General features: G+C 41.3%; 2 protein-coding genes across 2 annotated transcripts; both read left to right on the top strand.

Moving 5' to 3' along the window:
- Window positions 1–13,379: 13,379 nt before the first annotated feature.
- On the top strand, window positions 13,380–30,482 carry LOC124135685. The gene is made up of 3 exons (XM_046501145.2): window positions 13,380–13,508; window positions 23,149–23,256; window positions 28,312–30,482. Exons 1-3 carry the CDS (start codon window positions 13,448–13,450, stop codon window positions 28,485–28,487), a joined length of 345 nt encoding a protein of 114 aa, XP_046357101.2. The 5' UTR covers window positions 13,380–13,447; the 3' UTR covers window positions 28,488–30,482.
- Window positions 30,483–37,876: 7,394 nt separating this feature from the next.
- On the top strand, window positions 37,877–61,975 carry LOC124135684. Its single transcript, XM_046501144.2, has 3 exons — window positions 37,877–38,072; window positions 57,473–57,604; window positions 59,331–61,975. The coding sequence occupies exons 1-3, from the start codon at window positions 37,961–37,963 to the stop codon at window positions 59,540–59,542; spliced, it is 456 nt and encodes a 151-aa protein (XP_046357100.1). The 5' UTR covers window positions 37,877–37,960; the 3' UTR covers window positions 59,543–61,975.
- The last annotated feature ends 10,114 nt before the right edge of the window (window positions 61,976–72,089 follow it).

Raw genomic sequence — 72,089 nt, 5'->3', positions numbered from 1 at the left:
TGCATGTGACGTCACACGTGGTCAATCTGGCCGAGGGCGATCAGCGGTGGTACCCGTTTGCTGTAGACGCGTCTGTAAATCATAAACAGTCCGTCGACTACAACCCATCGTCCTTGCGACTTCAGCTACGGATGTTCCCGTCTGCAACATGCCGATGGCACGTTCACGTTGCACATTTGAAAGGCGTGGCATGACAAATGGCCGTAAAGACTTTTGTTTTCTTGTGTTTTTCTTTTTTTCTTAATGACTGCTAACAAGTATGGTTGAAAACACGTGCGGTATTATGGCCACGTGACCAGTTGCACGTGAAAAAACATTTTTGCCACTATAGTGCTGTGCACATGGTTTTGATCGATTCACCTGCACAAAAACGGGTGTTATCGGAAGACAATACGTGGCCATTACTGTTTAAATACACAATAAGGGCCCACAATGATAACTTGTCAAAATGTTAAAAATTTTGGATTGTGAGGTTTTTAATTTGGTTCAGTATATATACCCATTATGTACACACATAGTAACTAACGCAAATATATTCCATGCATACAAAGGAAAGAAAAACACAAAACAGCAAGTGATTGTTTGAGGTTTTACGCCCCTTTCAGAAATACTCCAGCAATATTCCAGGGTTGGTGGTGGTGCTGGGGTCGGTGTTGGTTGTGGGGGGTGGGGGCCAACAGACATGGGCTTCACACTTTGTATTCCAGTGGGGAATCGAACCCGGGCTGTCGCCGTGACGAGCGAATGCTTTAACCCGAAGGCTTAATTAAATACTTTCAGAAATAGTGTGTGACACAAATGGAGTTAAGCACACGTGGCTCTTGAAAGACTGAAAAGATTCACCTGAAGTTTTACAATGCCAGACCACGAAACGGGAAAATATATTCAAGTTCAGAAATTCTTGTTTTCGCCACCCTTCACGCATCTATGCCTCATGATAAATTGAAAGAGAAATTACATTCTCTAATCAATAATGATTTTGTTTCCAAGAGGTTCTGAAAAACAGAATTATAACTACTTTTAATGGGTGTGGGCATTTTGTTAGGGATGAAAGTACCCATGTATGTGAGTTGCTGGATTTCCTGATTGACAAAGTCTTTGTCAAATATGTGGATAGAACCTTTCGGACGAGTAGTAGGTATCCCATAGGTACCGTGTCCCTCTCCGGGCTTGCCTGCTTCTCTTTACATACGAATGTGTTTACTTCCTTAGAACCGGAACGTTGCTAAAATTATCAACTTCAGTTCAACTAAGCGAAAATATATTTCTCAATTGCTTAGGTGATTTAGAGTTTAAACATTTCATTTCACGAAAAGTTACATTTAACTTACAATTAAGATTTTCACTCAAGGTTCCAACATCAAAGCCGTGGATAAGTCATTGCAAAAATATGACATTCAGATAAATGTATTTAAATATGACATGTCGCTTGTCAACATGCGGTCAACACATGAAACAGTCAATACAAACAGTGAACACACGCAACAGTCAATACAAACACTGTGACCAACGCAACAGTCAATACAAACACTGTGACCAACGCAATAGTCCATACAAACACTGTGACCAACGCAATAGTCCATACAAACAGCGAACACACGCAACAGTCAATACAAACACTGTGAGCACACGCAATAGTCAATACAAACACTGTGACCAACGCAATAGTCAATACAAACAGTGACCAACGCAATAGTCCATACAAACACTGTGAGCACACGCAATAGTCAATACAAACACTGTGACCAACGCAATAGTCAATACAAACAGTGACCAACGCAAAAGTCCATACAAACACTGTGAGCACACGCAATAGTCCATACAAACACTGACCAACGCAATAGTCCATACAAACACCGTGACCAACGCAATAGTCAATACAAACAGTGACCAACGCAATAGTCCATGAAAACACTGTGAGCAACGCAATAGTCCATACAAACACTGACCAACGCAATAGTCCATACAAACACTGTGAGCACACGCAATAGTCCATACAAACAGTGAACACACGCAACAGTCAATACAAACACTGTGACCAACGCAACAGTCAATACAAACACTGTGACCAACGCAATAGTCCATACAAACAGTGAACACACGCAACAGTCAATACAAACACTGTGAGCACACGCAATAGTCAATACAAACACTGTGACCAACGCAATAGTCAATACAAACACTGTGACCAACGCAATAGTCAATACAAACAGTGTGACCAACGCAATAGTCAATACAAACACTGTGACCAACGCAATAGTCAATACAAACACTGTGACCAACGCAATAGTCAATACAAACACTGTGACCAACGCAATAGTCAATACAAACACTGTGACCAACGCAATAGTCCATACAAACACTGTGACCAACGCAATAGTCAATACAAACACTGTGACCAACGCAATAGTCAATACAAACACTGTGACCAACGCAATAGTCAATACAAACACTGTGACCAACGCAATAGTCCATACAAACAGTGTGACCAACGCAATAGTCAATACAAACACTGTGACCAACGCAATAGTCAATACAAACACTGTGACCAACGCAATAGTCAATACAAACACTGTGAGCACACGCAACTGTCAACATACAGTCACCATTCACAGCAGTGAATACACGCACTCGTCAATACACAGCCTCCCTTACAGAGAGCACGCCATATGCCACAGTCAGTTTTTTAGACAAGTTGTTAAGATCAATAATTTCTCATATCCTGGCAGCGTAGTTTTCATTCCCGAGAGAATATGTTTCTTATGAAATATTTCTATCTGCTTTCGACATTCTCGTGGCGGTACACAATGCACGAGCTACTAGTACCCATCTTTCTTTCCTCCGATTTAAAGCATTTCGAGATTCAGACATATTCCATTTACAACAAAAGATGATCTATTGTTATGAAGTTACCAGTTTTATAGGAAAGTCAAGAGAAACTTCTCAGGGCTGTGTTGCCATACCTCTGTCTGTCTGTCTGTCTGTCTGTCTGTCTGTCTCTCTCTCTCTCTCTCTCTCTCTCTCTCTCTCTCTCTCTCCTGTGACAGTCGTGGCATTTCTTTTGTGTGCTTTCATCACGTGTGGTTACACCCTGCAGACGAACGCATTTATACAGCTAACATGCACGTGCACTTTATGCCATAGGCGGGAAACCTGTTTCACCATTTTTTGTCACCGCACGAGCGCCGTCAAAGGTGGCGCGTTCGGGTGAGGTGTTTTTTGGTACCTGTTCCTGGGCAGTCATATTCGCAATACCCACTTTCCACTAGTTATCGCTGTTTTTAGGAAAATTACAAATTGCCAACCTATACTTTCTTTTGCCGCTTAGTTTACTTTTAAACAGGCTTAACATGCTTTCTAACGTGGTTCCTTCTTGAGTATTCTTCATTCCCGGCCGAGACCATTCGTCACCACTCGCCCCTTTCCGTAACCTGCATGCAGACTCGTCCCCCTATCGATGAATGTAATGTGCGAAAATACGACAAACCAATCAGAATGCGCGTATGATTTCAAGTTCTTTGTCAAAGAATCCCTCTGAAACAATTTTTGATTTTACATGTGTCTTGTATTCTAAAATATACCCAAGACACAGTTAAATGTGTTCATTCATACTGTATAATTCCGCATGTCCCGATGTGCTTTAAATTGCATCTGAAAAATATATAATATATGGGGAAATATATGTGAACCATTAGCAACGAGTTGACAATTGTTTTAGGTATGCCCGTTTACGCTAAGACGGAACCCGGTCGCAAAAATGGCCACGAGAGGGGCACGAGTCGCTATTCGGCTTGTCCCGGACTAACACGAGTTGGTCACGAATGGGCCGAGACAAGCTGAATCTTCCCGCAGGTTACGGAAAGGTACGAGTGTTCCCGACTTCACCTCTGAACAACAGTCTCACAGACCTTGCCTCGGGAGCAAATCACACGTGGAGACGCTACTAGCCTCCAGGCTGCATCTAGGATACCTCTGTCTTCCTCGTGGACTAGACAGATAAAAGGAAGAATTAATGGCACAATCAGGAACGTCAATAATACCGTTTCAAACATTTCGGGGATAGTTTTGCAAATGGTGTGAGTGGGTGTTAAATACCGCACGTCGTATTTGGCAGTGGTATGACTATACCAAACGGTATCGTACTGCAATCGACTCGGGTTGTGTGACGTCACTGAGACAACCGGTAAACTGCAGTGGACTCGTATTCTGTGACTTCACTGATCATTGAGACAACCGGTAAACTGATGTGGACTCGTGTTCTGTGACTTCACTGATCATTGTGATAAACCGTGAACTGCAGTGAACTCTTGTTCTGTGGCTTCACTGATCATTGAGACAAACGGTGAACAGCAGTGGACTCGTGTTCTGTGACTTCACTGATCATTGAGACAAACGGTGAACAGCAGTGAACTCTTGTTCTGTGACTTCACTGATCATTGAGACAAACGGTGAACAGCAGTGAACTCTTGTTGTATGACTCATGCTGTTCCCCACAATTGCCTCGCATTGTGGAGAACATTTAACGCGCCCTTTTCATGGAAACTTGCTTCCACAGGACATAGTTCGTTATATTCATATTCAAAAAGTAATAATTGGGCATCTGTTTATGTTAATAATTGACTGAGTTGACTGATCCCGACTGTTGCCGACTATTCCCGTGACAATGTCGACGCACCTCTTTGGTAGACGACAAGGCTACGTGTGTCTCCAGTTGAATCGATTTTTATCTCATTTCATTCTAAGAAGAGTAATACACTGAGAAATGCAAATTAAAGAGTCCTATGAATTAAAGTTGAAGTTGAAGCATCTTACTGGGACTTGTCAGGGATGTGCCGTCCCCCATTGCTGACTGGTCTACCCTAGAAGATGCAGAAGGTGCAGCAACAACAGACGCGCTGAAACACAACATCGGACAAATAATTACAGGGTCTGCATTATGTGAACATATACACAAAAGTGACGTTCATAAACACAAATAAATAGTCATTTGTTGTACGCCAAGTTTTCCTTTGTCGGGATGAGTTCAATCAGAGACCATATAATATTATATGGTCTCTGGTTCAATCCAGGTTTTGTTGATGACCTGGTCGCCTGGATGATGCCATTTGTTTAAGCACGTGAACCACCCCATTTTCACGAAATTGTGTTTGTATTATCAAAATGACGTATACACTAATATACCACTTCCACACTCCTTTGCATCCCCTCGCAAATCGATACAGCCTCATCTTATATTACCACTTTAATCATAACGTATTAGCATTTGCATACATCGAATAAGTCAGTGTTTTAATACCATTTTAAGACAGGAATTGGTCTACTGTGGTATCTTGGCAGTTGACGTGAGGTCAGATAACAGATGAAGTTCAGATCTCAAGTTTCGTAAATTACGGCATAGAAATACCTTAATTTCAAAAGGTCATTGGGAAGCAAAGTATGAAGTGACGACTATTTACCGAAATATAACTTCTTTTTTCATGTTTATACAGATCTCTTACAAGTGTTTGTATTTCATTACATCGTTATAATTACCAAAGATTTATATCAGGTTTGACAACAATACCCTAAACAGGTTTGTTTTTGTGGTAATCGTGTTTAAATAATGGACAATGACCTCTAGTATCAGCTAATCAATTACCAGAACATTTCAGTTTGTCAATACTGAGACATACAAGGCAAAACCGCATCTATGTCATGGGAGAGGGAACATATACAAAAAAGAGAAATGACAATTTTAGGAGCGTACCTCAAAGAATTATTAACATTGACGGCATGATTTCACAATTACCGTCTGGATTGAAATTAGGTGCAGCAAACACCCAGACATGTCAGACTTACACTGTATGACATCCCATGACTGTATGGATTAAATGAACTCGTGACAAGAATATACCTTGAAACCTTATGTTGCATATTGTCACTCGATTGTCTTCGGCCGAGGTGACATTACTGGAGTTTTTTTCATATTTATCACACTGGCTGCACATCACTGCGATGCGTACACGTGAACCTAATAATAATACATCTATGTATGTGCCCAGCATGTGGCCAGTTCGCGTTGACATTTCTACAGTTTTACTGACGTAACAATACAATTCCTGATCACAATGACGTCTATTAATAAAGGTATAGTTCCTTAGCTACCGGGGTCGGTTGGGTCGCCTAGTGGTTAAAGCGTTCGCTCGTCACGCCGAAGACCCGGGTTCGATTCCCGACATGGTTACAACATGTGAAGCCCATTTCTGGTGTCCGTCCCCCGCCGTGATATTGCTGCTAAAAGCAGCGTAAAACCAAACTCACTCACTACTGCAACATGAGGCTCGAGATAAAGCATATCTTTGAAGAAAATCTGAGTATCCAAAATCAGAAAATTCCTCAAAACAAAACAAACGCTAACAGTTACGGACTAACAGTATTCGTCTCGTAGCCGCTGAAGCAGAAGTAGAACTTTGTAATTAAAAGCGACAAACGGTTTTCATGATGAAACATGTCTGCTAAAAGCTGTACGATTCCGACTATACCATAAGCATGTGTTTATGAATCATTATCAAACAGTGATATCAGGTGTTCGCAAAAACAAATAGACAAAACACATGACGTTACGGTGACGGATGCTCACCTTTTCGCGAACACCTGGTATCATGATCGTGTCGCGAACACCTGGTATCATGATCGTGTCGCGAACACCTGGTATCATGATCGTGTCGCGAACACCTGGTATCATGATCGTGTCGCGAACACCTGGTATCATGATCGTGTCGCGAACACCTGGTATTATCATAATCTTTTCGCGAACACCTGGTGATTCATAAACACATGCTCATGATAGAGTCGGAATAGTGCACTCGACTTTGCTGTCAGCAGAGAATACTTAATATGGAAAAGGTTTTGTTGCTTTATGTTATACATGTGAGTGGCTTGGCAAATAGGGTTGTGCTGGTGAACAAAGGGTTGGGATAGTGATGTTTATGGTTGGTGCTGGCTGGTTATAAACAATGTGAAACCAAAGGAAGGATGTAATGAAAGTATATGAAAGTATATTGCCTTACAATGTGAACAGTCGGAATCAAGTCACGGGGGAATAACATTAATTCAGTCACGGTTACAGTCGGAATCACGGATTCACGGGAAGTCAGTCATGGGAACAATGGGAATCACGTTAACTCAGTCATGGGAACAGTCGGAATCACGTTAACTCAGACATGGGAACAGTCGGAATCACGTTAACTCAGACATGGGATCAGTCGGAAGCACGTTAACTCAGCCATGGGAACTGTGGGATTCACGTTAACTCAGCCATGGGAACAGTCGGAATCACGTTAACTCAGCCATGGGTAGAGCTGGAAGCACGATACCTCAGTCATGGGACCAGTCGGAAATACGATAATTCAGTCATTGGATCAATTGGAATCATGTTAACTCAGTCATGGAAACAGTTGGAATCACGTTAACTCAGTCATTGGAACAGGCAGAAATACGATAATTCAGTCATGGGAACAATTGGAATCACGTTAACTCGGCCATGAGAACAGTTGGAAACACGTTAACTCAGCCATTGGAACAGTCGGAATCACGTTAACTCAGCCATGGGAACAGTCGGAATCACGTTAACTCAGTCATGGGAACAGTCGGAATCACGTTAACTCAGCTATGGGAACAGTGGGAATCACGTTAACTCAGTAATGGGAACAGTTGGAAACACGTTAACTCAGCCATGGGAACAGTCGCAATCACGTTAACTCAGTCATGGGAACAGTTGGAATCACGTTAACTCAGTCATGGGAACAGTCGGAATCACGTTAACTCAGTCATGGGAACAGTCGGAATCACGTTAACTCAGCCATGGGAACAGTGGGAATCACGTTAACTCAGCCATGGGAACAGTGGGAATCACGTTAACTCAGTCATGGGAACAGTGGGAATCACGTTAACTCAGTCATGGGAACAGTCGGAATCACGTTAACTCAGCCAAGGGAACAGTGGGAATCACGTTAACTCAGACCTGGAAACGGTTGGAATCATGTTAACTCAGCCATGGGAACAGTCGGAATCACGTTAACTCAGCCATGGGAACAGTTGGAATCACGTTAACTCGGCCATGGAAACAGTCGGAATCACGTTAACTCAGCCATGGGAACAGCGGGAATCACGTTAACTCAGTCGTGGGAACAGTCGGAATCACGTTAACTCAGCCATGGGAACAGTGGGAATCACGTTAACTCAGTCGTGGGAACAGTGGGAATCACGTTAACTCAGCCATGGGAACAGTCGGAATCACGTTAACTCAGTCATGGGAACATTTGGAATCACGTTAACTCAGTCATGGAAACAGTGGGAATCACGTTAACTCAGTCATGGAAACAGTGGGAATCACGTTAACTCAGCCATGGGAACAGTCGAAATCACGTTAACTCAGCCATGGGAACAGTCGGAATCACGTTAACTCAGTCATGGGAACAGTGGGAATCACGTTAACTCAGTCATGGAAACAGTGGGAATCACGTTAACTCGCCTTACCCGATACGGCTTCTGACGCAACAACAACTTACATATCCGAAGACATTCTATATATAAATATTATATTGATATAATCTGAATCTGAACATTAACAAAATGTTTTACAAACGAAACTGGTTCAAATTTCAGAATATGTAGCGACACAGCTTGATTCAGTCCGATGTACAGAGCGTACGTTAAGTGGACGACACGCATGCTTTTGGGCGTCACAAACCAGAACTAATCGAATTGCAGGGTTCGATCCCCGGGGACTGATCTCTCGACTGCTAAGTATTCACACGTAACTCTACCTAACGCCTCCAGGCTGGTGCTGTACACACACATCATTATAGAGGAGATTGCAGCACCACACAGGGAGTGAACAACGATGGACTGTATTTCAATATAATCTATAAATGTATTTGGTCAGAGGACCAGTCTGGTTATACAGATCTCTCAATTCAGCATCCCAAGAAAGGTGTCATTGACCCCAAATTTGTATCATAGGGGAGGAACCAAAAAATATATACACAAAAAACCGTTGTATCATAGGGGATGAACCAAACAATAGATACACAATAAACCGTTGTATCATAGGGGATGAACCAAACAATAGATACACAATAAACCGTTGTATCATAGGGGATGAATCAAACAATATATACACAATAAACCGTTGTATTATAGGGGATGAACCAAACAATAGATACACAATAAACCGTTGGTGACAAAACCAGGAGAAGGCAAAACTACTACTACTACTACTACTACTACTACTACTACTACTACTTCTGCTACTGCTACTACTGCTACTACTACTACTACTACTGCTACTACTACTACTACAACCTACTACTACTGCTGCTACTGCTTCTACTGCTGCTACTACTACTACTACTACTGCTACTACTACTACTACTGCTACTATTGCTACTACTACTACTACCACTACTGCTACTACTGCTACTACTACTACTGCTACTACTACTGCTACTGCTACTACTACTACTGCTACTACTACTCCTACTACTATTTCTACTACTACTACTACTACTGCTACTACTGCTACTACTACTACGTCTACTGCTGCTGCTGCTCCTCCTACTACTACTGCTACTACTACTACTACTGCTACTACTACTACTACTACTGCTGCTACTACTACTGCTACTACTACTACTACTAGACATTAATCTGGTAAAGCAGTCTATTGATTACCAAGTACAAGAAAATCCAATTTCAAAAGGCTTTCAAGAACAAGCTGTAGATGACTGAGGGGTAATAGTATTTTTACTTCCCTTTTCAGTCATAAAGACAAATAACACAACGCACAATTACAAAATGCCTTCCAGTGACGCCCACTACTGCTGAGAACGAACAATGTCAATTCACTTAGGAACGCGCGATAATTCTGTTCATCAGTCAAGTCCAGGAGAGCTGTCTCGGCTGCCACGGGGTATTCACTGACTGACCAGGCGGACCTCACCGGACTTCGAGTCAGGGTTTTGCTGATGAAGTATATGAATACATAATATACTCACCGCCAAAAGAAACGCGAAGCATAGAAACATATAGGGAAGTTATGACAAAACTAACAATCAGTCAAGTGTTACCACAGAGTGTCTTAATTTTTATCACGATATGCGGCAGGTGATTTCCAAACTTTACACACGAGACAAATGGTGCACTCGAGTCGTGGGTCTATGACGTCACATGTGATGCGTTCATGAGCGTCGGTTCACACAACATACCGGTATGTTCGTTTGTTCATCGAACCAATCTAATATCTCTTGAATATGAGTAATACACATATTAACCAACATGTATGGTATTCGCTTTTCTTTTGTCGGTGAGTATATATGTATATACTTTAGGAAAATTTGAAACCAATCAGTGAAGTATCATATTCGGCCAATCACTTCCTGGAGAAGTTGTTCCATTGTTTGTTTAGCGGTCTGTAAATACTCGAATATTGACCAGCAAATCTAGTGGTTGACATCATGAGCATCGATTTCTGTCAGGTCACCGAGCCTGACCACCCGATCCATGTAATCGCCTCTTGCAAGATGCAAAGAATACTGGGGACCTATGTTCTTACCTGGAAACCACACGGGTGGGATTGTTCCATTTAATTGTTCTCTTGACTGACCACAAACTGTGTATTCCTTAACAATGACTTTCAAACTACGAAGTAGAAATACAATTTGGGATGAGAAACTCTTTAAATGGCACTACCTGGATCGCTGTGACTGTGACATGTATAACAAAAATAATACAGGAAGATAATTATATAAATGTATAACTTAGTTGCCCCTTCAAATGACTATCCATCGGATAGAAGATTCACATACTGCCCAACACGCTGTGCAATGATAAACATCCGGCATGCTCCATAGACAGGAAACCAATATGTAGAACCCATACTTTGAAAAGAAATGTAGGGAGTGTTGTATTGACACTGGAAATTCATAACGTCACTGTCAGAGAGTAATGAATCTCGATTATCTGCCGGCAAAATATTGATGAAAATGAAATGAATGGATCACTGAAAATCAGTGATGACACCCTCGGTGCCGTTGTACAAAGTGAACTTAGCGGTGAGGTGATCGTAACTCCCATACCTTAACACAGACTTACGACAGTCGTAGCGATAAGGTTGTTTTGTACAACGGCACCCAGGTGTTCCTTATGCTTCAAGGCGTTCACAGCAAGCCTCGGGTAAGGCGACTTGAAGGCTGGTGATATCGAAACTTGCTTAAGTCCTGAAATAACTAAATAAATAGTTTGGTTGGACGGCTATTCGTGGTATCATTTCAACAGCAGTCAACACGAAGTTATGGTGTCGAATACATCCAGGGTATATATCATAATAAAATGTAGATATTATACACTAGATAAACGAGGATGTGAATATCAGGGGAACGGATGGCCCAATGGTCGAAGACGTCGCAAGAAGCTGAGCAGAGTTGCGTCCCTTAGTCGAGCCAGAATCCCGTGGTGATAGTTCGATTCCCTGATTAGACATGGTTATGATTATTGGATTGTCACCTTCAAAAGCCAAAGCTGTAAACGTCTAGTACCTGCATCACTTTGGCCTTTTGCCCAACTTTAATAACCAACCGTAATAAACCTGAAATGGTTAGAGTTAAAATGAGACCAGTGTTAACCCAACACACTCAGTGACTAAATACCCCATCATTGTTGTCCTCAAGGGGGCACCGTTGATGCACTCTTTTCAATCCAGACGCCAGTTAAACAGAAGTTAGGGTTTTCGAACTGCATTTATTCATTCCCAAGTTAAAAGAAATATCATTTTGTTGCCAAAATGCATCCAAAAATATCTTTTCGCGCTTACATACCTGGGCAGTATAAGGAGACAACCGAACTCTTGGCGAACACAAAGCTTACGCATACATCCCGATGTCGTTTTGTCAACATTGTTGTCGTCGCCGTGTTGTACCTGGTGATCCTTGTCAACGATATAATCTGCCTTACAGTTCACAAGACAGGGATCGAGGAAAAGGCTGTACTTGTACAATTTGTTTCTGACATGAGAAAGGCAACTATTCCAAGATTGCATTATCTGGAACGCAACGAAATCGTTCAGCAAACAGCAATATTTGAAGTTGTTTGTGACATAAAAATGTTAGGCATATTTGTGATTCTGTCTAATTTTTCAAACTGTTCGCTTTGCCAAAACAACATGAGATAAACTATTATTATTTCACGTTTTATTATGTAATGATCTATTATTTATTACTATTTTCACATATGATAAATTTTGATGAATATTATAAGTTGTCAACCGATCTCGAGGGGTATATGGTGTGATGTACCCTGTGTGTGTGGACCTAGGCTAGACTCACACACAGTAGATCCCACCATATGCCCAGATGCCGTATGCCGATATGAATATCGATTTCTCGCCGTCACAATTGAAGTCGAAAAAGCGATGTCCTTTCTCGGCCACCATAGTTCTCCGTGATTATGTTTCTAGATTTGTCAGTATCATACCCGTGTATTGGGTTTCACCAATGTGGTGAACGTCTGACACCTGCATCACGTCGGACTCTCCTCCCACATTAAGCCGACACGCCGTGATATACATGTAGCTGGAATACTGAAGTGGCGTTAAACCAAACTCACTCACAATAGGCATATACTCTGTCTCAGGCTAACACCAGCAGGTTATTCTAACTCATTAAACATTTTACACACCACAGAGAAGATACGTGTTTTCTCAATTTAAGAAACATTAAGACCCCCAGATGAAGGCGTGCGTATCTAGTCCAGTGACTAAGGCGTTCGTTCACATTGCTGTAGACCCGAGTTCGAGTCACATCATGGTAAATGTGCAAAGCCCTGTGTTGGTATCCCACGACGTGATATTTCTGCACTACTGCTACAAACGACGTAAAGTCCCCGTCAATAAATCGCAAACGCGTCTGTAAACCTCTACATCCCGTGGAATGAAAGATCCAACAGAAAACTAAGATTGTAGGTTCGAATCCGGGTTCGCCTTGATTATGTTTCTTGGTTTTTCAGCACCATACCCGCTCGTGGGTTTCACCAAAATGGTAAACGTCTGACACCTGCATCACTTCGGTTTTTCCTCCCACATTAAGCTGACACGCCGTGATATAACTGGAATACTGTTCAAAGCGGCGTTAAACCCAACTCACTCACCCAACGCAACTACCTTTGATTCAAACCTGCATCTTAATTAATCCAGTCTTTCCGAAACAATTCAGTTGAATGATCAATCCAACTTCTAATCAATCTCTATGATTTATCATATCGCAGCAACGTTGCAATAAATCAAAAGAAAGCGAGTTCTCAATCAAACGGGAACGGCGCCGCTGCAGCCTGCCAATGAAAGATATCCAAGGCCATAGCGAGGCGGACGTTTAGCCCTTTTACATACACCCATCCTAGCTTCCCATCTGCCAAAATGGCAGTTATCTGCAGGCTTGCTCTCACAGGGATTCTTTGTCTTACCCTCATTTACCAAGGTGAGTAAAATTGGGAATAATCGGGGTATACGTGGGACAGGAGGGATTGACGGGGTAGTAAATTATTTCTTATGTACAGTTCTACCACAACCGATTCCAGTCAATTCACTTTCGTTACTTTCCACTAAGCTGCACGACCATTGCTATTGCGCATATTATTAAAAGCGATTACCACGTCAGAGTATGTGTTTAACTTTGTTATATCTTAATATTCTAGTCGTTTTATTCATCAAAAAGAATCGACCTTGAAAAATGCCGACATGCTCACGATCCTTTAAGCAGAAAGCCGGTTTGTTTACATGCCCGCTGCTTAGAGGGATGTTATTAACAGCCGCTCGTGCAGCTCGTATATCACGAGAATAGTTACTGACATGTTCGATGTACATTGCAACACATTTCACTTTCAGCATGTCGCAGGGGTATACGCTACATTGCGTACATTTCATGTGCTAATTAACACCAATCAAATCAATTACACTGTCTGCTCAGCGAGAAAATCTTTCGAGGCTGTTTGATATTGACAATTCTGATTTGCATAATATTCTATATAAATTCTCGTGCAGCGGAATTGGAATAAAGGGCGAAACAGGCATGATGGTCGGGTGATATTGACAAGCGCACATGATATAAATATAGTTACCGAATCTGGCCCGAGGCCAACTTTCTAATGGTACTACATTCACAGAATACATTGGCTGCCTGTGTTGGTGGGAAGATAGCCTTCTTTCGTGTATTACCATAGATGATAATGATTGATGAATAATCGAAAACCGTAGAGACTTTGTTTAAAACCTAATTGAATTAGCTTCTAGAACGTTTTTAGAACCTGTAATTAATTAATTCTGCAGTTTCTGATATTGGTGTTGTTAGCAATATATATGAGTTAAGAATCGCGATTTACATAATAAGACAGATTACGTTTTAAAGGAAGAGAGATCGATGAAACAACCGAAACATGAAATAATTACCCATAAAATCATGCATCAGAATGATGTAAATAGATTGTAATTTGGTAAACGTTTCATTTCCAGGAATGTAGCTTTTAGCGGTTCACTTCACAGATCCAATGCTGTAATAACGGACGTGCTTGCGTGCTTTAAATGTTCACGTCATAATAGACATGATTTGATAACTGGAAATTCTGGGCCGAAAAGTAGAACAATTTCCGGATCCTAATATAGCGGAACAATGATCACTCAGATATTGACCCATCGACTGCCGTGATAACACTTAATAGTGCCTAAGAAGATAAATCGCTGTATTCCATCTTGTGAACGAGCAGATGCTGCTTATCTAACGACCGTGCGTGCACAAGCGCTGATCGGGGAAGCTGCGGAATGGCGGAACGCATCAATTACCAGCTTGAAGCAGACATTTAATAAGTATTTTGTCGATTGACAAAATCATACGGTGTTTGTCTTATGGAATGGCCGTCCTCTGTTCTGAAGGTCAGATGGGGGCACGCTGGTTAACCGGGTCTAAGCTGTATCAACAAATCGAACGCGCCACGCGGTACGAAAACTATGGGAGATAATGACGGCCATCTGGTCTATTCATGCCCGACAATACACCAGTTATCCCCCGTATATATATATATTTACATACACTTCGCGCAAGTGATTAGAGAAGGCTAATTTCGTCAGTGTTGGCAAGTTGAATACTAAAGATATGTGTATATACCTTATAAGTAAAAGTGTCAGCCGCACCTAGGTTCGAATAGCTTCACTGCATCGCCTCTCTATCGTTACATGATGAATTATAATGGTTACGCCGTAGCCAAACAAACACACGTCTCTTAAAATCAAGGTTAATTAATAAATCACCACGGAGAAAGGAATTCGCTAACTGACTACAAGCTTACGTACTGTGGAGTAGTTTGGGTTTGACTTGTTGAATTGCAAGTAGAGATATGCCACTGAAAAGGTCTACCTCGTCTGGGTCAACGTATTATGTGGGCCAAGCCATGGCGTGCTCTAATCAATGGTACGTGCATCACGCAGGCAACGAAGCTCCCCCACACACCCCCACACCCCCACACACCCCAACACACAAACACGAAGGCAACGAAGCCCCCCCCCCCCCCCCCCCCAACACTCAAACACTTCTTCCGTCTTCTGGGCCAGGGTAATTCAGTGGAAGATGTCTTGAAAAGTGAATAATGCTGAAATAGTTGACCACAGTCTTAATCACAGATGTCGATAATCGTCCACCCAATGCAACATGGCCGCTATCTAAGCAGCCTAGGATAACACATTTATCAAGAAACACTTGTATAGTGGGTGAAGGGTGAGTGTTCTAAAACGCAAAACTAATATTTATCTGACACACGTGAAACGGGTTTCCTCTCGAAATTGACCACCCACTGTGTTTATTCTCGTGGAAACGACGCGAGGAACATTTTGACGTATGAACTTACATTTTAACTAGAACATCCTCAGTGTGGAACTACAGGCAATGTTCTTCACATGTCTGAAGCTTTCCATCGTTCGAATCCCGGATCGTCCCGATTATGTTTCTAGGTTTGTCAGCACCATACCCATGCTGTTTAGTTTCACCAAAGTGGGGACTGTGTATAATACCTGCATCGTTTCGGGGGTTCCTCCCACATTAAGCAGACACGCCGTGATATAACTGAAAAAGTGAGCAAACAAATTCATTCACTCACTCATTATATACTCAACCGGGATCGAACCCCATACTTTCCGCTCTCCGGGCAGACGCTCTACCACAAGACCACGGAGGCCGTCTCAATGTAGTTGGGCCATGAACCCTTAAGGTTCTACATGACCTACAGAGACTGTGTTAGATTGATAATAACTCATTTTCAATTTGTACTCATACCAGCATAAGGAGGGCATTCTAGCATTTTAAGTGTTTTGCATCCAATTGCTGATTATCAAAACCAGTCCTGTTGATGTTTCTGTTCTTGAATTCAAATGGCATTCTATGGATGCCCGCGCAATAAATCACTAGTTTGTCTGGCCTATACTCGATTATATTGAGGCCACCTGGTTTGTCTGGCCTATGCTCGATTATATTGAGGCCATCTGGTTTGTCTGGCCTATACTCGATTATATTGAGGCCACCTGGTTTGTCTGGCCTATACTCGATTATATTGAGACCACCTGGTTTGTCTGGCCTATACTCGATTATATTGAGGCCACCTGGTTTGTCTGGCCTATACTCGATTATATTGAGGCCACCTGGTTTGTCTGGCCTATACTCGATTATATTGAGGCCACCTGGTTTGTCTGGCCTATACTCGATTATATTGAGGCCACCTGGTTTGTCTGGCCTATGCTCGATTATATTGAGGCCACCTGGTTTGTCTGGCCTATGCTCGATTATATTGAGGCCACCTGGTTTGTCTGGCCTATACTCGATTATATTGAGGCCACCTGGTTTGTCTGGCCTATACTCGATTATATTGAGGCCACCTGGTTTGTCTGGCCTATACTCGATTACTTTGTTGCCGCCGTGATTTAACTGTCACTAACTCACTGCGGAAAACGGTATTATTAACGGTGATAACTTGTGGCTCCACGGTCATACTTACATTGACATTATGGGAGGTTCACACACAGGACCACGACTTCTGAGTTCTCGCGCTAAGGCCTGGGACAAGGACAGCAACCCACTGGGGGTGCGACGAGACCGAGCGTGATTGTAGGACGCCTCGTGTAGATACGACAGATGATGTCGATGATTGTACATTTAAAAATAGAACATTTGTTTTCTGGAATGTATCAGGACTTAATTCTAAATTAACTGATCAGGACTTTACCGATTATTTAAACTCATTTGACTTCATCGGCATAACAGAAACATGGATGAAAGATATAGACATAAGTTTGATATTTCCAGGATTCAAGCTATGGATCAAAGAAGCTGAAAAGATTTCCAACTTTGGTAGACTTTCTGGTGGTATTGCCATATTAGTTAGACAGCAACTTGTTAAATATGTAAAATGGTCTAAAGTTTGCGACAGTGGCATTTTCATGCTGTTAGATAAAACCGTATTTGGATTTAAAAAAAGATTTGCTATATTCATGTGTCTATGTTCACCCTGAATGTTCGACTTGGTACACCAACCCTTTGAGGCAATGCAAAAATGGTATACAAATATTACAAAATGACTTACTTGATACACTAGCACATTGTGATGATGTTTATTTGATGATTGGGGGAGACTTGAATGCCAGAACTAGCACGGAATCTGATTTTGTAGAAGATGATATTCTTGAATATCTCGAGGGTCATGATAACAGTGTATGGGGATTTCTGTTAGACAATTTCAGCTTAAAAAGATTTTCTGTGGATTTATCTTTGAATAATTTTGGTAAGAGCCTACTAGATTTATGCAGTATACTAAATATACATATTATGAATGGAAGGTGCGGGTCAGACGCCGGGGTGGGAGATTTCCCTTTCATAGGAAATCAGGGTGCGAGTGTGGTGGATTATGTTATTGCCTCGTCCGAGTTGTTTGATATGTGCCATAGCTTTGACATTCCGTCTCGAGCCGAGTCAACTAATCGTGACAGGAAGGTGTGATGAGTGAGTGAGTGTGGTTTTACGCCGCTTTTAGCAATATTCCAGCAAAAATACCGCCGTGATATTGCTGGAATATTGCTAAAAGCGGCGTAAAACCACACTCACTCATCACACCTTCCTGTCACGATTAGTTTACGTCCGCTTCTAGTAAATGACCCTATGCCACGCAATACACGTAACAATGCTTCCTTCAAATTTGTGTGGGTTGAAGAGAAGGCTGAACAGTTTAGAATAAACCTTATTTCTGGGACTGCGAATGATTTACTGGAGAAGGCTGTAGATGTAGCATTTGTTAATGTTGAAGAAAGTATTGGGTATATCACTGAAGCTGTTATTATTGCTGCATCAGATATGAAGAAAATGAATAAGGACTGTAAATATGATCAACAATGGTTTGATAGCGAATGCCAGCTACTTAAAAAGGAGCGATGTAGACGTTTAAATAATTTTAGAAAGAATAAGGATAGAGGATCACTAACCGACTATAATAGAGTAAGAAATCAGTACAACGATGTTTGTAGGAAAAAAAAGACAGGATATTTCGAACAAAAACAGAAACTGTTGGAATCAAGCATAGATAATTCTAAAACATTTTGGTCATCGCTAAAAGCCATTAAACCAAATAGATATTGCAAAAATGATATTGATATTCAAGCCTGGTTTGAGCATTTCCAGGAACTGTTTTCAGTTCCATTTAGCCATGACAATAACAATTTATTTGACATGGAATTCATGGAAGATAAAGTTGACAGTGTAACAGATGATATTCTTGAATGTCCAATATCTAGAGAGGAAATTATTGACAGCATATCCAACCTTAAAGATAATAAGGCATCTGGAAATGATAATGTGATAGCAGAGTATTTTAAACATTCCTCAGACATTTTAATACCATATTTGGAACTAATTTTTAATATCCTTTTAGAGAGATCATATTTTCCAGATAATTGGACAGTTGGCATTATTGTCCCTCTTCACAAACAGGGCGCAACCAGCGATGTTAATAATTACAGAGGCATAACTCTCCTAAGTACATTCAGTAAAATATTTACTTCAATTATTAACAAGAGTTTTCTGGGCGGATTCTTTGGATAAGATAAGTGAGTCACAAGCAGGTTTTAGAAAAGGATACTCCACCACTGACAATGCTTTTATCCTATATTCTATAATTCAGAGATATCTATCAGTGAAACGAGGGAAGCTATATGCTGTATTCGTAGATTTTGCAAAAGCTTTTGACTCTGTGAAAAGGGATAACTTGTGGTCACACTTTCAAAGACATGGGCTAAGTAGCAAAATTGGAAAGTTATTATGCTCTCTATATAAAAATGTGAAGGTATGTGTACGGAATAATGGCGCTATATCGGATACTTTTGTAAGTAGCAGGGGTGTCCGACAAGGGTGTATATTAAGTCCCTTCTTATTTTCCTTTTTCATAAATGATTTGGCATATCAAATCCAAAAAAATTGCACTGATGGAATACAACTGCACCCCGAAACTATTAAATTATTTCTGCTTCTTTTCGCTGACGATATAGTCATGTTCTCGAGCACAATACCTGGCCTGCAAAAGCAAATACATGTATTAGAGAGTTATTGTGACGAGTCAAAACTTACTGTAAATATGGATAAAACCAAAGTTGTAGTTTTTAAAAATGGTGGTAACATATCCAGAAAAGAAAATTGGTTTTACAGAAGGAAGCCTGTAGAAGTTGTTCCATTTTATAAATACTTAGGCTTGTGTTTTACAAGTAGATTAACTTGGTCAAGGAATGCACATAACATTTCATTGCAAGCCAAGAAAAATTTTGTAGGCATATTAAAAAGTCTTAGAGTTCTGGACAATGTTACATATGATGTTTATTTTAAAATATTTGATACAAAAATAAGCCCGATGCTATTGTATGGATCCGAAGTTTGGGGCCTAGAACATTTGGATGTTATTGAGAAAATACATTTATATGCATGTAAACGGTTCTTGGGGGTAAAATCTAGCACAGAAAACGCAAGGGTATATGGTGAATGCGGACGGTTTCCCATGTATATCAATAGTTATTTAAAGGTTATTAAATACTGGGTCAAGCTATTAAATATGCCATCTTCAAGATACCCGAAAAAATGTTATAATATGATGCTTCTCTACGACAGCCATGGGAAACAAAATTGGGCATCAAAAGTTAAAAACATGTTATACGAATGTGGATATGGTTATATTTGGTTACAGCAACATGTAGATATGCCACAACATTTCTTCTCCCGTTTGACACAGACTTTAAAAGATGTGTACATTCAAAAATGGCATTGTTCTTTGTTTAGTTCTAGAAAAGCAAACTATTACACTACATTTAAGACTACTATTATACTAGAACCTTATCTATTAAGTGTAAATTTACATAAGTTTAGAACAGCTCTTTCTCGATTCCGTTGTGGCTCACATGATCTATTTATTGAAACAGGCAGATATGAAGGTATTGCAAGAGAACACAGACTTTGTAGGATTTGTAAAACTGATTGTACTGAAGATGAATATCACTTTTTATGTGTATGTCCAGTGTATGAAGATTTAAGAACAAAATATCTAAATAACTATTTCTACCGCAACCCAAACGGTAACAAATTCTGTAAATTAATGACTTGTGATTGTACAGAAACTATTAGAAATCTATCAATGTTCATTTATCATGCCATGAAACTAAGAAAATGTATGAATTTGTAACACGCCCCACACATTGTACTATAGGCCTTTGGCCTCATAAGTACCATGAATAAAGATTGATTGATTGACATTATGTATTCAATCTCATCTCAAAATCAAATCTTTTACTCTGACTCGGCACTTCCCCCCGTCACGTTTTTGACAAACCGCTCATTCTCATAGGTCACGTCAGGTAGAGGCTTCTATTTCTCAGCACCAACAATTTTCAAGCGATGCATTCAGAACAACATATGATTTCTGCGTCTAGAAAACGAACATAAACGGACAGTTTAAATGGAGAATTAAAAAAGCCGCGAAATATTATATTTTACACGTTGTAATGGCAGTTACGTCCAAAAGGGGGCAGTGTCTAAAGAAAATAAGTGGTTTTTTTCATTTCCGAATCGGGGTCAAAGATGGTAAAGAAATTAAGCCGAACCGCTTTTAGAAGCTGATATTTGATTGGTTTATGAATCTATATATGGTTCATTTTGATTCAGCCTGGTTCCCCTGGGTATGCTGCGCTGGCGCAACACTGACCCAGGCAATGACTGCACAATGCCCGTCTCTACTAGACGAACAAACATGGCGTCTATTTACTATAGAAAAACGCTAGAACGGGTGGTTTTATTTTTTTCTTACCATTTTCATGAATGCTCTTGCAATGTATACGTCCCGAGAATAACGACCACTGTTACTTTTAGTGATGATGAAATGTATCATAAATAGATCCAGTAATTTTGGAAACATAATTGATTAATTTCAATCTAGTGTTTCTGAACTATGTGTGAGCATGTAAAAATGTCGAATCTGAATGGGATAATAATAAAGAATATGTTCATAATTTTGAATTAATTTGGTACAGTGGCATACACATCCATGTGTATTCTCTTTTTCACGGGATGAAACAAAAATGTACCAATAGTCATGGTGTGGCATGTTATGATTATACATATTATCTATTATCAAAATTCAAATAATGCATTCTAAGGAACAAACATGCAAGTAACAAATAACCATAACTTTCAAGCAAATTAAAAATAATTGTAATTTAAGATGATTCTACTGACCAATCTACATTAACAAAGGGTTTTCAACAATCAGACATCTGAGAATATTCTTTCTTGTTTTTTTCACAACAAATTGAACAATCTAAAAACATGCAAAGCTGATGAACATGATGTCCTGAATAAAAGAAAAACTAAAATTAACATAATCAGTTTTGGAACATGTTAGTATGTAAATTACAATGAAAGATTGAAAATGGAAGCAGTACTGTTAACACATAAGAGTGTGACGCAAACAGATTCAAATGCATCATTTTATCCACTGGCTGAATAAATGATGACATCATATTGCATTATTACTTTTGTCAGATCTACATGCGTATCATGCTCTAAATGATGTCAGTATATGCTTTGATACTGGCTTTAAGCCCCCAAAATTCAAGACAGGTTACATTGGTACCGGGTAATCATCACCCTTTAGAGGTCACAAATAAATAGTGGAAAATACACGTGTCTCCAGCTTTCATCCTCAAATCTTACATTTTCTGTGCACTTTTAATGTTATGTATTACCATCATCATCATATTGGTTTTCTTTTCCAATGCTTGAGCAATAATGTAACTTAATTCCTTTTATTGTGTTGTTTATTTGTAGATAATTTCGTACACAGATATTTCATCTAACATGATGATTATAATCATAACTTTTTTTCAATAATAATAATGGTATGCACACCTCTTCATGTTGTTCTGAACACGATTCCCCAGTGGCTACAGTGCATCATATAGAATACACATGGATGTGTATGCCACTGTACCAAATTAATTCAAAATTATGAACATATTCTTTATTATTATCCCATTCAGACTCGACATTTTTACATGCTCACACATAGTTCAGAAACACTAGATTGAAATTAATCAATTATGTTTCCAAAATTACCAGATCTATTTATAATTAATTTCATTGTGTAATAAGAAAACAAACATGACTTTTCATGTGAATATCCAAAGGCAAAATGTCATATACATTGCAAGAGCATTCATGAAAATGCTAAGAAACAATTATAACCACCCGTTCTAGTGTTTTTCTGTGGTAAATACATGTCGTATCCGCCATGTTTGTTCGTTTTGTGGAGGCGGCCATTGTGCAGTCATCGCCTTGGTCAATGTAGCGCCAGCGCAGCATACACAGGGAACCAGGCTGCATTTTGATTGAACTGTCAATGTTCCCTCAACGTTCGCCCGAAGTGACTTCCTGTAGTGGGTTTGTCAGATCTTGACGGTAAGTGGTATCGAATCGGTGTAATTGCTCTTACTTCAGAGACTTTGGGTGTACATTGTATGCGTTTAAAAGATGTTCTCATAATAATATTATGTTTCAGTTTCTTGCGTCTGTCGGTCCTGTCCGTATAAAACACCGGATGAGAAATGCAAAGACAAATATCAGCCCAAGAACGAGCTTACAGCTTGCGTACCCAGTGCTGAAACAAGTGAGTCAATTAAATACTCGTACAAGACTTGTGGGAGGGGGAACACGACTTGCGGAAGGGGGATTCAAGGTTTCCGAAAGGTTCTGTCCCCTTATATTCACATGTAGCAATCCCTTGACTAGTAGTCCCCTGACAGGTGGCCCCTTACAAGCAGGTAGCCCATTTACTCATTACCCCTTACTGGCGGTCCATTTACTTGGATCCCCTTTACTCGTAGACCCCCACTTACTGGTGGTTCTTTACTGGTCGACCTCGTATTGGTAGCCCTCTTATTGATGCCTCCTCACTGCATGGTAGTCCTCTTATTGATGCCTCCTCACAGGTAGCCCTCTTATTGATGCCTCCTCATATGTAATCCTATTATTGATGCCCCCTCACAGGTAGCCCTATTATTAATGCCTCCTCACAGGAAGCCCTATTATTGATGCCTTCTCACTGCACGGTAGTCCTAGTTGGTTTACCCTCACTGGTGGCCCCCTTATTGATGCTTCCGTACAGGAAGCTCTCTTATTGGTGGCTCCTCAAAGATGGCACTATTATTGATGCCTCCTAACAGGTAATCCTATTATTGATGCCTCCTCACAGGTAGCCCTTTTATTCATGCCCCCTCACAGGTAATCCTATTATTGATGCCCCCTCACAGGTAACCCTATTATTGATGCCTCCTAACAGGTAATCCTATTATTGATGCCTCCTCACAGGTAGCCCTTTTATTCATGCCCCCTCACAGGTAACCCTCTTATTGATGCCTCATCACAGGTAACCCTCTTATTAATGCCCCCTCAAAGGTAACCCTATTATTGATGCCCCTCACAGGTAATCCTATTATTGATGCCCCCTCACAGATAACCCTATTATTGATGCCCCCTCACAGTTTACCCTCTTATTGATGCCTCCTAACAGGTAACCCTATTATTGATGCATCCTCACGGGTAATCCTATTATTGATGCCTCCTAACAGGTAACCCTATTATTGATGCATCCTCACGGGTAATCCTATTATTGATGCCCCCTCACAGATAACCCTATTATTGATGCCCCCTCACAGTTTACCCTCTTATTGATGCCTCCTAACAGGTAACCCTATTATTGATGCATCCTCACGGGTAATCTTATTATTGATGCCCCCTCACAGATAACCCTATTATTGATGCCCCCTCACAGTTTACCCTCTTATTGATGCCTCCTCACGGGTAACCCTATTATTGATGCCTCCTCACAGGTAGTCCTCTTATTGATGCCTCCTCACAGGTAGCCCTTTTATTGATGCCCCCATCACAGGTAGCCCTATTATTGATGCCTCCTCACAGGTAACCCTTTTATTGATGCCTCCTCACAGGTAACCCTTTTATTGATGCCCCCCTCATAGGTAGCCCTATTATTGATGCCTCCTCACAGGTAGCTCTATTATTGATGCCCCCCTCACAGGTAGCCCTATTATTGATGCCTCCTCACAGGTAACCCTTTTATTGATGCCCCCATCACAGGTAGCCCTATTATTGATGCCTCCTCACAGGTAACCCTTTTATTGATGCCCCCATCACAGATAACCCTATTATTGATGCATCCTCACAGGTAGCCCTTTTATTAATGCCTCCTCACAGGTAACCCTATTATTGATGCCTCCTCACAGGTAATGCTATTATTGATGCCCCTCACATGTAGCCCTATTATTGATGGGCGTTAAACCCAACTCACTCACTCACTATTATTGATGCCTCCTCACAGGTAGCCCTATTATTGATGCCCCCCTCACAGGTAGCCCTATTATTAATGCCTCCTCACAGGTAACCCTATTATTGATGCCTCCTCATAGGTAGCCCTCTTATTGATGCCTCCTCACAGATAGCACTATTATTGATGCCTTCTCACAGGTAATCCTATTATTGATGCCTCCTCACAGGTAATCCTATTATTGATGCCCCCTCACAGGTAGCCCTCTTATTGATGCCTCCTCCGGGGTAGCCCTATTATAGATGCCTCCGTATAGGTAGCCCTATTATTGATGTCTCCATACAGGTAGCCCTATTATTGATGCCCCCTCACAGGTAACCCTCTTATTGATGCCTCCTCACAGGTAACCCTATTATTGATGCCCCCTCACAGGTAACCCTATTATTGATGCCCCCATCACAGGTAACCCTATTATTGAACGTCCTCACAGGTAGCCCTGTTATTGATGCCTTCTCACAGGTAACCCTATTATTAATGCCCCCCTCACAGGTAGCCCTATTATTAATGCCTCCTCACAGGTAGCCCTATTATTGATGCCTCCTCACAGGTAATCCTATTATTGATGCCTCCTCACAGGTAATCCTATTATTGATGCCCCTCACAGGTAATGCTATTATTGATGCCCCTCACAGGTAGCTCTTTTATTGATGCCTCCTCACAGGTAGCCCTATTATTGATGCCTCCTCACAGGTAGCTCTATTATTGATGCCTCTTCACAGGTAATGCTATTATTGATGCCTCCTCACAGGTAATCCTATTATTGATGCCCCTCACAGGTAACCCTATTATTGATGCCTCCTCACAGGTAGCTCTATTATTGATGCCCCCCTCACAGGTAGCCCTGTTATTGATGCCTCCTCATAGGTAGCCCTTTTATTGATGCCTCCTCACAGGTAACCCTATTATTGATGCCTCCTCACAGGTAGCTCTATTATTGATGCCCCCCTCACAGGTAGCCCTGTTATTGATGCCTCCTCATAGGTAGCCCTATTATTGATGCCCCTCATAGGTAGCCCTATTTTTGATGCCTCCTCACAGGTAGCTCTATTATTGATGCCCCCCTCACAGGTAGCCCTGTTATTGATGCCTCCTCATAGGTAGCCCTGTTATTGATGCCTCCTCATAGGTAGCCCTATTATTGATGCCTCCTCACAGGTAGCTCTATTATTGATGCCCCCCTCACAGGTAGCCCTGTTATTGATGCCTCCTCATAGGTAGCCCTATTATTGATGCCTCCTCACAGGTAGCTCTATTATTGATGCCTCCTCACAGGTAACCCTATTATTGATGCCTCCTCACAGGTAGCTCTATTATTGATGCCCCCCCTCACAGGTAGCCCTGTTATTGATGCCTCCTCATAGGTAGCCCTATTATTGATGCCTCCTCACAGGTAACCCTGTTATTGATGCCTTCTCACTGCACGGTAGTCCTCTGATTGGTTTACCCTCACTGGTGGCCCCCTTATTGATGCCTCCGTACAGGTAGCTCTCTTATTTGTGGCTCCTCGTTGGTAGCCCTCTAATTGGTGTCTCTTGCTGGTAGCCCTCTTATTGGCAGCCCCTCATTGGTAGCCCTCTTATTGGCAGCCTCTCATTGGTAGCCCTCTCACTGGTGGCTCTTCACAGGTTGCCCTCTTATTGGCAGCCCCTCATTGGTAGCCCTCTTATTGGCAGCCTCTCATTGGTAGCCCTCTTATTGGCAGCCTCTCATTGGTAGCCCTCTCACTGGTGGCTCTTCACAGGTTGCTCTCTTATTGGCAGCCCCTCATTGGTAGCCCTCTTATTGGCAACCTCTCACTGGTAGCCCTCTTATTGGCAGCCTCTCATTGGTAGCCCTCTTATTGGCAGCCTCTCATTGGTAGCCCTCTCACTGGTGGCTCTTCACAGGTTGCCCTCTTATTGGCAGCCTCTCTTTGGTAGCCTGTTGTTGATGGCTCCTTACTGGTAGCCCTTGTATTGGTAGCTCCTCACAGATAACCCTCTTATTGGTGGCTCCTCACCGCTCGGTAGTCCTCTTATTGGTAGCCCTCTTACTGGTAGTCTCTTTACTGTGGCTCCTTACTATTCCTGCTGGCCCTGTACTGGCATTCCCCTTATTGTGGCCCCTCACTGGTAGTCCATGTCTGGTAGTCTCCTTGCTGGTAGGCCCTGTACTGGCATTCCCCTTATTGTGGCCCCTCATTGGTAGTCCATGTCTGGTAGTCTCCTTGCTGGTAGGCCCTGTACTGGCATTCCCCTTATTGTGACCCCTCATTGGTAGTCCATGTCTGGTAGTCTCCTTGCTGGTAGGCCCTATACTGGCATTCCCCTTATTATGGCCCCTCATTGGTAGTCCATGTCTGGTAGTCTCCTTGCTGGTAGGCCCTGTTCTGGCATTCCCCTTATTGTGACCCCTCACTGGTAGTCCATGTCTGGTAGTCTCCTTGCTGGTAGGCCCTGTTCTGGCATTCCCCTTATTGTGGCCCCTCACTGGTAGTCCATGTCTGGTAGTCTCCTTGCTGGTAGGCCCTGTTCTGGCATTCCCCTTATTGTGACCCCTCACTGGTAGTCCATTTCTGGTAGTCTCCTTGCTGGTAGGCCCTGTTCTGGCATTCCCCTTATTGTGACCCCTCACTGGTAGTCCATGTCTGGTAGTCTCCTTGCTGGTAGGCCCTGTTCTGGCATTCCCCTTATTGTGACCCCTCACTGGTAGTCCATTTCTGGTAGTCTCCTTGCTAGTAGGCCCTGTTCTGGCATTCCCCTTATTGTGACCCCTCACTGGTAGTCCATGTCTGGTAGTCTCCTTGGTGGTAGGCCCTGTTCTGGCATTCCCCTTATTGTGGCCCCTCACTGGTAGTCCATGTCTGGTAGTCTCCTTGCTGGTAGGCCCTGTTCTGGCATTCCCCTTATTGTGACCCCTCACTGGTAGTCCATGTCTGGTAGTCTCCTTGCTGGTAGGCCCTGTTCTGGCATTCCCCTTATTGTGACCCCTCACTGGTAGTCCATTTCTGGTAGTCTCCTTGCTGGTAGGCCCTGTTCTGGCATTCCCCTTATTGTGGCCCCTCACTGGTAGTCCATGTCTGGTAGTCTCCTTGCTGGTAGGCCCTGTTCTGGCATTCCCCTTATTGTGGCCCCTCATTGGTCGTCCATGTCTGGTAGTCTCCTTGCTGGTAGGCCCTGTTCTGGCATTCCCCTTATTGTGGCCCCTCACTGGTAGTCCATGTCTGGTAGTCTCCTTGCTGGTAGGCCCTGTTCTGGCATTCCATTATTGGGGGCCTCTTACAGGTGTCCCTTTACATAATTATGGGACCCCTTGTTCAAAAACATCTTGTTTTCTTTGTAGATAAAAAGATGTGCTCCAACTACAAGGGGGGATGGAAGGCCATCTGCAAAGTGGGAGTATCAACGTTCCAGTGCAAAACGTTATGTCCACAAAACTCGGCCGCGAACCTGAACTGTGACGTCATCACCATGGTCGCTGTCGTTTTTTTCTCCATCTTGCATCGTTTGTTTCATTAATGATATCAAACACTGATATGTATGGTACTGTTTACATTTTAAATGAAAGAGTAGAACATTATGACAAATTCCACGACATAAGAATTTCTTCTCAGGAGTAGGGACGTCTCGACATATTTAACTCACATTATAAATCTCGATACATAGATTATCGATATGATCGAAACATAATCGGAACCTGGATTCAGTATTAGAGCATCATCCATGTGCACAAGTGTAAATTCAACATCTTCGAAACTGGTACACATAAAATCAAACAGATTTATCACATCGTTACAAGAAAAGAATAGTCGCATATCGTGGCATATCGATGCATCGATGCGATTAATCGTGATAGCCTTAGATGAAAGCGTTGTATATATTTCTTAGAAGGGAATACTGAAATTTATTTTCACTGGGAAAATAAAAGTATATCTCAAATAAATTATAGTTAAAATACTAAAGACACTTATATGGTTAAAAACACTATATAGCTCGAAGACAGATTATATAAGTTAAGGTCAAATCGGTGAAGTCCTGTACATAACATATACCACTGTCCAGTGTCATTGTCTCGTTCTATTCCATGTTATTGCTATTTAAAGAGAGACAAGGTTGGGCCAGTAAGCAGTCTTGCAAGTGTGATTCAAGTCCCTCAAACCCCACCTGGTCTGCTCAAATCCTATAATGTAATACAACTTTGCAGTTCATAATTTCTCAAATTACACAGACTATGGCGCAATTTCACACGTGTAATAAATAACACAGATTTTGGTACACTGTCTTTTTTCCAGATAGCAGTTATAGTATGAATGTGTGCTTTATACAGAGAATACAGTGATTTATTGATAGTTAATGTAATGCGAAAAAACTGTCCAAAAATGTTCTGATTTTCTTTGCGGAACATGAAACGCCTCTGGTTGTATGCGCAAACACGACATGGCGCGATGTCTGCAAGGGAGACAACTCTCGAATTCGACTGATCAATTTGAGAACGTTTGATCATGCGGTGACAGTTCCTTTGTTGCAACTTGAAACGCCAATGATTTTATGTGCAGACACCATAGCGAGATGTAGACAAGGGAGGCAACTCCTGAAGACATTTGATCAATATGTAACATTAGATCCAGCGGTGATATTTTGTATATTTTTATGTATATAAACTAACATTTTGTATCTACATCATGCAATTAGATATTTATTATTTATAAGTGAGATGTTTTGTTCCGTAGAGGGACAAGGAGAGTGTACAACCGGATTAAATATCTGTTTCGTCAGGGTTTTACAGGATAATTTGATTTGTTTAATCGTACGATTCAATGTATGGTGTTTTTGTAATAACTTGGTACAGGGATCAGCTGATCCATATTTACATAAACGTTCGTTAGACTTTAAAAAGACTGTAACGTCTTTTTTCTTCCTGTTGAGTCTAATAACTAATTTCATTTTAACCATTTAACATATATAATTTCATTGTAAACGGGTTTTTTTTAACCCCTTCATACTAGTGAAGTTAACCTGTGACTTTTCATTCCTAAACTATACGTTTATAATTTCTAGTTATTTCACACATAATTTTGTTCAAAATCTCGTAAATCGCGTAGCTGTGCGGGCAATTGCTCGTGAGTAGGAGCGAAACGCATGGAATGCACGTGCATTTTTGTTGTAACATTAAGGTATCAAGGTTTGCAAACAGACTTGTGTGAAGAACAATAAACTGGAGTATGATTTTATCGGAAAATAATTTGTATTGGTATGTATTTCGTAGATAAAGAATAGAGGTTCGGTCTTATTAGTTCATATCCGTTGGAAGCACTTGTAAAATAGTCTATATGTCTCCATTAACCTTTGTGATATTGTGTCTTTTTGCCTCAATCACACAAGGTAATTTTTTCACACTGCAGTGAATCTGTTATACTGTATGATTGTGTCTCTTCTATGTGTGAGTATTATTCATGTACACATGTTATTTATTCATTTGCAAACATCTTTTGAAATAAACATTTTGGAAATAGGGATTTAATGTGTTTACCTGGTTGTTTTCCATTGTCAAAATGCTTTTGCAGTCAGATATTTAATATCAACTTGTTTTCAACAGAGGATTCCATTCTAAAAGAACAAGATAAGAACTGCGCTGGGATTAATTGTTTTCGGTGGCCTGTGGAGTTAATGTGTTTTATTATTAAGATAGTGTTTTACGCCGGAGCCAGCAATAGTCCAGCCCTATCACGGGAGTATTTTAATATTTGATTGTAAACCAGTCGTTGATAATGAGGAACGTCATTGGGGTACGAAGACACACAACCAGCCAAGAGGCCGAGTCGGACCTTGGGGTTTTACGACCTGTTCTACCCGGAATTCCAAGTGTGAGGGTGAGTGAGTGAGAGGGTGAGTGAGTGAGTGAGTGAGAGGGTGAGTTAGTGAGAGGTCATGTGAGTGATTGAGGGGTGAGTGAGTGAGAGGGCGTGTGAGTGAGTGAGAGGGTGAGTGAGTGAGAGGGTGAGTGAGTGAGTGAGAGGGTGTGTGAGTGAGTGAGAGGGTGTGCGAGTGAGTGAGAGGGCGTGTGAGTGAGTGAGAGGGCTTGTGATTGAGTGAGAGGGCGTGTGAGTGAGTGAGAGGGTGTGTGAGTGAGAGGGTGAGTGAGTGAGAGGGCGTTTGAGTGAGTGAGAGGGTGAGTGAGTGAGAGGGTGTGTGAGTGAGTGAGAGGGTGTGTGAGTGAATGAGATGGCGTGTGAGTGAGTGAAAGGGCTTGTGATTGAGTGAGAGGGCGTGTGAGTGAGTGAGAGGGTGTGTGAGTGAGTGAGAGGGCATGTGAGTGAGTGAGAGGGTGAGTGAGTGAGATGGCGTGTGAATGAGTGAGAGGGTGAGTGAGTGAGAGGGTGAGTGAGTGAGTGAGTGAGAGGTTGTGTAAGTGAGTGAGTGAGAGATTGAGTGAGTGAGAGGGCGTGTGGGTGAGTAAGTGAGAGGGTGAGTGAGTGGGAGGGTTTGAAGTGAGTGAGTGAGAGGATGAGTGAGTGAGAGGGCGTGTGAGTGAGTGAGAGGGTGAGAGGGTGAGTGAGTGAGAGGGCGTGTGAGTGAGTGAGTGAGAGGGTGAGTGAGTGAGAGGGCGTGTGAGTGAGTGAGAGGGCGTGTGAGTGAGTGGGAGGATGAGTGAGTGAGAGGGTGAGTGAGTGAGTGGGCGTGTGAGTGATTCAGAGGGCGTGTGAGTGAGTGAGTGAGAGGGTGAGTGAGTGAGAGGGCGTGTGGGTGAGAGGGCGTGTGAGAGGGTGAGTGAGTGAGAGGGCGTGTGGGTGAGTGAGTGAGAGGGCGTGCGAGTGAGTGAGAGGTTGTGTAAGTGAGTGAGTGAGAGGGTGAGTGAGTGGGAGAGTGTGTGAGTGAGTGAGAGGGTGGGCGAGTGAGAGGGTGTGTGAGTGAGTGAGAGGGTGGGCGAGTGAGAGGGTGTGTAAGTGAGTGAGAGGGTGAGGATGAGTGGGTAGTGAGCTGATATCTTTGCACATTACAAGGTCCTAGAGCAAAATAGAATTATTTTAAAGAAATGTTTTCATAGACTAAGTGTTAGTCTATACAAAGATATAATTGTCATATATTGTATTTCATATTTCACCCATACGAAACAGAACTCCGGTAAATTGATACAATTTAGATAGCAAATCATGTTATGCACACAAGGATGTTAAAACGTTTTCCTCTATAATAACTTTCCTCATACGGTCGATTGACAACAAACACACAAGGTTTACATAAGGGGGAGGGACACTCCATTTTTCAACCTGATTAAATAATATTGTCGTACAATATATGGCCACACAATTTACAAAATAAGTAAGACCCTAAGTGCCATAGCGTAAAACATTATGCACTCACTCACCTCCGTTGGGGTTCCATGGATGAACCTTTCCTCATCAAGGAAACTCGACTTGGTTTAGTTTGATCTGGACTTGCCTAGGCTTTTTGTATCTGTCTGTATGTATATCTATCTATCTATCCATCCATCCATCCATCCATCCATCTATTTATCTATCTATCTATCTAAGCTTCTAGTAAGAGGAGAGTACTGAGGATCGGGTGGTCATATCGGTGGTTGCATGCATGTCATCTTACCCCGAAGACGTGGATCGTTGCTCATGTTTTCAACCACTGGTTTGCCTGGTCCAGACTCGTTATTTTACAGCCTGCCATGATATAGTTTGAATATTTCTGACTGCTGCGTAAAATAAGGAAACGAATCAAAAATCACTAACGCAACGATACGTTGACAGGATATATTCGTACCAAGAAGATCCGGGTTTGAATAGGTCTTCAACAACTCACGTCACAACAAAGGTGACTATGCTTGTCGTAAGAGGCGACTAACGGGATAGGGTGGTCAAGCTTGCTGACTTGGTTAATATCATCGTATTCCAATTGCGTAGATCGATGCTCATGATGTCAATCACTGGATTATCTGGTCGAGAACCGATTATTTACGACCGCCGTCATATAGCTGGAATATTGCTAGGTGCGGCGTTAAACAACAAACAAAACCAAAACAAACACTTGTACTCGACCCATGAAGACCCTTGAGGATAGTATTTGTGTTTGTCTTCGCATCTCAACTGCGTAGATGATCATAATGTCAATCACTGTCGCTTATCATACAGACCGGCAAAACAAACAATCTTAACAAATGCAGCGTTCTATCACAGTGATGATAAGATATTTTACGACCACTTCCTGCTTAGTTGATTTCTTTCTCGCGTTCATCAGGTAGTGGACGTGAGAGGGTCCTATGCTTTGGGTGGTGGTTAGGTGAAATTGGGTTTAACGTCGCGTCCAAGATTACTGCACTTATATAGCGACTTGCCTGCATGTGTGTGTGTGGCTGCTTTGATTTAGTCCGGATGGATGCCGATTTATAGTGCTAGCTCACTGAGATACCATGCCGCAGTTTAACATGAATACCCTACTCACACACAGTCCTTTTAAGTCCGTTAATGCCGAACGCCACACAGGGTAACAACAAGTACCATCTGTTAACGTCTTTTGGTATGACGCGGCCGGGTATCGAAGCCCGGACCTTCCGCTCTCAGGACGGACGCTCTACCACTAGACCACGGAGGCGGTCCCCATGCTTTGGGACTAAAATATACACTATACTCGCCGTAACAGCTTGGGGTTAGATGTCGTAACCAGGGAAGTCAATGCAATGACACTACTATTGTTTCAGGAAGGACAGAGGGGAAACGACGAATTTATCGAAGGAATTGTGCGGGATGTCACCACTGGCAATGCCTATCCTTTATATTCAAAGTCAACAACACACACCTCTCTTTTTCATACGCAAGAAACAGTGGCGTTGGCCATCGACTATGCTCGCTACTCATACGTCACAATACAGGTGTTGACTGTCGACTAAAGTGAGCAAACGTACGTCACAATTTGAGTGTTGACCGTCGACCGTCTGACCAAACATACGTACCTCACAAAACGTGTGTCATTTGTCGATTAGACTGACCAATCATACGTCACAATATACAGGTGTTGACTGCCGACTAAAGTGACCAAACATACGTCACAATTTGCGTGTTGACCGTCGACCGTCTGACCAAACATACGTACCTCACAAAACGTGTGTTATCTGGCGATTAGACTGACTACCCAAAAGCCACAATACAGGTGACTGTCAAATAGACTGACCACCCCGACGTCTCAATACAAGCGTTGACCGTCGACTAGACTGATCAAGCTTACGTCATAATACAAGTGTTGCATGTCAACTAGGCTGTCCACTCATCCGTCACAATACAAGTGTTGACCGTCGACTAGACTGACCACTCATACGTCACAATACAAGCGTTGACCGTCGACTAGACTGACCACCCATACGTCACAATACAAGCGTTGACCGTCGACTAGACTGACCAAACATACGTCACAATACAAGCGTTGACCGTCGACTAGACTGACCACCCATACGTCACAATATACAAGCGTTGACCGTCGACTAGACTGACCAAGCATACGTCACAATACAAGCGTTGACCGTCGACTAGACTGACCAAACATACGTCACAATACGAGTGTTGACCGTCGACTAGACTGACCACCCATACGTCACAATACAAGTGTTGACCGTCGACTGGACTGACCACCCATACGTCACAATACAGTGTTGACCGTCGACTAGACTGACCACTCATACGTCAGAGTACGAGTGTTGACCGTCGACTAGACTGACGAATCATACGTCACAATACAAGTGTTGACCGTCGACTGGACTGACCACCCATACGTCACAATACAGTGTTGACCGTCGACTAGACTGACCACTCATACGTCAGAGTACGAGTGTTGATGGTCGACTAGACTGACGAATCATACGTCACAATACAAGTGTTGACCGTCGACTGGACTGACCACTCATACGAGTGTTGAAGGTCGACTAGACTGACGAATCATACGTCACAATACAAGTGTTGACCGTCGACTAGACTGACCACGCATAAGTCACAATACGGATGTTGACCGTCAGGCAGCTGTACCGACAACCACCATGGGTCTCTTGTCATCGAAATGTTTCCTTGAACAAACATTAGAAAACCTCCAGCGGGTACTTGACCTCAGTAAATAGCCACACGAAGAGCGGTCCATCTGAAGGCTCACTTCAAACTGCTGATCGAGGTCAATTATTCTTCCTACCCCCGTCTAAAACATGCCCCTGTGTTAACAAATGCTCGCTTGGCGCACGTGTGAATTCGCGCATGTTTCTTGAATGAGGTTTAATTCTGCTTTAAGCAGTGTTTCAGTTATAGCACGGCGAGACAGCTGAATCTTAGCGTAGATTTTCTTTTTCGGGATATTTCTGAAATTGAAGAGCTTCTATGGGTTCCTTTATAATATATATTGTAAGACAATTTATAAAACAATCTATATAACCACTGTTATTCTAGTGGTTGCAGGGCAGAATAGATGCGAAGTTCCCCGTGTCTGTTGTACGAGCCCACTAAAGGGGATGTCATCGGATGTGAGCCGTATCATCGCATTCCACAGCAGTCGTTGCTCATGCTATCAACCACTGGTATCCCAGACGCGATTATTTACAGGGCGTCATAAGTTAGCTGGGATATTACTGTCTGCCACAGAGGACATTCACTCACTCTCTGGCCACGCGTGAACACAATGGTCAACAAACCACTCTGTAATAGCTACGTTTGTATAAGTACAGGAATCTTAATTTTAACGTCATTACTGTTAGTGGTACCACAGCAAACTATTGCGATAGGTCATTTCAACATGCTGGCCAATTGCTATGGAAAACAAATTGCCACAAGAAATCCGAGAAACAGAAAATCAGACAAACTTTAAAAAGACACTCAAAACCAGTCTCTTCGAGAGAGCCTTTGACTAGATCAATCATGGTCTAGGTGCATTTGAGCCGTTGTTAATAGGACAATGCGCTCTACAAGTTCTTAATTGACTTTAATTAATTTACTGTTAACATAGATATATTTTTCAGGATTATAAAGCTTACAAACAACTTACATATTGAGTGGATCATCGTTCCTCAAGGCTACCATAGCGCTCCGTTACTACCATACATCGACATAGACTTTCAACAGCCTTTGGAGGTACGGGCCTGGGGAGTATACGCTATTCTGCATACACCTAGCATGTAAAGGCCCCATAAGTTTAAAGCACTCAAACCACATTTAAACATTAACTAATGTAATGTGCTAATGGTTTTACACTGAAACGATCACTGTGTTACATGAGCGTCCAATATTTTCATTTCATGAATACAGTATACCCAGTGCGTTCAAAATAACAGAGGGAGTGTTGATGCAAAGCCCTGGCGTATCAATCAGATTGCAATTAAACATCATCCCGGAATATGGTTACAATTTATGAAGCAGAGCGAAGCTTTCTCTTAGCAAGAAGGCCATTAACACTTCGTTTTCATTCACCTCGGTCCCGGGAGATCCCGGCGCTGCAGCAAATGTTGTTTTTTCATCGGGCCGCAAGTACAACTGTGCTTCAGAGATTGTATTGATATTTTGCGCACGTAACATGAAAAACTAACATGCATCAGGATTGAGTTGGATAAAGAACTCTCAAAATATGGGGAATCAGGATTCGTTTGAGGAAAATCGTCTCGTGTGTCTTCATTTCATTTTTCTCCCTGTGATCTACACAACTAAAAACGGGAAGGGGTTATTTGCTTCAATGTTGAATATGTAACCCAGAGAATGCTTCAAGACAACTGGGTCTGGAACTGTCTTTCAGATGCCTTCATAGATGTTGGTAGATTTATTTCATTAAATATCAGAGGGGATGATGACCATTGGTGCGGTTATGAAACATTTGTAAATGTCATGATTTGATAAAGGTACAGTTGGTATATTGTCACATTTCATAGGCCAATCCATATCAAATTATGTGAGTTCTCTGAAACCCCGTTTAACCATCTTCTTTTGTTCAAGGTATACCTCCATTCTATAATCGTGTACTAGATAATCACGGGTTCGTTTAGTCGGACGGCATTAGCTTTGCTCCAAGGATGTACTGAAAGAAAAGTCCTTGAATGTGTAGTAATTTCACCCTCCCAATAGGCAAGTCTAGATAAGATAAGATGATATTTATTGCAGAAACGTTCCATTACGGGACAGATGCAGATATGTTGACAGTAAGGACTCAAGTCTCTATTAGGGACAACTTGTTCTTGTTATTTACATAATTTAGAACTTATGATTTAAACTAATAATTATTGCCTTAGAGACTTGTGGAAGTCTATGTTACCATTAGAATCGTCCGAATAAAAAAATCCAGATTATTGAAACATATAATGTAAAATAATGTAATATAATAGATGCTCCCAAAAACAATAATCGCCAACTGTGTAGGAGATGTATTGTCTTTACTTGGAAGTATTTTCTTACAGTCGAGTCAGTCAGTCCGTGTACAAGTGAGTCAAATACATTGAACATGACACTGGAACGAATCACACGCTGAGTACGAGACGTGTAGCAGAGAATTATTTTAGTAAAACAAGCACGAGAACAATTATTCCTTTGGGAAAACCTCCCGCGTTCACCGCGCAAAGTCATTTCTCTTTGACAATCCGGTCATTTTTTAGTGAATTCTACTGTCCGTCTTTATTATATCCAATTGACATTAACACAGACTGATGACATTCAAAATCTTAATGATGGTATATTTCTGTAGTCGCTTCAACAAGTGGTTGAATGTTAGGACATGCAATGGCCAGGGGGACAAATTGGCTCTAAACAGAAAGATCAACCGGGCTATTTCCTCCGTCTCATATGTCTCACCCCCCATTTCAGCTTACCCCCACCCCCACCACTGCTTAACCCCACCCCCACATGCCTCCTTCCCCGTGACCTTCTGTGTGTCTCGTCCTCGCTGTAGCGCGGGCTTTGTGCTACAACAGCGGTGTGCGGCGTATACAGGAAACTGAGAGAGCGGTTGCAGCTTGAGCATGTCATGTGTCGCAATATATGGTTCAGTCCTGTGTTCCGCCTGAGTCAAGTGTTGACCGTCGACCAGTGAGGATGGCAAGGATTAACATATGGATTATTTGTCTGCTGGGGGTCGTGCTGCCTGGGAATGGTAAGTCGTCATTAGTTAAGTAGGTCATGTGATGCTGGCGACAAACTTCTCCTTGAAGTTGGCACCATGGACGTTACGTAGAATTTTTAAACCAGGGATTTTAAATTCTGATTTAATTTCCTCTTTTATTTTGAGACGTTTTGTACATAGTAGAGAGAGAGAGAGAGAGAGAGAGAGAGAGAGAGAGAGAGAGAGAGAGAGAGAGAGAGAGAGAGAGAGATTAATTTTGCCCAGAGAGTCAAATGTATGTATTTTATATGAGGTTATTGAATTATGTTTTTGTCTAACAATATTGACCCTGGACTATAATACCACCATGTATACATATATACAGGCAGATATCGTTCAGACGTATATCAAATGATCACTACATGCTAGATTCTACACGTTAATATTGAAACTTCGTGACTGAAACGCGTGTAAGGAAACGGATTACGCGCCCTGTTGATTCATCCAATTTAACCCCAAGTTTGTGTTACAAAGGGAAGTTAATATTACATCGACAGAGCAGGACATTTATGGGACCGTATCTTGATTGTACCTGTCGCTCATTATCAATAGTTGTGTACTTCAGGTGTTGAAATAAACAACATTTAGATAGGTTTAAATACGTGACTGCATTACATCATAAGCAAAGATAAGATATAATTAATAAAGTGTCGCCACACGGCTGTGGCGCCGGTCATATATATTTTTTCTTTTTAAAAATAATATTTTATATTATTTATAATCATTATTTTAATTTTCTGTTGTCTTAATTATGTTGTTATTTTTTACTTTTTTAATTGATTTTTTATTTGTCACATTTTTATTTTCAAATTTATTTCATATATATTTTTTTTCCCTGTTATTTGGGGATGGAGCTGGGAGTAGTTTGGTGAGAAAACAAGCAACATTTGAAAGTTTCGTATTACATGTTATGTTTAAGTAGATAAGACGTTGAGAAGCCTGAAGTGAGCAGGATAGTCTGTCTTACAGACCCTGATACAAATATATCAAATACAGCCCATGCAAGTCTATAATGTTTGGCAAGTCTAGATTTCTGCAGAAAATGAAGAGAGTCTCTTTTTATTAACATTTTATTAAGGTAATTTAACAACTATATTTGTTCTGGGCGATATGTTCATTTCAGAGACCAGATGTTAGTCAATGACCAGGACATGTGTGCGATGTAAGTTGATGAATTCCTGTCGGAAGAGTAGGACGCCGACAGGAGGCCACACCGCAGCCAGCGCGGCCTATTTTGATTAACTTTCTTACACAATAAAAACATGTGCTTTCTATTAAGTTGGTGACAGTGCTAAATATAGCTAGGGAGGGGAGAGGTTGGGCAGAAGAATGTGTCGAGATGCCTGATGAAATTCTCACTCTGTTATGTAAACTAAACTATTTCGACACATGTTGGCGTAATTCTAAACGTCTCCTGCACATGTTTGAATGTTTGCGTAATTCGACACACCCAAAATGAGCTCAACCGTTAACAGGTTCACGGTGTCAGATTATTGATATGTTTCATTGTATAATGTAGATGTGTGTAGATATATGATGATATGGTTACACAACAATCTAAATGAAATCATGGACAACGTAAAACTTTCTTGAATAAAAATACTATTCGTGTTCTGCTAAACGGCCCTCGAAATCTGAGACGAAGATTATATATTGTGATATGTCAAAGAATACCAAACAGTGAATTAATATATGGTATGATTTGGTACCATGGAAAAATATCGTTTGTTTAAAACACACGCAGAGAATGATATTCCTTTCTGTGATTGAACTTGATGAATAAATCAACTTTCTGGCAGGCACAATGCCAAGTTAACACGTTTATGTTAAAGACATACCAAAAGGTTATTAATACAAATCCCTCTTCAGCCAAACTGCACCCCCAAACTGCACCCATCTCGTCCCGGGTCCCTCCATATAACACACCTCCCCAACCCCCACACCCCACCCTACCTAAAATAATTGTCTATCCTTCATTGCACATTCCCGCACACTCCTAGTCCGAGTATCTTCCTTACCGTGCACCATGGCGTCAGGCGGAGCTATACATCAAGTATTTGTAAAGTTCTCACGCAACAGATGGCAGTTTTACCCCTTTTATTGTTTTCTTCAACCCCAACCCCGAATCTTTCTCTCGTATACTGTCGCTCAAATTTTATCTCCTGGCCCCGGCGTATTTTTTTTGTATTCATACAGAATTTAAATTGACGCATAGCCCTCACGCCACTCTCATTAATAATTTCCCTTTGAATCGCGGGCTTCGAGTTTTCGAGGGCAGGTGGTTTGATAGGGACTGGATACGGTTTCAGCACTTTTGTTCACAGGGAATGTTGTGCCCTGTCTGGGCGAGTCCATATATTGCATTATCTCATTAATACACATTCACCTATCTCCGATAATGGTATGATCTGATTTCGAATTTAAATGCCTGGTTTTGAGGAAGTCGTTCGCATAAAAATTGAACTCAAGTTCATGAGTTATGTGGACCTGTAATGCTGAATCCCTTGACGCAAGTGTAGATTTTCCCAGGTTCCGAATCTGCCATCTCACTGGGGCTCCTCTTCAGTTTAAATGAATTTATTTGTTTCTATCAAAATTATATATTTTCAGAGACTAAGCGTTAGTGTCAGCTGGAAATGCATTCTATAGAAGGGGTATCTGGGTGTCTGTTCCAAAACTTCCAGGTAACTGTGACAGGAAGTATCAAACTTGCTTCAGAAAGTATTAATTTACCCCTCTACGCCCCTTTAGCCCTTTACTCGATCGTTATTTTCCCTGTCACCCTTCAAACTGGGCTCCGTGCTAACAATGTGCGATAGGCGGTACAATCCTCTCCTCTATAACAGGTATTAGTATGACTCCCGTCAAATGCGTAAGCCCACGGTAACAGTTGAAAGATGTGTCGCCTTCTTTACTCAACCTACCCTCAATCTCTGTCATGTACTTCAATATCTGGCGCTATGGTTATAAATGAAATACAACTTCTTTGTGTCCCAACCACCAACACCGTCCTTGAGAGACGTGACAGTGAAACATTGAGACAGTGAGTGAGAGAGAGTGAGAGATGGACAGAGAGAGACAGAGGCACATAGAGAGGGAGACAGTGAAACAATCAAAAAGAGATAGCATATAGAAGAAGAACAGTTTCGTATTGACGTGAGAGACGAAGGTATGGAGAGGGAGAGAGAGAGAGAGAGAGAGAGAGAGAGAGAAACAATCAAAAAGAGATAGCTTATAGAAGAAGAACAGTTTCGTATTGACGTGAGAGACGAAGGTATGGAGAGAGAGAGAGAGAGAGAGAGAGAGAGAGAGAGAGAGAGAGAGAGAGAGAGAGAGAGAGCACCCCTATACACTCTCCCGCACCAACAGCAAACACTTATGACCTTTTCACATCGACATATCTTTGTTAAAATATCCCAAACACAACCCACAATTCCAATGACACGCGACGACCCCTATCCCTATACCAGATATCGACTATTAGAAACGTTCCGTTACAAGACGCCATAACCTCAGAGGGCTTGCTTTATGACCATGCGATACAACAATAGCTCACCGGATATTGGGGGTCACACTTTCACCCTAGCAACTTGTCGGCTGCACTATCGCTTGAAACTATCTTAAAATCTCCTTTACCAATAACATTCGAGACCCATGTGACAAAACATCAATTTAAAGGCGGATGTCAGTTATAAGCTTACTATACATCTGAAAGTGATGGTTTCTCTCAAAATATATTGATGTGGATTTTGAATTTAAGACTTTTAGGAAATGAAATGTCACGTCTAGCTTCGAAATTCACCGTTTGTGATAGATGTAGCTATTTCAATGCTGGGGGACGCTGTATAAAAACCAAGATATTCGGGAAAAGTTTACTTTTCATCACACAAAAAAGCATGGTCCATAAATACGAAGTCAATATAACAAAATATTTTTGTATTCACTGAGTGGTTTAATATTCTTTTGGCGGATGTCTGAATCACACACACACCCGGAACACATATTCAAGTTTTAATTAAAATATCTAAAAAGGCTAGGGGAAAAGCTTGTTAATTCCGTGATTTTAAGCATCAAATGTAAAAGGATCTCGTGGGAAGTCATGGCCGTCAGTTTAGAAATCCGCCGAGAAGGTTTGTGACATGGTGGGATTCCAGACCCAATTGTTATTCTATCAGGGCTGGTGCCGCGTCAAAGGGGCAGCCCATCATGAATGTGTTTATTAGACAAGAGTGCCGTTGCAGCGTGTTGTCTGGATTGCCGTATATATGGCATTCACGTTGTTTTAACTCTGTCCATTCACTACGATTGTGCCATATGGATTATAGTGAGTGAGTGAGTATGGTTTTACGCCGCTTTTAGCAATATTTCAGCAATATCACGGCGGGGGACACCAGAAATGGGCTTCACCGTGATGAGCGAACGCTTTAACCACTAGGCTACCCGACCGCCCCATATGGATTATAAGATCAGTACTAATAAATATGGTCACCTTAAATGTTTGAATCATCAAATCAATATTTAGATCCGAACTTGTAGTTGGACAATATTTTGATCAATTATGTAAAAGTTTTCACTAATTCAGTTTCGACCATCACATCGACCCGTGAAGATCAGGATGGAGAATAGGTCTTCAGCAACCCGTAAGAGGCCACTGTGCGAATACGGGATCGGGTGATCAGGCTTGCTGACTTGGTTGATGCATGTCACCGTATCCCAAATGCGTTTATCGATGCTCATGATGTCAATCACTGGATTGTCTGGTCCAGACTCGATTATTTACAGACCGCCGTCATATAACTGGAATATTGCTGAGTGCGGCGTTAAACAACAAACAAACAAACAAACAAACAATAGAACATTATACCAAAAGGTTCCAGTTGAATAAGGTCGTTGGAGCCAAGTACTATTTATTAAAAGGAAATGTAATTGATGTGATAGCTGCGATGTTGGTGATGAATTTCACGCACTCTTCCATTGTAAGTATCCTAAAATAGACTGATATGTGTTACCCAGATGTTATAACAATAAATAAAATGTGTTACAATTCCACGGTTTCTTAAAATACAAAAATGAGTGTGTTAATGTTTTTTATCCAAGTTTTGTTCAATAATAATGCAAACAGATAATGCCTGGTTAAATAATATATGCACTGTATTGTTGTAAATTGTAAATAATCCACCATGTAACTGTGTGGCCAGATAAGGAAACATGACCATGCTTGTTGTGCCCCAGCCCCATCTGCCCCTTCTCCACTCTGTCTGGGCATCTGTTTACACAACAGATGATGCCGAGATGTTTTTATTGCTTAAGTCCACAATGTCCAATATTATCGAAACAGAGAAAAAAGTGACAGTTGTCTGTCGTCTGTATCACTACAGCTTGTAAATAATCGAGTCCATATTAAAACCAGTGTTTGATATCATGAGCATCGATTCACGCCGCTAGGTTTGAAGACAGTTTACACATTGTAATCACGCCGGAATGTGTTTACTGTGTCAGTCGTCTAAAACTGTTTATGTACAAAACATGGATAAGATTGTTTGGTCGACATAATTTACTTTAACCGACAATGACCCAAGGTATTCTTCAAATAAGACTATGCTACTTTGAGAAGAATTATTAAAAGAAAATGTCTAAGTTTTGTCTGAAACGTATTTTACTGACCAAAGGTCAGCCGAGGAGGGAGCTCAGTTCAGCAGTAATTGCTGACAACAATACTGGCATTATTCTTGCCCGCCCGATGTAATTCAACTCTATCTTATCGGAATGTCCTCGTTATCAGAAGTTCTCTGTGTTAGAATGTTGACAGGAGAGTTGCTCTAGGATATGGCGTTCCCAGGGATGTTGTTCTATGTAGGACATAGCATGGGCGTTCATCTATGTTATGACGTTCCCAGGGGACTTCTCTATGTTATGGCCTTACAAAGGCAGATGCTCTATAGTATGGCGTTACCAGGGCAATGGCTCTATGTTAAGACGTTCCCACGGGAGTTATTCTTTGTTAGGACAATGCTGTCTGTTAATACGACTTTCCTTTGGGGGTTATTCTATGTAATGACGTTTTCAGGGCAGTTGCTCTATGTTTAAGCGTTTTCACGGCAGTTTATGTATGGCTATGACGTTCTCAGGACAGTTTCGCTACGTTATGACGTTCTCGGTGCAGTTGCTGTATGTTATGACGTTCTCAGGGCACTTGCTGTAAGTTAGGACCTTCTCGGGATAGTTGCTGTATGTTATGACGTTCTCAGGGCACTTGCTGTAAGTTAGGACGTTCTCAGGACAGTTGCTGTATGTTAGGACGTCCTCGTTACAATTTCTCTATAGTAAGACGTTCTCAGGACAGGTTCTCTACGTTAGGAGGTGAGGTGAGGTGAGGTGAGGTGAAATGGGGTTTAACGTCGCGTCCAAGATTATTGCACTTATATAGCGACATGCATGTACGTGTGTGTGCTTGTGTGGCTGCTTGTACTAGTCCGGACTGATGCCGATTTATAGTGCTAGCTCACTGAGATACCGTGCCGCAGTTTAACATGAATATCCCACTCAGACACAGTATACTGACTCCGAGCCGACCAGTCCTTGTTTTAACCCCTTAATGCCGAGCGCCAGACAGGGTAACGACAAGTACCATCTTTTAACGTCTTTTGGTATGACACGGCCGGGGATCGGAGCCCGGACCTTCCGCTCTCCGGGCAGACGCTCTCCCGTAGGCAGTCTGTACGTTAGGACGTTCTCGGGACAATTGCTGTGTTAGGAAGTTTTCAGGACAGTTGCTGTATGTTATGACATTCCTGGGGCACTTGTTGTATGTTATGACGTTCTCGGGGCACTTGCTGTATGTTAGGACGTTTTTAGGACAGGTTCACTGTGTTAGGACGTTCTCAGGACAGTTGCTGTATGTTAGGACGTTCTCGGGACAGTTGCTGTATGTTAGGACGTTCTCAGGACAGTTGCTGTATGTTGAGATGTTCTTAGGACAGTTGCTGTATGTTAGGACGTTCTCGGGACAGTTGATGTATGTTGAGACGTTCTCGGGACAGTTGCTGTATGTTAGGACGTCCTCATGACAGTTTCTCTATGTTAGGACGTTCTCGGGACAGCTGCTGTATGTTAGGACGTTCTCAGGACAGTTGCTGTATGTTAGGACGTTCTCAGGACAGTTGCTGTATGTTAGGACGTTCTCACCACAGTTTCTCTATGTTAGGACGTTCTCGGGACAGTTGCTGTATGTAAAGACGTTCTCGGGACAGTTGCTGTATGTTGAGACGTTCTCGGGACAGTTGCTGTATGTAAAGACGTTCTCGGGACAGTTGCTGTATGTTGAGACGTTCTTGGGACAGTTGCTGTATGTTAGGACGTTCTCGGGACATTTGCTGTATGTTAGGACGTTCTCAGGACAGTTGCTGTATGTTATGACGTTCTCATGACAGTTGCTGTATGTTAGGACGTTTTCGGGACAGTTGCTGTATGTTAGGATGTTCCCGGGGCAGTTGTTCTAGGTTATGACGTTCTCGGGGAAGTTGCTGTATGTTATGACGTTCTCAGGATAGTTGTTCTACGTCATGACGTTCTCAGGACAGTTGCTGTATGTCAGGGCGTCATCATGACAGTTGCTGTATGTTAGGACGTTCTCGGGACAGTTGATGTATGTTAGGACGTTCTCAGGACAGTTGCTGTATGTTATGACGTTCTCATGACAGCTGCTGTATGTTAGGACGTTTTCGGGACAGTTGCTGTATGTTAGGACGTTCTCATGACAGTTTCTCTATGTTAGGACGTTCTCATGACAGTTTCTCTATGTTAGGACGTTCTCGTGACAGTTGCTGTATGTAAGGACGTTCTCGGGACAGTTGCTGTATGTTATGACGTTCTCGGGACAGTTGCTGTATGTTAGGACGTTCTCAGGACAGTTACTATGTTAGGACGTTCTCGGGACAGTTGCTGTATGTTAGGACGTTCTCAGGACAGTTGATGTATGTTATGACGTTCTCATGACAGTTGCTGTATGTTAGGACGTTTTCGGGACAGTTGCTGTATGTTAGGATGTTCCAGGGGCAGTTGATGTATGTTATGACGTTCTCAGGATAGTTGTTCTACGTCAGGACGTTCTCAGGACAGTTGCTGTATGTTAGGGCGTCATCATGACAGTTGCTGTATGTTAGGACGTTCTCGGGACAGTTGATGTATGTTAGGACGTTCTCAGGACAGTTGCTGTATGTTAGGACGTTCTCATGACAGTTGCTGTATGTTAGGACGTTTTCGGGACAGTTGCTGTATGTTAGGACGTTCCCGGGGCAGTTTCTCTAGGTTATGACGTTCTCGGGGAAGTTGCTCTACGTCAGGCGTTCTCAGGACAGTTACTGTATGTTAGGGCGTCATCATGACAGTTGCTGTATGTTAGGACGTTCTTGGGGCAGTTGCTGTATGTTAGGACGTTCTTATGACAGTTGCTGTATCTTAGGACGTTCCCAGGACAGTTGCTGTATGTTAGGACGTTCTCATGACAGTTGCTGTATGTTAGGACGTTCTCAGGACAGTTGCTGTATGTTAGGACGTTCTCGGGACAGTTGCTGTATGTTAGGACGTTCCCAGGACAGTTGCTTTATGTTAGGACGTTCCCAGGACAGTTGCTGTATGTTAGGACGTTCTCAGGACAGTTGCTGTATGTTAGGATGTTCTCAGGACAGTTGCTGTATGTTAGGACGTTTCGGGACAGTTGCTGTATGTTAGGACGTTCCCGGGGCAGTTGTTCTATGTTAGGACGTTCTCAGGACAGTTGCTGTATGTTAGGGCGTCATCATGACAGTTGCTCTATGTTAAGACGTTCTTGGGGCAGTTGCTGTATGTTGATGACAGGGCGTGAGTTGAAGTTCTATAATATGATTCTATTGTATTAATCATATTCAACAGTAAATCAGTCAGTATCATATATGTATCCACTGCTGGTTAGTGTGTTTGCTCTATCCCAGAATGATCATTTTAATGTTGCCCATTTCAGATAATAATCAATGAGTTTTATAACTTCAAAACGTAATTCCCTGAACTCGGTGGTTAGGTGAAAAGGGGTTTAACGTCGAAATTATTTCACTTATGTAACGACGTGCATGCCCCTTGATGTGTGGCTGCTTGTATTAATCCGGACTTATGTCGGTTTTATAGTGCTAGCCCACTTAAATACCATAGATTACTGACACATTATACTGACGCCAACTCGACCAGTCCTTGCTGTCTGGCCTTAAAGCTGAGCGCTAGGCAGAGTAACAACAAGTACATTCGTTTAACGTCGTTTGATATCCTTGATCGCAAGTGATGACAATATTCGTGAAAACATGTTCTTTGTTATACAGAATTGTTATTGGCTGCAAACGCATTTTTGTTTAATGTCATAGCTGTCATGAGGAGAGAGGACACCAGTTCCTATGTCAGTATTGGGCCTTGTAAGACCAGGCACGTCCCCATGGGGCTGAGAGAGATGTTCCTCATGTGTTATAAGGTAGACACATCTACTTGCCGATGACACGAAGAGCGAGATGATAAAACGAGCACATATGCTCTTAACCCGACAATCACTGGTAATAAAGAGGACTGATTACTGATAAATACCAACCGAGGAGGGCGGCGACCCATTTATAGAGCTGACATTTTAGTTCAGAGTTTAAACGGCGCCATTACGAGAAATAATAACTATCCAAACAATAACACACAAGTACATAAATGCTTTCTGCGGAATAAAAAAAAAGATAGTTCAGATTAAATGAGTATACGTGCAGTATGGTTATACGTATAAACCTTCGCTTGAAGTAATAATTATTATTTATTTACAACTGTGACCAGAGTTAAGTAACGGGATGCACTCGCTGGCGCCATACTGCGTTAAATGCACGTGCTCCCGACACAATAAATGATAACGCATGCAATATAGACGACCGAATGATGTTCACTGGTTCTGTAATCAAGCTAAAGCTTATACTAAGAGAGATATTTATCAAAACCTGTTACAGATCGAATGAAATAAATATGTCTGTGGGCTTGCATTCAGCAGCGCTAGGCGCATACAATTACATAGTCCGGTGTTTGCTGTACTTGTACCTAATGGAGTAGTATCACTCACCATATCCACATTTATCTAAAATCATCATGAATACTATAATACTTTTGAAGTGCGTTTTCCACGGATGAGTCATTTACATAATGAAAATAATAGTATCATTAGTATATATCTTTGAACTGTGTACAGAGTTATTGAATTGTAGGTACTTGTAAAATTTTCTACATGCAGTTACATTCAATTTGGAAAAGCAAAAACAAGACACTCTGATAAGTTCATAAGCAAAAGCGTGTTGTGACGGGACACATGTACTCTTTACAGTAACATTTTGTAAAATGAAGAAAAAATGGTCTAAGAAAGGTATTATGATATCACAAAATATGCATCTGACAGGTACTATCGTATGGTTCGATATTTCCTGAAAGCTCTAAAGGAACAGAAGAAAGTCTTATGGTTGCTGTTCAATTCATACGGTTTATAAAGCCCAACAAACATTATGCTTCAACTTAACTTCAAATTGCGAACGAATGGACTAAAGTCACTTTTTTACTGATGAACTATCAACGCCAACCACGAGTGAAAATAATTGCTCTTTTACTTAAAATTACCGCTACAAAAACATTTCCTGTCCAAAAGTCGCACTGACCTTAAAAGCTGAGAGAGCTACTGTCGTTTCATTGGAATCAAAACCGACTGCAACATGTTTAATGGACGTATTTTGTACCCAAATCCGGACCCAATTGTCTAAAATGGTGACATTTTTGTAGTGCTTATCAGGTACCACCATGTAATGGACACGTGTACAGGAAGGTGTTGATGCACGTATCAACATAGCTGACCCCAATTTACTTCCTAGAGAAAAGTGGGCATTGTGGATGATGTCATGCTGGTCTGACTCAGAATCGAGTCATTGGATATTAAACAAAGGTCACTGACGTGACATACCATTTCCTATCCGTTTCCTAAATATTTAAACCTTTCTTTTATGGCATGGGGGCAGAGTCCACAGATGTAGGATTTCGATTTCGTGAGGCGGTGATGTGTCATGTGAAATGTTCGTGCCAGGCCTGCATGCAGCACGCGTCATAACACTTTGTCTGAGAACGTGTTTGATACTCAGTTGTACTCTTACTGTAACACGTTTCAGTAAAACTTGTGGTTGATAACACGAGGAGTGTCCCAATCTGTCGGGTATACGATGCCATGCATGCGACCAAGTTTCCGAGCCTGACCACTGATCAATTTAGTCGCCATGAACGACAAGCATAGAGAGCCAGAGAAGTGTTCTGAACCAGAGGGCGCGGCATTAGCTTCACACAAGTGTAAGTGATATGTCATTTCCGTTTCGCTCAGGATATGACGAACAACCGGACATATGTTTACGTTGTTGAAACGCAGCCGACATGTTAGTCTTGCTCCAAGTCTGTACTGCATACGTCCATGGGTGTGTAGTAATACTATCCTTATAATAGACAATCCTAGATAAGCGGACAGAATGGACGCCAGTCTCATATAGAGACAACTGTTCATGTCATTTATATATCTAGAAATTATGATTAAAACTAATACGTTTTGCCTTAGAGACATGTGCTCGTCTACCGACATGTATGTGAGAGCTGTTCGTTTTCATATCAGTCTCAGAACATCGAACGTGTCTCTTGTCAATCTGAGAATATTTTGTTCTTCAAAGGAGAGGAACTTGTTTCGTATCTCATTTCCAGTGTTATAATACTAATGTAGATATTGTGCGAATAACAGTTTAGAACAGACAGTTTAGAACCGTATCTTTAAGTAGAAACAATGTTGAAAGGAAAATCACTTTTTGATCGCAAGTATTCAAAGGGACAATTTTTTAAGGACAACCTGTAATGGCATATCTTTCTCTAACGGGCTGGAAAGTGGATATCTTCTTCTCATTCCTGGTTGTAGTGCTGTATCATCGCAGCCCAGCGGTGTGTCTATGCTCACACCATCAGTCACTGGTTTGTCTGTACCAGGTTCAACCATGGACGCATCAAGTAGCTGTTCCTCGGTGTCTCATTCAGTCTGCCGATCTGGGTGACCTTAATGACCTTGGTGACTTTGGTGACGTTTGGAAAGGAGATAATAAACGACAATACATTTACTTCATTTGCATGTGTGTGTCACGTGACTAGTAGGCTCTTTTTGGTTACCCCTCAATGTGTAAGATATCAACAATCATCTTCACAAATCCGACTCCTAAGCTTCTATTCAGACTAATGCCATTGACAGGGTATGTGAAGGTGGGTTCATCAGGGAAGTCAAACAGTTTGCGAAAGGTTCTTTCAATTTGTGAAGTATGAGGATATTTGTATAGCAAACCCACTCACCGGGGATATTGTCCGATTTCGTTTGAATGCGGATGTCGCTGAATGAGAATAAACATTGTTAATCCTAGGAATACATCCTCATTGCATGGTATACTTTACACATATTTGGCATAAATACATTTTATCTGAGGTTCGCTCCTCGCTACATATACTGTCGTATATAGGTACAGATGATATAGGAGGAGATGCACACCAACATCCACATTCACATCTGCACGCACTTTGATATTCACACCCACGTTTGGATCGCCATTCAAACCCTCGTTGACATCAACATACATTCGCATATTGATATCGATCTCGACGCCCACTTTGGCATCAACATGAAGATCAATATTCACACTTATCGATGTCCAATCATGATGGCAACAACGTGTGTATTTATCAATAATATTAACAGACCATGTCATCTTGTCACCATTCATTGTCACACTCACTTTGTTGGTGGCCCAGGGCTGGGTAGGCACCTATTTTATTATAAGGTGCGCTAAAAAGGGAATCGGTGATTACAATGTGTGCCTGGTTAATAGTCATCGTATACACCAACACCGTGAAATGTCGTTCATGCTATCAACCACTGTTTTGCGCATCAAATATTTACAGGCAGTCGTGATGTATCTGTGTTACTGATGACTCCGTTGTCTGGGCTGCGGTACATGCGTTCACACAAACATGCGCCGTGAAGAAAAACTGAATTCTTTCAGCTCTCAAAGCAGCTTATGATCAACATCCCTTCAAACCCATCAGCACTACTTTGAGTATTTATTTTTAAAAATTCATATTTTACAAATAAAACATTTTTTCATCAGCATAAACTGATTGTCAGAATCCTCAACCTCTTTACTTAATCCCCCAGACAGCGTCATTATCTCATGCTGACTGTAAATACAAACGATACGTTAGGGATTAGCTGTCACTCGGACAAACAGTAAATCTACACCGCGCAACTGGAAGTTATAAAGATGTTTAATCTCCTTGATTACAATCCACAATCTGTAAGTTTACAATGGATAGTTCATTAACAGTTTTCTAAAGACGTGTTTGCACGTGCACTCAACAATGAGGCTGCTATTGACAATGGCGTCATTCGGTTCAACAACCCGAACGCACGTGGCTCATATGCGTTTATAAGTAAATCCATGTTATACCCAAATGTTTATGCTGAATTAGCTGCGAGGCGAACACTGTCAACAGTGGATCCATGTCTGGTTGATGAGGATGATGAATAAAGGAATGCAATTATAATAATTGTTCTGGTGATAATCAAACTTCTGGGCCATCACGGAAACGTGATGCTTGGGTGCAGGAATGTTTTTGTTGGGGAATCATTTTCGATTATAACTTAATGAAAGACGAACAGAATAACCGTACTATAAAATCGGTTATATAATCTGATTTAAATGTCATGGCTTCTGGGACTGTATCCGATCGATATTTAAGATAGTGCAAGAGGTTTGATGGTGACATAATAATAAACTACAAATGCCCGAATTCGGAACAAACGAATCTCATGTGACAGATTCAATTTGAAAACTGAAATGAAACCTATTAAATGTCCTTAAAGTTTTAGCATTCGCATTGGATTTCAGTCTTTTTGCTCTGAGAGACTTTTCTAGGCTTCGAGAGAGCGTTAGACCCAATTAGAACGACTTCTTACTTGAAATCCCCTTCAATATATTTTCTCGTATACTTTCTTGCTTTTTCAAACACGGGGTTTGGTTAATGAGTTTTCGAATGAATATTTACACGGAGACTCACAGATTTGAATCCTATTATATATTTCATCTCTGATTACTCACCGTATCTCACTTGCAAATATTTTCGAATCAGACACTGGTAATATTTACAATGAACAGGTTTCTCTGAATATGACATGCAAAGAGAGACATACTGTCCCTTTGATCAAGATGTATGAGATGGAGTAGCTATTCACTTCTCGAATATGTAAAGGTGGTGAGGTAGCCTCATGCTTAAAGTGTTCGCTCGATATGTGTCTACGGAAATAAGCAAAATCTCATTGCATCGACATGCTAGTACACACAAGTATTTATGGGAAAGTATTGTTGAATAAAACATCTCAATTGTACACCTAACCTAAAAGTAGCTGAGGCTCTCCTACGCTTTGACCTATGCATATACCTTAAAGTACTCTTTAAAAATTCGAAATATGCTTGGCCGCCATTGCATTCGCATTAAAACTTAATAGATGTTTACGCTTTATAAAATTTAGACATTAATTCCAATTTATGCCTGCAACATAAAAAGAAATTCTATTTAATAGCATATTTGAATATATGTTATATTATGATATGCACTCATACGTTGTGATAGTTCAGTCGACGTATGTGTACATTCTTGTTGACGACAAAAATATGCCTCTACGTTTTCGCTATGAAAATCAATAAAGTAATCCTTCATCTTAGTTACTATCTCCGTTATGCCAGTTACAACATTGCCACCGGCGCGGTTAAGCCAGCCTGATTGGCAGATATGATGACATGTAGGATGCGTCATTCTTCTACCAGTAATAAGTCCTATTGAATAACCATTCTTCCGCACAGTCCGCGAAATGTTCGTCCTAGTAATCAGACTCGGAGATGGAGTCAATCAGGGGCGTTATCTCTCCCCTTCATTATTTACCAAGTTTGCAGTAATAGGCAGTTTTTATTGCATATTGGAGACAACTGTGTGATATTCCTGCTCTGAGCTTCGTTTAACGATTACAAGACTTTGTAATACCTTGTTGAATACATGTACATCGTGTTGGAGCCACTCCTGATAACCTTTGTGACAAGCAGCATCAATGTGAGAACATATTTTACTATCGGTATTTATGATACCTCCTCTATATTGCGTTTATGCCCATTTACCGTGTATGCATCAACTTACTTACTTACTCCACATCCATCTTTTAAAAATAAATATCGGATCATTTCAGTATCGGTATTTATCATACCCCCTCTGCACTGCGTTTATGCCCATATACCGAGTGTGTATCAACTTACTTACTTACTGCACATCCATCTTTCAAAACTAAATATCGGGTCATTCAGTTAATTGCTACTGTGGATATCAGAGCGAAATTAATGCACTATCACAAGATCTGTTATATGACACTAACAGCAAACACACAGACAGAATCTATGAGACAAAGTAATTTCATTGAATGAAGGTAATTTACCAGGACGATTCCTTTGATCGCTCAGTTTTCTTCAAAACAATTAGTGATGCTTAATACAGAATATATGACGCACTCGGATACGGACAAAGTTATCCACTCGTATTTTCTGTCGATAGTATTCAGTCATGTTCGGGGTTATCAAGAGTCGGAAACGTATAATTATAGTGAGTATGGCCGGTTTTAGCCATATTTAAGCCATATTATGGCAAGGGATGCCACTTTTCGAATTTACACATTGCGCCTTTGTGGCGAATCAGGGATGTTATCTCTCCCCTTCATTATTTACTGCGATTGCAATGATAGACAGTTTTTATTGCATCTTAAACAGAACTGCGTGCTGATTCTGCTCCTAGCTTCGTTTAATGATTACAAGACTTTGTAATGCTTTGTTGAAGGCATTGCAGATAACCTGAAGCAGGCAATCGAACCTGGCTATGATGAGCGAACTTTGACACTACCAAGTTATCACATCAGCCTCTACAATGATGTCAATTCACTAAAAGCAACAACAATGTTTTCATAATCATAAGAAATGATCTCTACCAAAAGCCGAGTCCATTGTACGATTCCGACTCAAACACATTCCATTGTGATCTTGGATTCCCATCAACTTGTGAAGGTACCAGGTGTTGATGAATGGTGAATTCTTCACAGAAAGAGCATGCTCGATTGTACCTAAAAAATGTGAAATGCAGACAGCAAAGGCAGGAGCTGCTAACATATTGCTCAAGGGAAAGTTGACTTGTTGGGCTTTTTATGTCACCAAATTTATGCATCATAGATCTAAATATGAAACAGGTGAGGCGGTTTCACTGGTCCTTTTATTTCTTGTTCAAATGGGTAAATCAGTAATATGGAATTGGCTATTTTACACGTATTGAACTATATCGGATTATCTGTATCCCTTTAGTTAAAGCTTAAATTTCTTGGCCAAATTTCCCTGGTTTCATATTGCCAATCCGAGCAGACATTCAGATTCCTATGCATAAGGAAACAGATCAGCAAGAAGGTGAATGCCCATCGGGATACCTTCTTATCCCCAAATATCACATAGATGTTATCAGTAAGGAAGTGCAGTACTTCACATATTGTTTTCGCAGTAAACTTCAGATGACATCTGCTTTCGTTCTTCACAAATTAACTTCAAAATAAACTATATATGATAAACAAGAAACTAATTAATTTATAAATATAGATAAAGATAATTGACCATTTCGTAGCGAATTTAGATACTACCAGGCACCCAGTTATAGAATGACGAGGGACTGGTGTTATCGGATTTTTTCAATTTAATAGTGATACAAATGACACTGTATCTCCTTCCGCCCAAGATTGGTTTCACCTGTTTTGTCTGAAATTGTACACACACAGGCGTGGCAACGTGGCGTGGATTTATTATCAACACTTTACTATTAAAACTATTTAAAGAAATCGGTTCTTTTCGTTGAGTTGCCATAGCAACGGTTTGTCCATCACTGTTGAAAGGTAATTATGTCAAACTATGCTGCTCTAATGTTAAATGAATATGACACGACATTGCTACCTCGAGTTGGGTTCAGTGTGTATATATCATCATTTCAGTTGTAGAATGCCACTGATAGAAAAAAAATTAACTCGTCTGTTGAAGGGTGATATGCAAGTGCATATGTAATTCCATCACAAACTGCCATTCTGCGGACGACATAGCTACAGTTCCATTAGTTACAAGTCTTATTAGCCGAGTTGATTATTCTTATGATTTAGAAACTGTATCCATCCAACTGAGATAGACCTATATATGACTAAATACGATTGGCTTTAGGTATGAACTTGATAACACGAACCAAGTTCAGGTGAACTAGCTGTGTGTGTGTGTGTGTGTGTGTGTGTGTGTGTGCGTGCGTGCGTGCGTGCGTGCGTGCGTGTGTGCGTGTGTGTGTGTGTGGGCGTGTGTGTGTGTGCGTGTGTGTGTGTGATGAGTAATGGTTAAATGTGTATATGTGTGTGTTTGTGTGTGTATGGATGATGGATAATGGTTCAATATGTGCATGGATGATGAATCATGGTTAAATGTGTGTGTGTGTGTGTGTGTGTGTGTGTGTGTGTGTGTGTGTGTGTGTGTGTGTGTGTGTGTGTGTGTGTGTGTGTGTGTGTGTGTGTGTGTGTGTGCGTGTGCGTGCGTTTGTGTATGGATGATGGATAATGGTGGTTTAATGTGTGTATAGATGATGGATAATGGTATGATGTGTGGACAGATGATAATGGTTAATGGTTTAATATGTGTGTGTATGTGTGTGTGTGTGTGTGTGTGTCTGTGTGTCTGTGTGTATGTGTCTGTGTGTGTATGGATGATGGATAATGGTATGATGTGTGTGTATGTGTGTGCATGGATGATGGATAATGGTTTAATGTGTGTGTGTGTGGATGACGGGCACTGGTTTGATGTGTGTATGGATGTTGGATAAAGGTTTGATCTGTGTACAGTTGATGATGCATAATGGTTATGTGTGTGTGTATGGATGATGGATAATAGTTAAATGTGTGTATGGGTGATGGATAATTGTTAAATGTGTGTATGGATGATGGATAATTGTTAAATGTGTGTATGGATGATGGATAATTGTTAAATGTGTGTATGGATGATGGATAAAGGTTTCATCTGTGTACAGTTGATGGTGGTTAATGGATATATGTGTGTATGGATGGTGGATAATTGTTAAATGTGTGTATGGATGATGGATAAAGGTTTCATCTGTGTACAGTTGATGGTGGTTAATGGATATATGTGTGTATGGATGGTGGATAATTGTTAAATGTGTGTATGGATGATGGATAATTGTTAAATGTGTGTATGGATGATGGATAATTGTTAAATGTGTGTATGGATGATGGATAATTGTTAAATGTGTGTATGGATGATGGATAATTGTTAAATGTGTGTATGGATGATGGATAATTGTTAAATGTGTGTATGGATGATGGATAATTGTTAAATGTGTGTATGGATGGTGGATAATTGTTAAATGTGTGTATGGATGGTGGATAAAGGTTTCATCTGTGTACAGTTGATGGTGGATAATGGTTATATGTGTGTATGGATGATGGATAATGGTCAAATGTGTGTATGGATGATGGATAATGGTTAAATGTGTGTACGGATGTTGGATAATGATTTGATCTGTGTACAGTTGGTGGTGGATAACGGTTAAATGTGTGTATGGATGATGGATAATGGTTATATGTGTGTACAGATGATGGATACTGGTCAAATGTGTGTACGGATGGTGGATAGTGATTTGATCTGTGTACAGTTGGTGATGGATAATGGTTAAATGTGTGTATGGATGATGGATAATGGTTTGATCTGTGTACAGTTGGTGATGGATAATGGTTAAATGTGTGTACAAATGATGGATAATGGTTATATGTGTGTACAGATGATGGATAATGGTCAAATGTGTGTATGGGTGGTGGATAATGGTTAAATGAGTGTATGGGTGGTGGACAATGGTATAACCTATGTACAGTAGATGATTGATAATGATGGTATGGGATATGGATAATGGATTGCTGGATAAATGTCAGAATAACGGGTGGATCTTGGATGGATAGACTGATGCGTGATATATGAATAGATGATTGATCGATGCATTAATGTTGGATTGAATACTAAATAAATGGATAAAATGGTGAATGAATGGATGATGGAGAGATGAGAGATCAAGGATGGGATTAAGGGATGGAAGGATGAATGATGAGACTGCTGATGATGGATTTCTGATGAATGAATGGATTGGTCCATCTGTTTCATATCTTGTTTTGTCCTTTTCAGCAAATGATCAACAACCCGGATGTACGGTCTGTGCGAAGACAGCGAAGACCGAAGATTGTAAAGACGCACACCACTCTTCCTATGCCATAGGGAAGGGTTTATGTGACAGCATCGTTAAGGACGACATATTAAGTGAGTCAATTTGTCTAAGAATCTTAGCAGTAGTTTAAACGTCTAATGTGGAGGTGAGGTGAGGTGAAATGGGGGTTAACTTCGCGTCCAAGATTACTGCACTTATATAGCGAACGTACCTGCACGTGTATATGTGTGTGTGTGGCTGCTTGTACTAGTCCGGACTGATGCCGATTTATAGTGCTAGCTCACTGAGATACCATGCCGCAGTTTAACATGAATACCCCACTCAGACACAGTATACTGACTCCGAGCCGACCAGTCCTTGTTTTAGCCCCTTAATGCCGAGCGCCAGACAGGGTAACAACAAGTACCATCTTTTAACGTCTTTTGGTATGACGCGGCTTGGGATCGAACCCCGGACCTTCCGCTCTCCGGCCGGACGCTCTACCATTAGACCACGGAGGCGGTCACGTCTAATGTAGAAGGTTTGCTTTTGTGTATTCCGGGTTTGAATTGTCCCCTGTACATCGCGATACCTTTTAATTAGAGTCGACGTAAATGGGGATCGGGTGGTCAGACTCTCTGACGACTTGGCTGATTGCATGTCATCTACAGCGTTGATCGTTGCTCGTGATTTCAGTCACTGGTTTGTCATATTAGTTTTAAACCAAACACAGCAAGGCTTCTATGGTATTGCCCCAAATTATTTTTTAGCTCACCTGACGAAAAGTCAAGTGAGTTTATGTCGACTCACGTTGTCGATCTTCCAAATGTTCGTCTGTTCGCCCGTCGATTCATCTCCTCTGAAGCTACAAGGTCTGTGAATGCTAGAACTTTGCATAAATGATCCCTTCTGTGGCGTCTCTATAACTTGGTCACAGACCTTGAAAATGGCTTGTTTGCCCATTACTTCCATTTTTGACACTTCTGCATGTATCATTATGATATTTGATATGTAGCATGCGGAATAACATAGACTACTCATTTTGGCAAATATAGAGTTTTGATCAAGCTACGACCTTGGACTTTCACTGACTCCCATTTTCCAGTGTTGCACTTTCGACATCATCCCTGAAACTACAAGGCCAATGAACTAAATGATCTCAGCTATGGTGTGTCTGACATTTTAGACATGGGCTGCACGACATCCAAGTGACACAAGTTCAAGCAGTCCCAAAGTGTCTACGGACCAGCATTTTGACCAATTTGATAAATGTGTCAGTCACCCCAATAGGGGTCTCATTTCTGTGACGGACTACTTAAAAGCGACATGTGTACAACCCTGTGACCCCCACTACCTCCGACACTGACAGTTGCAGTGGAAATATATTTGCACTTTTGCCATGCTTTTAATATCTTTCTTCTCTTCTGAAACTGCTTGATTGGCGAAACTGAAATTTGGCATGCAGGGTCCTTCATAAGAAGACACCTTATATTGTTCAAATCATTGTGATTAAGAAAATTATAAGAAATCAAATTTAACATAAAGTTTTAAAATCTAATAAGAATCACATTTCAGAGAGCTGAAGCTGTGTGTGTGAATGTTAATGTCTGCAAGAAGATCCAAGGCATCATGGTTTACAATCAACGTGTTTCAATTTTTTCCAAGAATCTATATATTTCTTTAAGTCACAATAGATGATCTTCGCCCAAATAAGATTGATGTGTCGTAAAGGTTCTAAATTAGTCAGGTGAGGTACAGAGCCTCGTGGCTCTATTTCTATAATGTTAAAACGAAACAATATTAATTTTTATATATGTATGCATTTTTCATTTTCTCCAGGAGACAACCTGTGCATGACGTACAAGCAAGGTTTCCAAATACATTGTGTGGAGTCCGGCACCTACGCGGAACACAACTGTAAAAGGGGATGCCCTGCCCCTCCACAGAAGGGGCGTTATGGAAGCGGAGGAGGGTCGTCCCTCCACACAAGGGTTGTCAACATAACAGTGTTTCTGTTGACCTCCACTGTCTCAGTTCTACTCAGATTGTGACTGTGACAGAAGAGACAGATGTATATATGTGTGCTGTGCGTGCTTGCTTGGAAGAATCACTGTGATCCTTTACTGTTAATGTGCCTGAAGCCGGGACACTCTTCCACCCTGGCATCCAGATGACGTAGAGTTATTTGATAATCTCCTGTATTACACTGAGTGCAATGACGTCATCATCTCCAGGGGCAAAGAACATGTGTAACCATTTACTGTGAGATAATTCGTGTATTTCACCATGTGAAATATTTGGAAAGTTTGGCAACACAGATTGGATATTTGGTACCGGCCAATAGATACCAGCTGTGGGAATTTATCAATCATTCTGTTTGTGTCTGAGGCTAGGGCAATATATCACTGCTGTAGGAATATGTCTCTGTCTATGACAGACTGTCCAAAGCTGTGGCAATATATCACTGCTGTAGGAATATGTCTCTGTCTATGACAGACTGTCCAAAGCTGTGGCAATATATCACTGCTGTAGCAATAGGCCTCTGACAATGGAAGACTGTCTAAAGCTGTGGCAATCTGTCAAATGTGGCAATCTGTTTTCTCAGTCTAAATTTAACAGTCTGTCTAAAGCTAAGGCAATTTGTCTGACTAAAACTTCATGTACTGTAATCTGTCTAATGCGAAAAAAAATCTGTCTCAGACTGTGTAAATCTGTCTAATGCGATGGAAATCTGTCTCTCAATATGACAATTTGTCTAAAGCTATCGAAATATGTCTAAAGCTGTGGCAATCATTCTGAAGCGACATGTATGAGACTATGTCCCCGACTATGGCAATCTCTCTAAAGTTTTGCCATTCTATCTCTGACTGTGACTATCTGTCTATGACTATGATGACAATCTGTCTAATGCTTTGGCAATCTGCTTCTGTGGCACTGTGGAATGAGATATTCTTATATTCGACGTGCTCGAGGCTGCACAAACGTGAAACATGAATTCAGTGTAAATATCTAGTCAGAATCTCAGGATATTATGAAGTATTTATCATCATTATACTTTCACCACATCCAGTCTTTTGTATCACTATGACACTCACTTCACTACAGGCACTTTGTATCAAGTACATGTATCAATCTTGTACCATTTTCTCATGCCATCTGGGCGGTGGGGTAGCCTAGTGCTTATAGCTTTTGCTTGTCATGCTGAAGGCGCGGGTTCGATTCCCCACATTGGTACAATGTGTGAATCCCATTTCTAGTGTCCCCCGCTGGGATGTTGCTGGAATGTTACTAAAAGCGGCGTAAAACCATACTCACTCACTATCTCATCCATGGAGAGGCTTTTTGTATACTTGTACAGATATGCAATCATACAATTATTAATTATCATTTAAATGGTGGCTGAAAAAGCTCATCATAATTCATATTTATACGTGTTTCCATTTTATAATTCCAAAACGTTCAAACAGAAAATCTTACAATCCAACGGTAGAGTTGGAGCTGTCACCATACACGCTGGCTCACTTAGACGTGTCTCTTATTCCGGAAAGATGCGTTCAGGTACTAAAACTCGGAATGTCTACAACCGCGTTGATACTGATGTCTCCTATATGTATATGTCACTCTGTAATCCAATCTTAATTGTTCTTATCGTTAATCTCAGCAGTATTATAAAGCTAACTTTTTGCATAATACCATTTTACATTCGTTTTACGTGTATGTTTTACACTACAGCTTGTGTTTTGCATTACGACTGTATGATTTTTTCATTTTCCGACGATATACGCTACAACGTTTCAGTGAATGATATATGGCACGCTGCAACATCCATACGGTGTCACAGACACCACTGTAATTCTTCACTGCTTCGAATTCATGGTATCTACAACGTTTCTTTATATACACGGGTCCATTTCATCCATACTTTTAACAAACACTGCATTTCTCTGCTACGTTTCTTCATTGCTGTATGATATACATACTACATTCCGTCGAATTCATAATACACAAATGTCTCCATTGCTTCGTGATATACAAAACATCTGTTCGGTGTTTGTATGACAAACTCTACTGCAGTTCATCTTGGCTTAGAATTTATTCGTTCTGCATTGACTTGTGAAAAGCTAACTTACAAATACATTTTCATCATTATTTTATATAACATACAACACTTTCTCTTATTTCATTATTCCTTCGTCTTCGCCTACGCTTCTACAGTTTCATCAATATTTTATAAGTATTACAATACACTTTTTCATTGCCGTATGAAAAAAATGAAATATGTGTTCAATAGTATATGATATATTTTATTACTTCATGTGTTCAACGTTATAACATGTATTGTATGCATTAGCTATTGGCTTTGTGTATGGTATTTTGCTATACAAAACCAAAATAACGATTTACACTCACTTTGTGTTCGTGCGTTGTTGATGCTATGGAATGTGTTCATACCGTTATGAAATAAAATACTCATGTTTATTAGAGCCTCTTTTGCCTGAGTTTCATTTTGGATACACGTGTAGCTCACAAACATTGAAGGGCAAAGTGATTTTTTGTCAACGTGGAGTGAGTGAGTGAGTGAGTGAGTGAGTGAGTGAGTGAGTGAGTGAGTGAGTGAGGTAAACCGCCATTTTGAATTATATTTCAATCACGGCGTTGCAACTTGTGTGCAACTGTGTGAAAAAATCCAAGGTGATGCAAGTCGGAGATATTTATCACTTTAGTTAAAACCATGAGCACAAAGTGCTGACAAACTAACCGTCGCAATCAGAACAAATCTGGGACCACCACATTTAGTATGATGTTTTGGAAATAATCCCTTACGTCCAGTCAACAATATCGCTTCATCGTCACTATAATCTCTACGGAAGCCTTATAGGGCCACTTGGTTTTTTTTCCTTTTTTCTTGAAATTTCAAGATATTAAGTTGAAATTCCAAGATGCATCTTGAAATTTCAACTTAATATCATTTTCACCTAATAATCTTAACATTTAATCTTATTATCTTAAAATTTCAAGATCAAAACAAATGGCCCTGAAAGGCTTCCGTAAGTCTCTGTAAGGGTAGGGTTTTTATTTCGTTCGAGTGCGTTTTGAAGTTTAAAAAATATTAACTTTGAAAAATAATAGGTGTTTCCATGGCAGCTACATATTGACCAGCCAACCAGTCAAATACGTCGTCCTACATAAGACGAATGCGTAAACCCTCTGGTCATTACTGCCATTACATGCGAATGGAAGCATATGCTATGGATATTATTGCTGCCTGTCTCATAAAAGGACTAAAGTTATTAAAAACGTAAATAACTTTTAGAATATGCATTCAAAGCTTTTCTATTTCTGAACAATTATCTCAAAATATCAAATAAAGTTGAAGTTGAAATCTGGTTCTCTCATTCCCAACGATTGCATAATTTTTTAAATCTTGAGACAGTTATATACCAGTACATTTGATCATCAGACAAGGCTGGCAACACAAGCAACCCTTAATCTAAGCATAAGAAACTGGGTTTCCTTTATTCCGATGATTGAAAACACCTGTCTCAGTTGAAATTGCTTACAGTCTGGTTTTGTAACATGATATAGCAATAGATTCATAACATGGAGCGACTTCCATCTAAGGAAAACGATCCAAGTAAAAAATCATTGGTGTACAGTCGTGCCAATCCTTGATAAGTACTATACACAATGTGGGCCAAACTATGTCAAACACTTCGCCCAGATCGTGCACAATTGTCCTCGCACTTGGGTTGAGTATGTGAAGCCGGCCGAGCGGAGTCAGGTCTGGAGAATGTCATTACGCTTTGAGGACAGCGTGTCGCTAATGCGAGAACGTCTTACTGGCCTTTTTTAACAACTGATTCAAAATTCCCCTTAAATCAATCATTGAGATGCTGTATAGTTGCGCTGTATTCTTCATCCGCATCTAGAACATTGAATAGCCGGGCAGTTCGTCTTCGGTGAGAAGATCATTGTTATGAGGCACCCTGTGTTATTTCCGACTTTCAAATTGTAACGTGTGTTTGTGGTTTAATGCCCCACTCAGCAAAATTTCTTTCGAGTTAATGAAGTTTGTGTCTGTTATCAATGATTTGTCTCTACTTGAGTTACTTACTTACGGATTTCCGGGCTAATAATTAATACAGTAGCATTTAATCGATTGAGAAAGGTCAGTGTGGGAGTAAGGTAATTAGGGACTGGTCATCTATTATAGAGGCGAAAGGGGGATGGGTGAGTTGGGTGGTGGGGTGGGGTGGGGTGGGGTGGGGTTAGGGGTGCACGGTGAGGTTCATGACTGCGAAAGGTGACGGGCATGAAAAATGACACAGTTCTATTTTCTTTTTTAATATACTCAACAACAAAAGTTCCTGTGACACCAATATTTTAGTGTATTGTTCAAACAAGTAAAGTTTGGTTTTTTAGCATTGTAGTACATGTATGGAATCAAGTCACAAAAACGCAGCTGCTACAGAAAAGCATGCATTCCCTGCAAAAGTTGACTTTTATGCAAGCCCCATGCATTTCACTACCCAAGATTGGGTATAAAAACATGTGCGTTAACGGGATTCCATGTGCATTGTTTAGCATCGTGCTGACACCAACCACTCAGAAAAACAACAAAATTACGCAATTATTCAACATTACGAAATGCCACGCCTGTCCGAAAATGAGCGTCTGCGAGCCATTGGTATGCTTGAAGCAGGATGGAGTCAACGTGATGTTGCAAGACAATTTAACGTCCACAGAAACACCATTTGGTGTTTATGGCAACGTTGGCAACAGACGAATGCAGTCAGAGACCATCCTCGGAAAGGCAAGCCACGCGTAACCAATAATCGACAAGACAACTGGATTCGAACAACACACCTACGAAATCGATTCCAGCCAGCAACAGTGACTGCAAGAAGCATCCCCGGCCTTCGACGAATATCTTCACAAACCGTACGTCGCCACCTCAGATGTGCGGGGATTGTCGCCAGAAGACCCGCCAGACGCCCGATTTTGACAGGAAACCACCGTCATGCACGTCTACAGTGGTGCAGACAGCGTCTACGCTGGACGGCCATGCAGTGGGGACAAGTTCTATTCACTGTCTCGTTTTCACCTCAGCCTCAGCGATGGACGGATTCGAGTGTACCGACGTCGAGGTGAACGTTACGTCAATCATTGTGTCATGGAAGAAAATCGGTTCGGGGGCGGCAGCGGTATGGGGTGGGATTACAGCAAGAAAGAGGACCCGTTTGATAGTGGTAGAGGGAAATCTCAATGGACAGCGTTACCGCGACGAGCTCATCGGCCCTGTTGTTCTACCGTTTTTGCGTCGTCATGGCCCAGGAAATACCTTTCAACATTACAAGGCCCGGCCTCATACTGCGCGACTTATTCAGGATTCTCTTCAACAAAACAACGTGAATGTCATCCCCTTGCCGGCTCGCTCCCCTGATCTCTCACCAATCGAGCACATGTGGGATGAGATGGATCGGTGCCTTCGACGTCAACCACGTATTCCACAGACACTCCAGGAACTTCGAAACATGCTCCAGCAGATATGGACAGATATCCCACAGGACGCATGGTCCATTCCATGTGACGAAGATGTGTTGCTTGCATCGCAGCCAGAGGTGAACACACACGCTATTGATTTGTAAATTGACATTTTGGCATGTTCAAGGTTTTATTTATGAAATCACTCATTTTCTGAAGTCAGTATGGCAAATTAAACTATTTGAACACTTACAGGAGTCTTTTATCTGTTGCAAACCGATATCATTTCAGATTTGGTAAAAAACATAACTTTGCATTATATCTTTTTAAATGTGACAGGAACTTTTGTTGTTCAGTATATTATATATAATTTCTCTAATGTTTATTAAGTTGCAACATTAATTGGGGACTGCCCATATATGATAGAGAGGGGTGGAGGCATGAAAGAAATGTTACATAAAATGGGGGGGGGGTCGACAAAATATGATACCGGCCTGAGGCCAATCTCCTCAACGCCAAGAGTAACAATTATAGACACAAGTGTGGCAGACTATATATTTCGGATATTTAAATTATTTTTCTAAAATCAGCTTGTCTAAGTTTGATACAAAGGGAACACGAACAGGCTAAAGCCAAACCTAGAACAACGAAGTAATCGATGATATCAAGCGAGAGTTTGAGCTGACGGACATTTTTATACAGGAGAAAAACAATATCGTCCTTTAAACGAATCTCGACTTTGTTCGGGAATCCTGTAACTCAAATATATTTCATTTGCAGATGTCTTGCTTTCACGATCATTTAAACATAAAGATAATGGTACATTTAAACACGAGTGTTCGTATAGAAGATCTTTGAATTCTCAAAAATTGTCATTATTTTCCGAAATTGTACAAATTTCCAAAAAGATTTCGAATCAATTCCTTCTTTGTATCAGAATACTGTTTACCGGACTATTTCTAGTTAGGCTGGAAATATCCCGATTAATGAACAAATATCCATGCACGACAGACTCCACCAAGAGGCTAAAGAAACACAGATGATACCACGGGGGACATTAAAACACCAACACATGTCGCATAGCCTGTACCCTTGAACGCTGGGGGACACAAAGACATACACGAGGTACACAGCTTATATCATCCCATGACTGAGGACACAAAGACATACACGAGGTACACAGCTTATATCATCCCATGACAGAGGACACTAAGACATACACGAGGTACACAGCTTATATCATCCCATGACTGAGGACACTCAGACATACACGAGGTACACAGCTTATATCATCCCATGAAGGTGGACACAAAGACACACACGAGGTACACAGCTTATATCATCCCATGACGGAGGACACTAAGACACACACGAGGTACACAGCTTATATCATTCCATGAAGGTGGACACAAAGACACACACGAGGTACACAGCTTATATCATTCCATGAAGGTGGACACAAAGACACACACGAGGTACACAGCTTATATCATCCCATGACGGAGGACACTAAGACACACACGAGGTACACAGCTTATATCATCCCATGACGGAGGACACTCAGACACACACGAGGTACACAGCTTATATCATCCCATGACGGAGGACACTAAGACACACACGAGGTACACAGCTTATATCATCTCATGACGGAGGACACTAAGACACACACGAGGTACACAGCTTATATCATTCCATGAAGTTGACACAAAGACACACCCGAGGTACACAGCTTATATCATCCCATGACGGAGGACACTAAGACACACACGAGGTACACAGCTTATATCATCCCATGACGGAGGACACTAAGACACACACGAGGTACACAGCTTATATCATCCCATGACAGAGGACACTAAGACATACACGAGGTACACAGCTTATATCATCCCATGAAGGAGGACACTAAGACACACACGAGGTACACAGCTTATATCGTTCCATGAAGGTGGACACAAAGACACACACGAGGTACACAGCTTATATCATCCCATGACGGAGGACACTCGGACACACACGAGGTACACAGCGTATATCATCCCATGACGGAGGACACTAAGACACACACGAGGTACACAGCTTATATCATCCCATGAAGGTGGACACAAAGACACACACGAGATACACAGCTTATATCATCCCATGACAGAGGACACTAAGACATACACGAGGTACACAGCTTATATCATCTCATGACGGAGGACACAAAGACACACACGAGGTACACAGCTTATATCATTCCATGAAGGTAGACACAAAGACACACACGAGGTACACAGCTTATATCATCTCATGACGGAGGACAAAAAGACACACACAAGGTACACAGCTTATATCATCCCATGACGGAGGACACTGAGACACACACGAGGTACACAGCTTATATCATCCCATGACGGAGGACACTCAGACACACACGAGGTACACAGCTTATATCATCCCATGACGGAGGACACTAAGACACACACGAGGTACACAGCTTATATCATCCCATGAAGGTGGACACAAAGACACACACGAGGTACACAGCTTATATCATCCCATGACGGAGGACACTCAGACACACACGAGGTACACAGCTTATATCATCCCATGACGGAGGACACTAAGACACACACGAGGTACACAGCTTATATCATCCAATGACGGAGGACACGAAGACACACACGAGGTACACAGCTTATATCATCCAATGACGGAGGACACTAAGACACACACGAGGTACACAGCTTATATCATCCCATGACGGAGGACACTAAGACACACACGAGGTACACAGCTTATATCATCCCATGACTGAGGACACTAAGACACACACGAGGTACACAGCTTATATCATCCCATGACGGAGGACACTAAGACACACACGAGGTACACAGCTTATATCATCGCATGAAGGTGGACACAAAGACACACACGAGATACACAGCTTATATCATCCCATGACAGAGGACACTAAGACATACACGAGGTACACAGCTTATATCATCTCATGACGGAGGACACAAAGACACACACGAGGTACACAGCTTATATCATCTCATGACGGAGGACACAAAGACACACACGAGGTACACAGCTTATATCATCCCATGACGGAGGACACTAAGACACACACGAGGTACACAGCTTATATCATCCCATGACGGAGGACACTCAGACACACACGAGGTACACAGCTTATATCATCCCATGACGGAGGACACTAAGACACACACGAGGTACACAGCTTATATCATCCCATGACGGAGGACACTCAGACACACACGAGGTACACAGCTTATATCATCCCATGACGGAGGACACGAAGACACACACGAGGTACACAGCTTATATCATCCAATGACGGAGGACACGAAGACACACACGAGGTACACAGCTTATATCATTCCATGAAGGTGGACACAAAGACACACACGAGGTACACAGCTTATATCATCCAATGACGGAGGACACAAAGACACACACGAGGTACACAGCTTATATCATTCCATGAAGGTGGACACAAAGACACACACGAGGTACACAGCTTATATCATCCCATGACTGAGGACACTAAGACACACACGAGGTACACAGCTTATATCATCCCATGACGGAGGACACTAAGACACACACGAGGTACACAGCTTATATCATCGCATGAAGGTGGACACAAAGACACACACGAGATACACAGCTTATATCATCCCATGACAGAGGACACTAAGACATACACGAGGTACACAGCTTATATCATCTCATGACGGAGGACACAAAGACACACACGAGGTACACAGCTTATATCATCTCATGACGGAGGACACAAAGACACACACGAGGTACACAGCTTATATCATCCCATGACGGAGGACACTAAGACACACACGAGGTACACAGCTTATATCATCCCATGACGGAGGACACTCAGACACACACGAGGTACACAGCTTATATCATCCCATGACGGAGGACACTAAGACACACACGAGGTACACAGCTTATATCATCCCATGAAGGTGGACACAAAGACACACACGAGGTACACAGCTTATATCATCTCATGACGGAGGACACTAAGACACACACGAGGTACACAGCTTATATCATCCCATGACGGAGGACACTAAGACACACACGAGGTAGACAGCTTATATCATCCCATGACGGAGGACACTAAGACACACACGAGGTACACAGCTTATATCATCCCATGACGGAGGACACTAAGACACACACGAGGTACACAGCTTATATCATTCCATGAAGGTGGACACAAAGACACACACGAGGTACACAGCTTATACCTTCGCACAAAGTAGGACACTAAGACACACACGAGCCAGATAAAAAACAAAAACAAATGTCCTTGCACGAAAGACTTCAAAAGACTGAAGATACACAGCTGATAGCTTGTCGGCCATTCACATGGCCACACTGACCATCAACGACGGAGAAACAATTGTCGGCGATTTTAGGTACGCTTCAAGTGGGCTTAGCCCCAATCAATCACGGATCAAAGATCGTACGTCCCCAAAAGAATCCCCGTGTACAGCGATATATAACACAAGCGGATAAAGACAGATTCCTTATCCCTACCCCGACCCCGAAATAAACTTCTCCCACTGGTGACTCTTCATTACCCCAAGAAGATCCCCGTGGCACAGATTCTTGGGTATGAGTTGAGTGGTATTGGGGTATTGTTGGGTATTAAGACGCCGTAGAGGACTTTTTTCTTTCCCAACGGCGGTCTATAAATAATCGAATCTGGACCAGACAATCCAGTGATTGATATCATGAGCATCGATCTACGCCATTGGGATACGATGACATGCATCAGCCAAGTCAGCGAGCCTGACCTCCCAATCCCGTTGGTCGTCTCTTACGACAAGCATGGATCAACTATAACCAGGAATCTTCCCGGTACAAACAGGCATGTCGTTATGCCTCATAATAATATGATTATCACACATGCTTGATCAAAACGAGGTGCTAAAACACGCTTGGTTAGGATGCTTATAAATGTGTCAGAGATTCTTCTGAATACATATATTTGCTTGATACATGAAACAATACTACGGTAATAAAAATAGAGATTCTTACCAAAAGAGACAAATGTGAATATGTCGAGATTCTGACAGATATGATACACAGAGGGATACTTAGATATATTTGACATGTCGACATTCTGAAAAATATGATACACGGAGGGATACTTAGATATACTTGATATGTCGACATTCTGACAGATATAATACACGGAGGGATACTTAGATATACTTGATATGTCGACATTCTGACAGATATGATACACGGAGGGATACTTAGATATACTTGATATGTCGACATTCTGACAGATATGATATACGGAGGGATACTTAGATATACTCGATATGTCGACATTCTGACAGATATAATACACGGAGGGATACTTAGATATACTTGATATGTCGACATTCTGACAGCTATGATACACGGGGGGATATTTAGATATATTTGACATGTCGACATTCTGACAGATATGATACACGGAGGGATACTTAGATATACTTGATATGTCGACATTCTGACAGATATGATACACGGAGGGATACTTAGATATATTTGACATGTCGACATTCTGAAAAATATGATACACGGAGGGATACTTAGATATACTTGATATGTCGACATTCTGACAGATATGATATACGGAGGGATACTTAGATATACTCGATATGTCGACATTCTGACAGATATAATACACGGAGGGATACTTAGATATACTTGATATGTCGACATTCTGACAGCTATGATACACGGGGGGATATTTAGATATATTTGACATGTCGACATTCTGACAGATATGATACACGGAGGGATACTTAGATATACTTGATATGTCGACATTCTGACAGATATGATACACGGAGGGATACTTAGATATACTTGATATGTCGACATTCTGACAGATATGATATACGGAGGGATACTTAGATATACTCGATATGTCGACATTCTGACAGATATAATACACGGAGGGATACTTAGATATACTTGATATGTCGACATTCTGACAGCTATGATACACGGGGGGATATTTAGATATATTTGACATGTCGACATTCTGACAGATATGATACACGGAGGGATACTTAGATATACTTGATATGTCGACATTCTGACAGATATGATACACGGAGGGATACTTAGATATATTTGACATGTCGACATTCTGACAGATATGATACACGGGGGGATATTTTTAGATATACTTGATATGTCGACATTCTGACAAATATGATACACCCAGGGATACTTAGATATATTTGACATGTCGACATTCTGACAGATATGATACACGGAGGGATACTTAGATATACTCGATATGTCGACATTCTGACAGATATGATACACGGAGGGATACTTAGATATATTTGACATGTCGACATTCTGACAGATATGATACACGGGGGGATATTTTTAGATATACTTGATATGTCGACATTCTGACAGATATGATACACGGAGGGATACTTAGATATATTTGACATGTCGACATTCTGACAGATATGATACACGGGGGGATATTTTTAGATATACTTGATATGTCGACATTCTGACAAATATGATACACCCAGGGATACTTAGATATACTTTACATGTCGACATTCTGACAGCTATGATACACGGAGGGATATTTAGATATACTTGATATGTCGACATTCTGACAGATATGATACACGGAGGGATACTTAGATATACTTGATATGTCGACATTCTGGCCACCATCATGATGTCCAATCTAGGACAGCGGTCTGTAAATATTGGAGTCTCGACCAGACAATCCGATGACTACCATCATGAGCATCGATCTAGCAATTGAGATATGAAGATTTGCATCAACCAGGTCAGCGAACCAACGCCACCCGATGATTGACATATCGATACTTTGATATACATGCTTAATAGATACTTAGACATAATTGACATATCGATACTATGATATACATGCTTTATAGATACTCAGACATGATTGACATATCGATACTCTGATATACATGCTTCATGGATACTTACACATGATTGTCATATCGACACTCTGATATACATGCTTCACAGATACTTAGACATGATTGACATATCGATACT

The sequence above is a fragment of the Haliotis rufescens genome, unplaced genomic scaffold (assembly GCF_023055435.1).
Source record: "Haliotis rufescens isolate VD_foot unplaced genomic scaffold, xgHalRufe1.0.p SCAF_1, whole genome shotgun sequence".
Lineage (NCBI taxonomy): Eukaryota > Metazoa > Mollusca > Gastropoda > Lepetellida > Haliotidae > Haliotis > Haliotis rufescens.
The sequence above is the reverse complement of the archived record's forward strand: the minus strand, read 5'-3'. Positions and strand labels throughout refer to the sequence as shown.

Excerpts from the sequence above, each read along its gene's own strand:
- LOC124135684 (XM_046501144.2), top strand. The coding sequence starts at position 37,961 with ATGGTTCAGTCCTGTGTTCCGCCTGAGTCAAGTGTTGACCGTCGACCA. Across the intron at positions 38,073-57,472 it reads GGTCGTGCTGCCTGGGAATG|CAAATGATCAACAACCCGGA; the intron begins GTAAGTCGTCAT and ends TGTCCTTTTCAG. Across the intron at positions 57,605-59,330 it reads CGTTAAGGACGACATATTAA|GAGACAACCTGTGCATGACG; the intron begins GTGAGTCAATTT and ends CATTTTCTCCAG.
- LOC124135685 (XM_046501145.2), top strand. The coding sequence starts at position 13,448 with ATGGCAGTTATCTGCAGGCTTGCTCTCACAGGGATTCTTTGTCTTACC. Across the intron at positions 13,509-23,148 it reads TCTTACCCTCATTTACCAAG|TTTCTTGCGTCTGTCGGTCC; the intron begins GTGAGTAAAATT and ends ATTATGTTTCAG. Across the intron at positions 23,257-28,311 it reads CGTACCCAGTGCTGAAACAA|ATAAAAAGATGTGCTCCAAC; the intron begins GTGAGTCAATTA and ends TTTTCTTTGTAG.